This window comes from Somniosus microcephalus, chromosome 15 (assembly GCF_052327205.1).
Source record: "Somniosus microcephalus isolate GS21.2 chromosome 15, FLI_Smic_1.0, whole genome shotgun sequence".
In the NCBI taxonomy this organism is placed as follows: Eukaryota; Metazoa; Chordata; class Chondrichthyes; order Squaliformes; family Somniosidae; genus Somniosus; species Somniosus microcephalus.
Window position 1 is genome coordinate 61,739,420 of NC_141001.1, and position 72,089 is coordinate 61,811,508.

The 72,089-nt window shown below is 47.2% G+C and overlaps 1 long non-coding RNA gene across 1 annotated transcript; it reads right to left on the bottom strand.

Annotated features, from left to right (window-relative positions):
* Window positions 1–17,335: 17,335 nt before the first annotated feature.
* Window positions 17,336–19,761, bottom strand: LOC147106972 (uncharacterized). Its single transcript, XR_015081071.1, has 3 exons — window positions 19,679–19,761; window positions 19,377–19,463; window positions 17,336–17,636 (listed from the first exon to the last, which is right to left on the bottom strand). It is a non-coding gene; the product is annotated as an uncharacterized LOC147106972 (long non-coding RNA).
* Window positions 19,762–72,089: the final 52,328 nt, after the last annotated feature.

Consider the following 72,089-nt stretch of genomic DNA (forward strand, 5'->3'; position numbering starts at 1 on the left):
TTTAAATGACAGGCGACTGGATTCCGCTTGCGGACTGAACGGAGGTATTCCGCAAAGCGGTCAGCTAATCTGCGTTTGGTCTCCCCAATGTAAAGGAGACTGCATCGTGAGCAGCGAATACAGTATGTTGACTTGAAAGAAGTACAAGTAAACCATAAACTCCTTTAAGACGCCCCTTTAAACCTACCTCTTTGACCAAGCTTTTGGTCATCTGTCCTAATTTCTCATTATGTGGATCAGTGTCAAATATTTTGTCTTATAACACTCCTGTGAAGCACCTTGAGACGTTTTACTACATTAAAGGCGCCATATAAATACAAGTTGTTGTTGTTATTGTTTCACCTGGAAGGAGTGTTTGGGGTCCTGGATGGTGGGAAGGGAGGAGGTAAAGGGCAGATGCTGGCACGGGAAGGTGCTGTCAGAAGGGAAGGGGTTGTTAGTGGTGATTGAAGAGTGGACCAAGATGTCGTGGAGGGAACATTCCCTTTGGAATGCTGAAATGGGAGGGCTGGGGCATCACGCTGGAGGTGGCGGAAATGGCAGAGGATAATCTGTTGAATGTGAAGGCTGGTGGAGTGGAAGGTGAGGACAAGAGGAATCCTATAGTGGTTGTGGAAGGGAGGGGAAGGAGTGAGAGCAGAGGTGCGGGAAATGGGACGGACATGGTTGAGGGCCCTATCAATGGTGGAGGGGAATCCTTGGTTGAGGAAAAAGAAGACATATTGGACGCATTGGTATGGAAGGTGGCATTGTCAGAACAGATGCGACGGAGACGGAGAAACTGGGAGAATGGAATAGAGTCCTTACAGGAAGCGGGGTGGGAGGAAGTGTAATCCAGGTAGCTGTGGGAGTCAGTGGACTTATAGTAGATATTGGTCGACAGCCTATTCCCAGAAATGGAGATAGAGAAGTTGAGGAAGGGAAGGGAAGAGTCGGAGATGGACCATGTGAAGGCAAGAGAGGGGTGGAAATTGGAAATAAAGTGGAGAAATTTTCCAGTTCAGGATGAGAGCAGGAAGCGGCACTGATACAGTCATCAATGTACTGGAAAAAGAGTTGAGGGAGTGGACCTGAGTAGGACTGAAACAAAGAATGTTCCATATATCCCACGAAAAGGCAGGCATACCTAGGGCAGATATGGGTTCCTATAGTAACACCTTTTATTTGGAGGAAGTGAGTGGAGTCAAAGGAGAAGTTGTTCAATGTAAGAACAAATTCAGCCAGGCAGAGGAGGGTAGTTGTGGATTGGGACTGATTGGACCTCCATTCAAGGAAGAAGCGGAGAGCCCTTAGGCTGTCCTGGTGGGGGATGGAGGTGTAGAGGGACTGGATGTCCATGGTGAAAATATAAACGAAGCATTTGTAACTTATCCATTTTCCCCACCTCAAAATCATTATGTGTCACTGTTTCATTGACTTACATGGATAATATTGCAATATTTACTTTACAAAACAAATTCACTGGTATCATAATGTCATAAAATAGATGGAGTAACACTTAATATGGTCATGGTAAACTTAGATGCCTGTAAGCATAAGATTGCATGTTATACACCACAAGATGGACGGGTAAGGGAAACTAAGTGAACAGCTTACTATGAACATGACATCAATGATAATCTACCTAGAAGACAATTCACTCAGGAGTGAACTATGGGAAGTAAATAGTCCTGCAATGCAGCTATAGGTTGAAATTGTTACAGTTTCTGCTCTGTCCACAAAGTTCACCTGAAATCCTTCCTTACTACACAAGTGCACGCTGCAAAAGAACAAAAATAGGCCTAGCAAATGCCACTTATGAGGCACTCATTTTGGTTTCAAATTGTAATCTCCTAAAATAAATGTAGCTTATGAGTGAGAAATTGGACTTGGTAGCACCCATTTTGCTACGTGTGCCCTTAGGGTTCCAAAATGGCATCCACAGTGCGCACGTACGCTTCTGACCCAAAGCACGCTGGACACCATCTTGGTAAAGCAGTTAGCGTGTGCACAGTTAACACCCCACTCCAGCTGACGTCCTCTCTTAACCTTGCACAGCTGACCACGTGTTAAACAATATGAAGGAAGCCACACCAGCGCAATGTAAAGGGATCATCAACTGTTCTGGACCGATGGACATTATGTGACGTTCTGGACATTTTTACATGCAATAGCACCCTCTGGTGGTGGTTATTGTGTTAACAGTTTGTATGCTGGAAAGGTCATCTGATCTTTCTTCCTGTGTGAGGTCATTTGACCTTTGTTCCTTTCTTCCTGTGAGAGGTCATTTGACCTTCCTACCTTTCTTCCTGTTGACCCCAGGAAGCAGTTTTACCAGGAAGAACCTGAATTGAGTAATGGAGAATTTACTATGAGAGGTTCCATTTACAATCCAACGCAATCTGACTTCATATGTTAGGCCAAGCGCAATATCTTTTCACAAATTTGTTCAAGTAAAAGCTTCAAAACAGCAAACGGCTTCAGAAGAATTATTTTGAATGAGTGTTTAACTTGCTGGATAGCTAGATAGGAGCACGTCTAGCGCGGCCAGTACAGTGAAAAGATATCAGTGAAAAGATATCAGTGAAAAGATAGCAATACGGCTAGCTGTGAAGAACGGAGCAGGAGGAGCCCAGAGTAAGCCTTAACCTCGTAGAGCACATCTACCTCACATCAACATGTCAGAAGATAATAACGAAAATGCTTTGCAGCAAGTAGAAGACCTTAAACAGGCAGACGAAACTGTAGAACATGACAATCGGTCTATAAGCACCGGTTACTACAGGTCGCAAGTTGGCTCACGGTCATCGGGTGGTTCTAGAGTAAGCATAGCCCTCGCCAAAGCACGGGCTAAACTAGTAGCAGCTCAAGCCAGAGCTGCGCATACGGACAGTGAAATAGAAATAAAAGTAAGTCAGGCCCGTCTCCAAGCTGAACCCCAAGCAGAACAGGCCCGGCTCCAAGCAGAACAGGCCCGACTCCAAGCTGAATTCCAAGCGGAACAGGCCCGACACCAAGTGGAACGCCAGGCTGAACAGGCCCGCCTCCAAGCCACATTAGAGGCTCTGCAGCAACAAAAAGAGATAGATGCTGCATTAGCCGAGACACAAGTATTCGAGGCAATTTTGGAGGGAGCTGATCCCGAGACAGCTTACAAACCTTTAATTCCCGTTCCGTGGCAGAGTCCACGACAGCGCACCATAGATTACGTGAGCGACCATGCCGACATACAGTTTACAGGAGAAAGGGATGGAGGCCCGCACATCTCTACAGACGCAAACACTTCGTATAACATGCCACAAGTTGCCAACCAAGGTCAAAGCAGACGGCGTGCCTCAAGCCGCAGAGTCTCCGCCAGCAGAACGGAAGACACGGTGCAAAGGAATAGGACGCCGAATAGAGAAAGTCAGAGGCAAATCCCCTCTCGGTTCCTTGAGACCCCCAACAGAGCCCCCAGCCAAGGCAACCCTGGCCCAGGTCCCAGCACCTATGACCTCGCCAAATACCTTGCACGCACCCAGCTGGTGACTTCGGGGTTAATCAAGTTTGATGACAGGCCGGAGAATTATCGGGCTTGGAAGTCCTGCTTCCACGATGCCATATCGGGCTTAGACCTGTCGGCAGGAGAAGAGCTCGGCCTCCTTATCAAATGGCTCGGCCCAGAGTCCGCCGGACAGGCCTGCAGGATAAAAGCGGCCAATGTGGGGCAGCTGCCAGAGGGGTTGAAGAAGGCTTGGGTGAGGCTGGAAGAAAGCTACGGCTCACCCGAAGCCATTGAAAGGGCTCTCTTTGACAGGTTGGCAAACTTTCCGAGGTTGACGAGTAAGGAACCCCAGAAGCTCCGCGACCTTGGAGATCTGCTGTCGGAACTCGAAGCCGCAAAGCAGGACGGCTACCTACCCGGTCTATCGTACTTAGACACTTCCAGAGGGGTAAGTCCCATCATTGAGAAGCTTCCATTTAACCTGCAGGAGAAGTGGATAATGTTTGGATCAAAGTTCAAGCTAAAGCACAACGTGGCGTTCCCACCATTCTCTGCATTCGTTAAATTCATCCGTAAAGAAGCCAAAGCCAGGAACGACCCCAGCTTCAACTTCTTCTCCTCCCACCTAGCACTTGCCAGAAGAGACAAGTTCGACAGATATGGAAAGACACCAATATCTGTCCACAGAATGCAAGTGTCCTCAACTGAGCACACAAAGATTCAGAAGAAACCTGAGGATATGAGCAAACAATGCCCCATCCTTTAAAGAAGTGCAGAGGCTTCAGGGAGATGTCCCTGGAAGATCGGAAACAATGTCTTAAAGAGAACTCTATATGTTTCAAGTGCTGCTCTTCCACGAGCCATCTCGCCAAGAACTGCAAGGTAGATGCAAAATGCACTGAATGTGAAAGTGATCGGCACGTTTCAGCACTACACCCAGGCCCAGCTCCTTGGAAGTCAGAGACGCCTCCTCCCGTTTCAGAGCACGGCGGGGAGAGAGAGGGAGCTGCTGGTCCAGAGATTACATCCAGGTGCACCGAGGTGTGTGGAGAAGGAGTGAGTGCAAGAGCATGCTCCAAGATATGCCTCGTTAATGTGTACCCCATAGGATGTCGCACACTAGAGAACAAGCCATCTCAGGTGAGCACACTCAAGACTTCCATCTTGGAGAATGGTCGTCCAAGCTACCTTACCCCATGCAGTAGACAGATCCGCATGGTGTTTGACTCCAGTGCACCATATCAGGGCGTCTCTCTCAACGACGTACTCCTCACAGGGCCTGATCTTAACAACAGCCTCTTGGGAGTGCTCATGAGATTCAGGAAAGAGACGGTCGCCATCACTGCCGATATCCAGCACATGTTTCATTGCTTCGTGGTGAGAGAAGACCACAGAGACTTTCTCCGCTTCCTGTGGTATCGGGACAATGACCCTAATAGAGACATTGTGGACTACAGAATGCGTGTCCATGTCTTTGGGAATAGCCCATCCCCTGCTGTCGCCATATACGGACTAAGGAGGGCTGCCAAGGAAGAAGAAGATGACTTTGGCAGTGATGTGAGAGGGTTCATCGAACGAGAGTTCTATGTCGACGATGCACTGAAGTCATTCCCGACCGAAGCAGAGGCCATCAGTACCCTCGGACGAGCCCAGGAACTACTTGCACTATCCAACCTCAGGCTGCATAAGGTAGCCTCTAACAGACCAGCAGTGATGGAGGCATTCCCCCCGGAAGATCGTGCTAAGGACGTCAAGGACCTAGACCTCTTCACTAATGACCTCCCCCTACAGCGTAGCCTAGGGGTGTCGTGGAACATAGCAACAGACACGTTCACATTCCAAGTCCTAGACGCCAAGAAACCCTTCACACGTAGAGGAGTGCTCTCTACAGTCAACAGCCTATATGACCCTCTCGGCTTCTTAGCCCCTGTCACCATACAAGGCAGGCTGCTCCTCAGGGAACTCTCCACATGCGCTGAAGAGTGGGATTCACCTCTCCCTGAAGAGATGGAAGCAGAGTGGGACAGATGGAGAGACTCACTCCAAGACTTACAGGAGATCCGAATACCTCGCTGCTATTCGTCTTTCTCTCCCTTAAATGCCCAATTCAAAGAGATTTGTGTCTTTGCAGATGCATCCGCTAAGGCCATTGCAAGTGTGGCTTATCTGAAGGTCACCACTCAAGAAGGACAAAGCAAAATCGGCTTCGTCTTTGATAGAGGCAAGTTGGCGCCCCAGCCAGACCTCACCATACCCAGATTGGAACTGTACGTAGCAGAACGCAACCTACCCCCTCACAGCAGTCTAATGAAGCTGCATCCTATCATCGACACCGATGGACCATCTTCGAGGTGGTTCTTCTTTTGTCGCCAGAGGACTCCAGTGACAAGTAGATTTCGGACTATGTGGCGTCGTTAATGACCCCAGACGGGGAGTGTTCTGGACCGATGGACGTTATGTGACATTCTGGACATTTTTACATGCAATAGCACCCTCTGGTGGCGGTTATTGTGTTAACAGTTTGTATGCTGGAAAGGTCATCTGATCTTTCTTCCTGTGTGAGGTCATTTGACCTTTGTTCCTTTCTTCCTGTGAGAGGTCATTTGACCTTCCTACCTTTCTTCCTGTTGACCCCAGGAAGCAGTTTTACCAGGAAGAACCTGACTTGAGTAATGGAGAATTTACTATGAGAGGTTCCATTTACAATCCAATGTAATCTGACTTCATATGTTAGGCCAAGCACAATATCTGTGAGTATCTTTAGTTCTTAGCATAATAGCAATGTTGTCAGAGTAATATTTTGATAATACTATGTTTATAAAAGGTTAATATTTAATAGTTACAGAAGTTAGTTCAAATGTTAGTTAGTTATACAATTAGTCTATTCTACTGTTGTAAATATGTTTATATCTTGTGTAATATCGAATGTGTAGTACTCAGTTTATGTACAAAACATACTTTGTCTTTGTTTACAGTTTCACAAATTTGTTCAAGTAAAAGCTTCAAAACAGCAACCGCTTCAGGAAGAATTATTTTGAATGAGTGTTTAACTTGCTGGATAGCTAGATAGGAGCACGTCTAGTGCGGCCAGTACATCAACTACTTACAGGTTAGTTGCTGGTTGATTTCTTCTGGCTGTTGCTACTATTCTACGCTTTTTTGGTGCTTTCCATAGTTGTTTCAAGTTTCAAAAGTTTACAGGGAGTGGTGCGGCAGGTGCTGAAATACTTTTTGCTGGTTTCAAGGCTTCTGCACAAACCAGTCACTCCCAGACATGAGTGCACTTTTAGGCCTTCCTCTTGGAACCAAGCATGACTTGGAGAATGAGCAGAGTCCACGCAGAGCAGGACAAGCTGCTGGAAGAGGGAGGAGGAGGAGGGGGAGGAAGAGAGGGACCAGGAGAAGGAGGAAGCGGAAGCAGAGGAAGAGGAAGGAAGGCTGCAATCTAGATAGCTCCTTTCTGCCCGGGCTGTATGTGAAGAACTAATTCAAGTGCGGTACCAGTAACCTCAACCCTAATTCGCCATTCACCACAGTCCCACACTAATTACCTTCCTTCTGTCACTGACATCGTCTTCTTGGCCACAATGCAAACATATAATCCAACACAAAATAAACATACCCAATCAAATTTATCAATTAAATCATGCCATAATAGAAACTTAAACAAATCACCCTTGTGCATCACTTAGTGCCTGTCTTCCGTGTGCCTTTGCATGTCCTAGTGCTCCTTCGAAGTGCTACTCCACTGCAATATTCCCTTTAAGCTGTGTGGTTGCGCAGCACTCTGTAGATCCCATGCAGCTGGTGAGTTGGCTTTTAAATTGAAAATTTTGAATGAGCTGCGCAGCCCATCAAAGGGGCCACGCAGCCAAAAAAACTTAAAGGGAACATTGCCGCAGTGGCTGCAGCATGGCTGGTGGAATGCTGCTGTCTTTCAGTGGAGGACACTGCAGATCGCCTTGGAGAATGACCTCATGCAGATCTGGGCCTAGAAGGCCCGGCTTTAGACTGCACCATCTTGGCATGGGGGGCAGCAGCCTGGGCTGGCTGACTGACAGACAACAGCAAGGGCACTGGTGGAATGGCAGGGGTGGAATCACAGATGCTGTCATCCTGAGTGAGGACAGCTGGTTTGTGCTCCATGGAGCCACTGCCACTCCCCCAGAGCAGCGCCTCAGCAATTCTAGTAATCTGTTGGAGGGCAGATTGCTGGACTGCTGTGACACCCTGCAAAACCCTTTGAGCACTGGTATTGATAGCCATGATGGCAGCAAGCTGAGCTTGCCTGAGAGCAGTCTGGGCTTGCATGACTTTTGGTGCAAGCTGCTTGTGCTGCAATGGAAGCTGAGACATCGGCCGTCAGACGCTGCATCATGGTTGGGTCCATGAGTGTGTTGATGGAGTTGGCCACTACTTACATGCTGGAAAGAATGGGCTCCAAGATCTGCGTAAAGCCCTGTGCCAAGTTGGTGCCGGACTCCTCCATGCTCCTTAACATTGAATGCAGGCTTTCTGGCAGGCTTCCCAATGCACCAAGTATTTTGTTGTGTACACCCATCAGCCTTCTTTTGTAGCCTGGCCCATCAAAGTCCTCATCTGAGTCCTCTGCAGCAGAACTCCTGTGCGACCTCACCCTCAGGCAAGCTGGTACCTGCGCTATCCTTGCCCCCTGCCCTGGCTGCAGCGCAACCGGCCCAGTGTCTCACCACATGCAGATCCCGTCTCTATGCTATCCTCTAAGATATACGCAGTGTAAATATCTGAGCTGGAAGCTGTGAATGTAAAATTAATTGATGGTGTGTCTTCATGAGCACTGTCTTCTTGGTCTTTCTCCATTGCCTAGCCAGGTTGCACTTCTTGGGTATCTGAAAGGAAAAAGGCATAAGGGTAAGGTTGTGGTGAGGGGGAGGGGGAAATAAGAACTGCATGCTTACCCCATCTGCAACTTCTCAGTCAGAACAGATTGTGGGATGAGGGGGAAGTGGGATGTGAGAAAGAGGATTGGATATGAGGATACCGCCATCTTCAGTGGCTTCAGCCCCGCTGCTAGGCACGGCCTCAGCAATGGCCCTTCTCATAATGGCCAGCACCGTCTCCTCCATGGGTGTTAGAACATGCAGGCGCACCTCTCCCCCTCCAGTTAGTTTCTGCTGCCTATGGTGGTGTGCTACCTTCTTCTGCAAGAGAGAGTGTAGTGTGTCTGAGTGTCGTGCAATGCGTTTGAGTTTGAGTGATGTGGCTGTCACGGTCAAAAAGCTGGCAGTGTGTGCAAGCTGTGAGATGTGGCTGTGAGGCTTGCAACAGTGCTAAGTGCATGGGGGTGAGGTGAAGCTATGAATGTTAGGTATGAGTCCTGATTGATGGTGATTGTTGGTAGGTAAGTGATGGGGGGGGTGAATTCAGCAGTGGCTAAAGCTAGTGGTGCAGTTGGTGGGATATGGCATTTAAAGATGCATTCACTGACCTTGACCACTCGTGTGAGGTTATTAAACTTCTTGCAGCACTGCATCCAGCTCCTCTGGGCTAAACCCCTGGCATTGACCTTTACAGCTATCTGCTCCCACTGCCTTCTCACCGTGTGCCTGGAGGGCCTCCTGCCCCCGCCACCAGCCACCCAACCCCCTGCAGATACAGGATATCTCTCCTCCTTTCCACCTCTTCCGCCAAGACCTCCAGTGCAGCGCGGAAACCTTGTTACACCCTCTCTCTCATGTTCAGCCATTGTTCTTTGTTGCACAGCACACTATTCCCAATAATGTCAGACCTCCAGCAGCCACAATGCACCTTCCCTTTAAGAGATGCAGGCTAGCTTTAAGTAATGCTAGCAAGTAACGATATTGGACCCCCTGCTGATGCGTGCAGCCAATGAACAGCATAATAATGAGCAGGCAGCAGAAAGCTAGCTTGCTGCCTGCATTACAATGAATGAGCAGGGTAATCGTGCATCGCGATCCCCATGCCCATTTTCAGGGGCTATCCAATTTAGCCTCCGATTTGTTTAAAAGTGCTTGCAATCTGTGTCACTGTCGCTGACCATAAATGTCACTCTTAATGTTTCCCCCTGTTGACAGCAGCAAGATCCTTCACCTTAGCTGTGGTCTTAGTTGTGACTTTAAGGAGTATGAGCACCCTGCAAACACAGCAGGCCGTAAGTGCTTGTGTTGTGGGGGTTGATCTTGAATGTCTTGTACACAGGTGTTGTTGAAGGGACTATTCGCAGCTCTTATCCCAATAGCTCGTAATATGTTTATGACTAGACAGCAGCAGTCTGACTGAGTCTTTATACTTTCACGCGCATATAAAATCACCTCTTCCCAAAAAAACTCACTTCATGAAACTTCCTTTGTTTCTTCTATAATGGTTTAAACAGCGGCAAAAACAATCTCCAATCAGCACTAATAATTTTTACACTCTTCATTTTATAGCAATGCACTGCCCAACTAACCCCCAAACCAGGTCTTCTCACCCAACCCAAACGCCTACCAATGGATATGTAAAACTTTTATTATTTGTATTTGCAAATATCATATTATTAGTAGCATAGCATGCATTCTGTATTCTATCATGATCTGAGAAAGCTTGAATCAAAAACAAAAAGTTGTATACCCTTGTTTTTGAAACGTCAAGCCTGATTTTAACCCAGCTTACTTGGTACGATCGGGGCAGGTGTGTGGTTAAAATGGCAGTCGAGGGATTTGGCACATGTTCCCGTGCATTTGCGCTTGGGATTCCAGCAGTATGGAGGCTACCTGCTATAGACATACCTGCCCCACTCGCACCGCACCCGCCCCAGGTTAAAATCGGGTCTTTTGTAATTGTCTCACTCCAAAGTCACAGTTTTCAAACTGTACTAGACATCTTTGTCAATGTGACTTCATTGATAGAGTAAAAGCATTAAGGGGAAAAATTCGGTATCGACCATTTTGGGGCACTAACATCGGCCAGCCGCAAACTTGCGCCCGACGCTAATTAGTGCCTGCAACCATGAAATTCATCTCCAGCACCCCTAGAGGTGATTGGAGCGTTAAATCAAGCGCTACACACTTCTCTTAGGGCGCTAATGTCAGGGAGCGGGGCACTACCTCAGAGCACTACTCAAGCTCAGGCGCTGTCAATTACCTAGTATTCAGACAGACTGGCACCTTCCAGGGGAGGTTCAATCATGCTGCACAGCCTCACTCTGATCATTGCTGCTTGTGACCTGGGCCTGCAAGGAGCTGCAATTCTTCAACCAGGAATATCATGGCTGTTCAGAGGCCCTGGGAGAAAGCTCGCAGGTTCAGTGACCAGGCATTGGTGGCTGTGGAACGCCGATAGGCAGTGCTGTTCCCAGACACTGGCAGGAGGCCATTGCCCCAGGAGTTCACAACGATGTGGAGGGAGGTGGCCCATTACGTCTCATCCAGAAGCCTGGTCCAAAGGACTCACACCCAGTGCCGCAAGAAGTTCAATGACCTCACTCGGGTAGTCATAGAAACATAGAAGATAGGAGCAGGAGTAGGCCATTCGGCCCCTCGAGCCTGCTCCGCCATTCAATGAGATCATGGCTGATCATCCAAATTCAGTATCCTGTCCCTGCCTTCTCCCCATATCCCTTGATCCCTTTAGCCTTAAGAAATATATCTAACTCCTTCTTGAATAATTTTCATGAATTGTCAGGGTGAGTAGGTGCTTGAAATACCTCTACATCCCATCATCTCAACCTCACTGTGTGCACAGATGGTATAAACTGCCAAATCCCCAATATTCAACCAACAACTATGCCCATCTACTAAATGTCACATCCACATCTCACACCTTGCAGACATTAACGGTTATTCAACTATGGTAGGCACATCTGCCAAACACATGGCTGTAAATTAACTCACACGCTGTCCTTTTTCTTGCAGACCAAGCTTGCTCATAACAGAAGGGAGCAACAATGCACGGGAGGAGGTCAGGCGGAGCTGCACCCCTCACACAGCTGGAGGAGCGAGTGTACAGAATAATAGCGAGCCATGTCGTGGGCACTGTGGCAGTCGGAGAGGTCGACCCCCTTGGGGACAGCAATAATATGTTCATCACCTCTCCCTCCTCATACTATTTCCCCCTCACAATACAAACTCTTCCCACTTTCCATCTAAGTATACAGTCACCATTCCTTGCTCCCGTCCTGCCCCACTCCCCTCACATTAAATCCACACTTGTACCTTCCTGCTTTCAGATAGTGAGCCACCATCTGAACAGCCTGTCTCTCAGCCTCCCAGTGGCAGCGATGTGGGAGAGGATCAGGAACACCAAGCCCGAGCCTCACTGCCTGTGTCTTCCGAGGGCGACACATCGGATACTGGGGCCATGTGGTCACTGGAGGGGAGCAGAGGAATTAGCTCTGATGTGGGTGAAGCTCCAGGACCCAGAGGGCTGCAGCAATGCCATGGGGAAAGGGAAGCTCGGGGGCCATCTCCCCGGAGGGTGAGTGCGCGCATGAATTCTGCAGCACAGGATTCGGATGAGGACCTCGATATCACGGCGATGAACACACAGGCGATGAGCATGCATACTGAGCTCATGGGTGCAATGGTAAGGGTGCCCGACAGCATGGATGCACTGGCTAGGAGCGTGGAGGAGTCCGCCACCAGCACAGTTGTCATCTGTGTGCAAACCCTCGAGCCCATCCTTGCCTCTTTGCAGAGGATGGTTGACTTGCAGGGAGACTGTGGGAACCCAGACCCTATACCGCGTGTAATGGGTGAGGTGGCAGCATCTATTGCAGCACAGGCCAAGGCACCACAATGGCTTAGAAACATAGAAACATAGAAACATAGAAGATAGGAGCAGGAGTAGGCCATTCGGCCCCTCGAGCCTGCTCCGCTATTCAATGCGATCATAGCTGATCATCCAAATTCAGTACCCTGTCCCTGCCTTCTCCCCATACCCCTTGATCCCTTTAGCCTTAAGAAATATATCCTACTTCTTCTTGAATATATTTAATGAATTGGTCTCTACTGCCTTCTGTGGTAGAGAATTCCACAGGTTCACCACTCTCTGGGTGAAGAAATTCCTCCTCATTTCTGTCCTAAATGGCCTACCCCTTATCCTTAGACTGTGACCCCTGGTTCTGCACTCCCCGACCATCGGGAACATCCTTCCTGCATCTAGCCTGTCCAGTCCTGTCAGAATTTTATAAGTTTCAATGAGATCCCCTCTCATTCTTCTAAACTCCAGCGAGTATAAGCCCAATCGACCCAATCTCTTCTCATACGTCATTCCTGCCATCCCAGGTATCAGCCTGGTGAATCTTCACTGAACTCCTTCCATGGCAAGAACATCCTTCCTCAGATAAGGTGACCAAAACTGCACACAATACTCAAGATGTGGTCTCACCAAGGCCCTCTACAACTGCAGCAAGACATCCTTGTTCCTGTACTCAAATCCTCTCGCTACGAAGGCCAATATACCATTTGCCTTCTTAACCGCCTGCTGCACCTGCATGCTTAGTGCTGTAATCGAGTCATTGGTTGGTGCTATCCAATCTCAACTGCGCTGATGCAGTCTCAGATTGATGCCACGCAAGCGCTGACTGCTGCCATCGTCGCTGAGTCGACCACTGGCCACCGAGGATCTCACGGTGCCGCAGCAGGACAGCAATCTGTGCTCGAGCAGATTGCTCCGGATGCTGTGGTTCTGCCCCAGGGGAGTGGCAGTGTGTAGGTGGAGCAGGAAGGTGCTCTCCGCTCTCAGGATGACAGCATTCCTGCTCCCACCACTGCCACTCCATCATTGCACTTGCCACAGCCTGTAACCCAGCCATCCCAGACTGCTGCCATCCATGCAGAGTTGGTGCAGTCTGCAGCCAGGCCCTCCAGGCCCAGAGCTGGTCGAAGGCACCCTGCAAGGCCATCTGCAGTCTCTGGCTCCCAGATTCAGCAGCCTTACGCTAACCTTGCTGCAGTCACTGGGGTCACATTACAGAGGAGCTGTAGTGTTGTGTATGTAATATGTGTGCTACTTTGAACCTATGGACAGGACTGCACTACTTGTTGGGCGTAGTGATACGCAGTACCACTCCTGGCCATAGGGGTATAAATAGTACTGTGGGTACTGATCCCCCTCAGTTCCCGCCTGTGGGCATGAAGTAAAGACCTATGTATAGTCCCTACCTCCAACCAGTAAAGACCTGTTTGAGTTATACGTTTAAGTCTTTGTGTTAATTGTTCAATACAATACACATACTTAACACTGGCGACGAGTCGGTTCGAACCCTGCGGCAGTTATTCCACAGCGGCTTCGTCCAAAGACAGGACGTTGAAGAGAGGTTCCAATCCTCAACACCCCACTGAAAACTGAAGGGCAGCAGAAATCCTGACAGCTTCCAGCGACTGGAAGCGACAGGCATTAGGACCCTGAAGCCTCCATAACCTCGTGGGTAAGCCAGAGCCTGGGAGGGCGCGAGCGGGTAAGCCAGAGCCCGGGAGGGAGCGAGCAAGAGCCGCCGAGCGGGTGAGCCAGAGGCCGGGAGCCGCTTCAAGCAGGAGGCGCTTAGCGGGCCAGCGATCGCACCGGTGATAAGGGCTGAGAACCGTTTTGGGCGGGCGGCGCACCAGCGATCGCACAGGAGATAAGAGCCACAGTCGGGCTGAAAGTCAGCGACGAGAAGCGCGGGAAAACTGCCATTGAAGTGGGCGGGGAGAGCGAGAAGCGCGGGAAAGCCGCCATTTTTTGCGGGAAAACCGCTGGGGAAGAAGGCAGAAGCGGGAAAACCGCCATTTTGTGGGCGGAGGATGACGGCAAGAGCGGGAAGCCGCCATCTTGGATAACAGTAAAAAAAAAAAATCTGAGAAATTGCAAATCTGATAAAGTACTACAATGCCTAAACATGGGAATATTAGCAACTTTGATAGTGACATCGAAGATTGGGCCATATATGTTGAACGAGTTAAAAATTATTGTAAGGCCAATAAAATTCGTGAGGCTGATAAAGCACTAACATTATTAAATTTAATGGGTGCGAAGACATACGGGCAATTGAAACACCTGTTATCACCAGATGAACCGGCGGATAAGACGTTCGATGAGATTGTTACTGTCCTGAAAGATCATCTAAACCCCACGCCGCTGATGCTAGCGGAACGATTTACATTTTACGACAGAAGGCAGCTACAGCATGAAAGCAATGCTGATTATTTGCTGGAATTGCGTAAATTAGCGAAATATTGCCAGTTTGGAACGGGACTGACAGAGGCACTTCGAGACAAATTTGTGTGTGGTTTATTTAAACAGGATACACAAAAGCGACTGCTCGAGGAGAATGAGCTGACGCTTGAGAAGGCGGTCACTATGGCAGCAGCACACGAAGCCGCAGCGAGAGGCATGGCAGTAATGCAGCTACGGTCACCGGAGCTCAGTGCACACAAATTGGGTGTGAGTTCTGGCAAATGTTATCGTTGTGGAAAGACAACGCATGATCAGAACCAGTGTTGGTTTAAAAACCAAGAATGTAGAACTTGTGGTAGGCTTGGACATATAGCTAGAGTATGCAGGTCAGGGAAGAAGACCAGCAACAAGAAGTCACCGCAAGGAAAATACGCAAAGGTACACAAGGTGACCGAACAGGAGTCCGATTCAGATGCTAGCAGTAATGAACTGGCTAGCTTAAGCTGTAATGAACTGGCTAGCTTAAGAGTACTCAACGCTGGTAAGGGTGCAGACCTCCAGACAATTTGGGTCACTCTTCAGATAGAAGGAGTCCAAGTAAAACTGGAATTGGACACTGGATCGGCATTGACGGTCATAAATAAGAAAGATTACGGAAAGTTATTCCAACATATTCCCCTACAGGATACGGGGATTATATTGAAAACATACACGGGGCAAAGAGTGTACCCCATCGGGAAAATAGAGGTTGCAGTGGTCCACAAGGGCGAAGACAGTCAAATAATGGACTTATATGTGATATCTGAAGGAGGTCCTCCACTACTAGGACGGGAGTGGATTAGGAAAATGAATATGGACTGGCATTTCCTACAAACAATAACGAGTGAGAACTCGGTGAAGATAGTTGGCCCAGACTCTGGAACGGATGATGGTAAGCCCAACTCAGGTGCAAAAGACAAAGTTTCAGCACAGAATTCCACTGAGCAACAACAACATAGTTTAACTGTGGATTCTGAGTCTGGCAAGTCTACTGATGTGCCCATTTCTGAGGGACACCGGGCTCGAACTCAACTCCATTTCAAACTACAACAGCAATTAGAACAAATGCTTCGCCGTTTTGAGCAAGAGTCGAATGCAACGAAAGAGTTCTTTGATATAGAGTTGGAGAATCTGGAAAGACAACAGAAGCAGCTGATGGAGAAAATGGAGCAGGAGCACACAAAACGTCTGATGTCAGAGGAGTTAACGGTCAGCCAACTCCTGCATATGCTGAAGGACAGGACTCTGAAATGGGAAAAACTTGAACATGAACTTCAATATTCAAACGAAAGGGGTTCGGAGCTCTCAAAGGTTATTGGAAGAGCTGAGGTGGCAACACAGACTGAGATGACTGCAACAGAGCAGCCCTTGGATGCCAAAAGTACGCTGACTCACGTCAACGTAGAACAACAGACCGCTGAAACAGCTGCTCCGGTAGAGGGATTGCATAGTCCGATCAATCAATCTCCAAAGGAAGTTGAAGTATTAAAATCACAAATGAGGTCACTAGTAAACGACTTGCTGAAAGCCCAGAAAAAGCTGGATGCAGAGGTACACATGAAGAAGTCTCTTCAGGAAAGATGTCTGGATTTGGAACAAGAGCTAGCTAACGTCCAGCTGGGTATGGAGGAAATAGACGACCCTCTCACTGGTCTAGCTCAGGACGACACCGAATATTACGATGTCCTGTCCTGCCCAGCTTGTAACTTCGACTCCCAAAGTGCAGAAATCATGGAGGAGCACCAAAAGTCTACGGAACATCGGGAGAAGCTGGCTCTACGACGGAAACAGGAGGAAGAGAAGGAGGAACTGCGCATGCAGCTGGCAGCTGTGGCAGCTGACAATGGAGCCCAGAGAGTCTCCAAGAAGCAGAAAAGGAAAAGTAAAAACAGAAGATGACCCATCTGAACCATTATCACCTCTACCAGATCACACACGTGGTCCCTCCGAACGGAGCCAATTCAGTTCGGAAGTTCAAACTGTTAAATCCATGAAAGGACTATTGAATGAGTCACTCCAGCAACGTGAACCGACTACACCACAGAGATTGAATCTGTGAACTGTTTTCCGCAGAGACTGAATCTGTGATCTGTTTTGACATGAAGTTATCTATGTATCTATGTTATTCTGTTATGTAAACCTGAAGTTATATATGTATATATGTTATTACGTTATGTTAAATGGGGAGATGACTGTAAAGCTAGGAAGGGAGGAATGTTGTGTATGTAATATGTGTGCTACTTTGAACCTATGGACAGGACTGCACTACTTGTTGGGCGTAGTGATACGCAGTACCACTCCTGGCCATAGGGGTATAAATAGTACTGTGGGTACTGATCCCCCTCAGTTCCCGCCTGTGGGCATGAAGTAAAGACCTATGTATAGTCCCTACCTCCAACCAGTAAAGACCTGTTTGAGTTATACGTTTAAGTCTTTGTGTTAATTGTTCAATACAATACACATACTTAACATGTAGGGTTGGGAGGGGGAAGTGCAAAGTGGAGGGAAATCATTGAGGAAGGCCCAGTAAATAACATTTTTAGACCAAATGTTGGGAGTGTTTGTACCAAAGTTGGATGTGTTTGTAAATAGATTGTTCACTTTGTTAAGAATTATTTTGATGTGCTAAGAACCAGTTGTGTTTGTTAATAAATTGTTTGTTATTAGTTGTGCTTAATAAGACACAGTTGTTCAGAATAAAATTAAAATGTTTATTTCAACGTTACAAATTTCCTCGTGTTTCTCATTGGAACTTTGGCCAGTCATAGGGACTGCGGGCTGGCTGTAATGATGTGGTTGTTGATCCCAAATGCCATCTGCTCTCTCATTCATCGGAAGCGCTGTGTAATGAGGTGTTCACGAACGGCCCTTGCAGAAACAACATTGAGCGCCTTCCTCCCCCGTTGTTGCTGCTCCTCCTCCTCCTCTTCATCCTTCTCCTCCGCCTCCTCCTCCTTCTCTCCCTCTCCCTCCTCCTGAGGTGGATCTCCAATACCTACTAAATAAGTCAAGCAATTCATTAAGCGACAATACTTTTTCCCCTCTCCTGGCAAACTCCTACCTACCAAACTCCTACCTACCTAGGTCACTGCCCGACGTGCCATTTATTTGGGTCCTCAGAATGGCCAGGTTGTGCAGCATGCAGCACACAACTATGAAAAGGGAGACTCGATTAGGGAAGTATTGCAGGGCTCCTCCAGAGTGGTCAAGACAGCGGAACCGTTGCTTCAGCACACCGATTGTCTGTTTGATGAGGTTCCTAGTGGCACTATGGCTCTCATTGTAGGCGAACTCAACAGGAGTGTTGGGGTTACAGAGCGGTGTCATCAGCCAGGTGCAGTGTGGATAACTGTCAAATCTCTCCAAACACCTCACTCCCTCTCTCAACCTGCGTATGCAGAGTTGATTGCCGACAGGAAAAAACAGGAAGCACACACCTTTAAATAGCACTCCCCCAGCTCCCAGCCGACTGCAAACCATCCCCCTCTACCTGTCGTTCCTAGCGGCAGGCACTGAGGCAGGGGGCGAGAATCAATTTCCAGTCCGGGGTGCTACCGGGGTGATGTGCGCTTGGATGACGTCACAATCTCTGGGTGCAGGAGATCCTGGCGGTAGTGTTTAGCGCCACCGCAAACCGCCAGTTGAATTTCACGGGCGGAGCTTCAATCGTCGCACATGGGCGGTAAGTCATTAGTGCCCAGTTAGCGCCCCCCAGAGGTGCTAACAGGAGGCGCTAATCAAACAAATTTTTCCCCCTAAGTTTTAGAATGCAGCAAATTAATTGGGGGCATTCACAATTCTTTAATCCAGCAAAGAAATCAAATTGACAAGAAAGCCACATTAGGGAGATTGTCTTATATATTGATGCCACTTCTTTACTCGCAAAACAGTTCTCTCGATTTGATGAGGTATTATTGGCTTATCTCTGTTGAACTGTCAGCCAAGAACAAGGTGTACTGAGTTTTTTTTTCCCCCAGGAAGTGTTCAAAGTCTCTTAGTACTGGCGAAGTCAATATTTGTGAAGTGTGTCCATGAACCAACATAAGGCTCCAGCAGGGTATAAATGTATAAATAGAAACATCCTGATACCTGAGCTGGGAATGATCAGTACAGACACACGCGACTTAAAATAAAGAAAAGGAAATAGTTCCATTATCCAGAAGTGATAAACATGAAAAAATTTGCACATATATATATAGAAACACAAAAATCGTCTGTCCAGTGAACTTTTGTCTGTCACATTTCTGGCATCACACTTGTACACATGCAAATTTCTGTGTTACACTTGCACCCGATTGGCTCAAATTTTAGTTTCATAAACCAGCAACAAATTGCAACTAAATAGGTAGGAAATGTAGCAATCAAAAACAGGAACAGAAGATATTGATCAAACAATACTAAGGACTAAAACTGAAAATCAGGACGCTTGAAATTATGAATCAAAGTCATCAGTAAACAAACAGCTACTAATAAAACAATAGTAAGGAGGAGAATAGGAAGCAACAAAACTGCTCAAAATTGGCAGGCATTAACAGCAAATGCTGATTATATAGGGATTTCTGATCACCTCACCCTTCCAAATAATTAACACTATGTGCTATCAGGCAATGGGGAACAAGAAAATGGACATAACTAGAAATAATCAACATTTAAACAACAGTAAGAGAACATTAAAAAATACATTTATAGTAGTTCTGAGCTGTAACTGACACCAGCCCAAAATATCAACTGCCCTTACCAATACAACTGCATGTCACTGCCTGAAGTCACCTCAGCAGGCCACGGTCAGTCGGGAGCTCCAATCAGCATTCGCTCATTCTTCTCTCTGGATTAAATTGAAGGTATTTTTTCTATCCAATCATTTAAATTAGCAGGGAGCATGAAGTTTGTGTTTATATTATAGTCAATGGTGCTGCATTTTTGGACTTGGAGCATTTAGCATTAAAAAAAAATTTGATTGATTCATATATATATTTATGTCTAATTTGTGAGGCCTGAACCCAAAAAGCATATGGAGACACACGCCATGATTTCCCCTACCTGGGTGTGTCCGTGGCGGGTGAGGTCAGTGGAGGGCTGCGAGGCCGTTGCTGCCTTCATCCCACTGCAAGGAAAGATTTTTCCGTAATGGGGCATGTTAAGCCTGCCCAGCTCGATACCCAGCCTAATGAAAAGGTGTGGGTCTGGTGACGTCAGCGCTGATGCATATGGTGCCAGTTTATTTAAAGGGGCCATGGCCCCATTTGATTTTACTTCTCATTTAGGACAGTTGAGCCTACTGTTAGTGCTTCGCTGGCTGTAATATGAGTTCACAGAGACAGAGGGCTGCTCCTCGATTCTGCGATGACTCCCTCCATGTGCTTGTGGAGGGAGTCAGAGCACGCAGGGAGGTCCTCTTCCCCGCCAGTGGCCGCAACAGACCTCCCCAGGAGACCAAGGCAGCCTGGCTGCAGATAGCAGAGGAGGTGACGAGCAGGTCTGTGGTGATGAGGACATGGGTGCAGTGCCGCAAGCGCTTCAATGATCTTCTAAGATCAGGAAAAGTGAGTATTAAGCCACACTTACCTTCATGCTGCTGTGCCTCTCATCGCATCCCCATCACTCTGCCTTCCTGACCCTACTTCTGCACATCCTTGCTCACCCCAACATCCCTTGCAACTTTACTCATCCCTCTCTCTCTATCTACATTATCACATCCCCCATCTTACTAACCACCCCTCACACTCACCCTCATCCTACTGCAATCATACCAACTAACAACACACAAGGAGGCCACTTGGTAGTGCCACCCCACTCCCTCATAGTCTCCCTCTAAAGATCTAAGTCATCCATTCCTTACACTCATTCCATCACTCTCACTCAACCTTCTCTTCTTTCCCTCCTTGCAGGAAAAGAGAGCCCACAATAAGAGGGAGAGGGAAAGAGCTGGAGAAGGCCCTCAATCACTAGCAATCCTCAGCAGTGCAGAGGAGGCTGCCCTGGAGATTACTGGAGCAGTCGACCAGCCGGAAGGATGGAGAGAGGGGCTCATCAGAACAACCTGGTGACAGAATCAGTTTCCATACAGATACATGGCATTCATCATTCACTTATATGGGGGCTGATGTCAAGAGACATTGAATGCTCATCATGTGCATAATGGTATCTGTATGCAATCTACAAATGATATATCTAACTGATCTCTTTACTCTCCCACAGGTCCATCAAGAGCCCCTCACCCACTGTCCAGGAGAAAGAGCGTTGCACTCTTCAGAGGAGCCTCCAGCCTCTGAGGGCGCAGCGTCACCTGAGACAAGGTAAGCCAGCACCAGCACAGATACACACCTTGGTGGGTCCCTCATGAGCTAGAGTAGTGTTGTCACCTGGTGTCTCACACAGCACATGTGAGCAAGAGCAGATGGTGGAGACAAGGACAGCAGTGGAGACTCCTCTTTGGAAGGCGCAGGAGTCTCCTAGCTGTGTTCAGCTGCATGCAGACACTGAGCCTCGGGGGCCATCCAGAAAGAGGGCGATCTTAGAGCTGCAGGAACAAGTGCAGGAGGCTTTGACAGGTTTTTTGAGTGCGATGAGTGTGAGTGTTCAGAGAATCAAGGAATCTTTCTCCAACATGAGCACCACTGTGGCGCAGACAATTGTGGCTGTAGGTTCCTCCATGGATAGGATGGTCACCTACATGGAGCACCTAATGCAGCAGTTGCACGAGCACATGGTGTCTATGTAAAATAGATGGGCATCTATGGAGGATAGAAACCAGAGGCTCATAGGTGTCCTTTCTAGGAGGGATGTTAGTGTAGACGTGGGTCCTCATGGCCCCACTGATGTGCAGCAAGGTGCTCGCCAACTACTTGCTAGCAGAGAAGTGCAGGTGGCCCAGGAGAGGGATGATGGTGGGAGGGGACATGGAAGTGGGGGCTCCTCTCCAAATGCTCACACTTCTCTCTCCTTACCAACTGTTCGGTCAGAGCCCCAGAGGCCTCTCCGGACAGCGATGGCCAAGTCTGCCCCTGCACAGTCACAGGAGGAGCAGACTTTGGCAGGGCCCTTACAGTTTCCAAAACCCAGAAGACGACCACCAAAGGCATTTAAGCAGGCGCAGCAGGGAAGTGAGGAGGCTGCTTCTACCTCTGCTGAAGCCACAGGGGTACCACTATATAGAAGCATACAGAAAAGAAAGATGCCACACAAGTTAAATCACAAGGGTAGTCACTTGGGTGTTTTCTTCAATGTTATTGTAAAGTTTACATTCAATTCATCTTTTGTATTAAAGCATTTATTTTGAAAACTTTGCGGCTCTTGACAAGTTTGTGTGCACAATTGGAAGTGGCAGAGTGAATGGTCAGGGCTACCTTAAGCTCCAGCAATGGTGGAGACTGTGAAAATAATGGACTGGTCATTGTAGGGATACTTTATGGTGTTGCTGTGGGGTGATGCCAACCTGGCAGCACATGTGCCAGCCACATGGCTGTGCTGCATAAAGTTTAGTAAATCTGGCCATGATGAAACCATCCCTGGCCTCATGGGCAGCAATGTGGTTGAGTACTGGTGGAATATGGATCGGCAGCTCCTCCAGGTCTTCCTCATCCTCATCTTCCACCTCATGCTCCTCCTCCTCCTCCTCCTCTTTCTCTGAAGAGGCTGTGCGCTCTGTGCTTTGTTCCTCATGCAGCACTAATCCTCACTGCAGTGCGATGTTGTGCAGGACGCAGCAGACCACAGTGATTCTGGAGACCCTGGCTGGTGCGTACTAAAGGGCTCCACCAGATCTGTCCAGGCATTTTGAGCAACCCTATTGTCTGCTCTATGACACTTCTGGTGGAGATGTGGCTTTGATTATAATGTTCCTCAGACTCATTTCTTGACCTCCTCAAAGGTGTCATGAGCCACGTCTTCAGAGGATAACACTTGTCTCTGAGCAGCCAGCCGGTATGTCTGTTTGGAAGTGCCAAGAGCTGAGGGAGGGTGGACTGGTGCAGGTTGAAAGAGTCATGGCAGCTGCCAGGGAACTTGCACACATGCATGATGATCTTCCTATGTTTGGAGATGAGCTGCACATTGAGGGAGTGGAAGCCCTTGCGGTTGACAAAAACTCCTGGGTTATGATGGGGTGCTCTAATAGCCACATTTGTGCAGTTGATGATGCCTTGCACCCATGGGAAGCCAGCCAGAGTGGCAAAGCTGAGTGCATGCTCAGTAACACTGGCTTCATCAGTGGAAAAGATAATGGCCCAGAAATTTGGGTCTCCACGGGTGAGTGCGCACGGGGTACTCACCCGTAAGCCCAATGGAAGTGCCGGTTTCCTGCATGCACTGCGCATGTGCGGGAAACCGGCACTTCCGTTCCCCTGAAAGCAGGGGTTCAGAGGTTGAATGCGTGCGCGGGAAAGGCTGCGCGTGCACATCGAACTTAGTTTTTCTTTTACAGGTTTTCCCGGGAGGGTAAGTCTCCAGAAGTTAGACATATAAAAAGCATGCATCAGGCCTGCTTTTTACAAGGTAAGTGGTGAATTAATTTTTCCACAGGTTTATTATTTTTAAATACTTTAAAGAAAGGTAAGTTTATTTTTAGCCCTGTTAGAAAATAAAATTATTTTTTTCAAAAATTTAAATTATTGTTTAAAATAGTTATTTCATGTAATTTATAGTTTATTTAAAAAATGTGATTCAAAAAAAAATTTATTTGAAGATTAAGTGATGTTTTGAGGCCATAGTATTTATAAGTTTTGACAGCTCTTCCTGTCAATCTTATGAATGGAGCATTCCCTGCTCCGATTGGCTCCCCATGGCCCACGTGATCCCAGGGGCCGCATCGAACTAACTGCGACCCTGGGATATGCAAGCACTGCGCGCCGGCAGCTGGAGCAGGCCCAGGATCGGAATTCCACGCGGGCCCGCAGCTCAACGGCCGGCGCGCAAGGTAAGTGCAGGTCGGGGGCTTGCACCCGCGGGAAGCCCCCGACCCGAATCTCTGGGCCAATATAATTGGCGAACTTGTCACAGAGGGCATCGGTGACCTATGTGATGCATCTATGGGTGGCTGACTGCGAGATGCCACAAATGTCTGCTGCAGGTGCCTGGAAGGAGCAACAGGCGAAGAAGTTGACGGCGCTGGTGACTTTGACAGCTACTGGTAAGGGGTGTCCATCCATTCCTCTGGGCTGCAGGTCTAGCTCCAGCAATCTGCAAATGTCTGCGACGACCTGGTGCGATAGCCTGAGCCTCCTTTGGCACTGGTGTTCAGTCGTGTTGAGGACGCTCATCCTCTACCTGTATACCCTGTGTTGGGGGTATCGCCTCCGACACAGTCCAGCCCTGCGTTGATGCCCTCTGCCCTGTGCAGCATCACGTGGTTGAGGAGAAGGTTGGCAGTCTTGTTGTTGGTTCTGCTGGTGTGCCTGGTGATGCTGGTGTTGCAGCTGATTGTGATCAGATTCTGAGGACCAAGGTGAGAGAATATAAACCGTACCCATTCTGATGGAATAGATGGCAGGTGAGCTTGAGATGACAGAAGCAATCTGTCAGTGGTGAGAGAGGTTGTTCCAATGAGGTGACACTGGACAGGGAGTTTGCTCCAAACACTTGCAACCTGCATAAAGCTCAATCTGTCTTCCAAATGCAGCAAGCAACAGCTTTTGAGCTTGGAAAGTGAACAGCTGTGAGATGGGAGCTTTTATAGCACATTTCCAGCTGTCAAATAATGAGGTGATTCCATGGCCATTCAACGCCTGCCCAGCTTAACAGACGTGATCCCTGAGCAGCATGGACCTCGTGGGCGACCTGGTAAATTCTGAAGGTGAGCTCAAAATAGTTATGAATCCTCTGTTAACGACCTGAATTGCCTCCCCCACCGCTGCATGTCGGGTCTGCTCAGTGCTGGCAGACCCGACATTTGGTAAAGGCGTGTGGTGGCGGGTTGACAGCGGGGTCCTGACCTGCTCTCAAAAAACAACACTTTCCCACCCAACCCGCCACTGATCGTGCCCGCTGAGCAACCGGAAAATTCCCCCCACAGTTATTAATTCCCTAACAGCAGTGTTCACTGCAATAAAATTAAACTCAGTGGTAGCATTCCCGCCTCTGATTCGGAAAGTTGTGGATTCAAGTCCCACGCCAGAGACTTGAGCAAAATGTCCAGACTGACACTCTAGTGCAGTACTAACGGAGTGCTGCACTATCAGAGTGGCTTTCGGATGAGACATTGGGCTAAAAATTCAGTTTGGGGCGCCAAGCTCGCCTGGGCGCCGGAATTACCGCTGCGTGCGGAGCCACTTGCGCCATCCGGATATTCAGTTTCTGCGCCCCAAATGGAAGCAGGCCGCTAAACGAGGCTTCCCGCGCCCTGCTTGGGGCGCTAAAACTGAATATCGGCGCGCTAAGGGCCGCAGCGCCACCCGCTGCGGCACGGCAGGCTGCGGTACTGCAGGCCTTCCTCCCACTGTTAAGGGGGAGGTGCCTGCAACAGCGCGATCCCCGCTCGCGAGTGCCGGCAAATGAGCCCGGCACCAAGGAGAAGTGCCGGGCTCTCAGGAAACAGCCGGCAATGCCGCGGGGGGGGGGAGGGGTGTAGGAGGCCGGGGACGGAGGTGTGGGCAGGCGGGCGCCAAAAAAGCGGCCAGCCGCACCTCCACCTTAACTAGCACCACTACCGCCACAGGTAGGCCCCTGTGTACCGGTCGCTATTTGCGGCCGGCGCTGAAGAGGCGGGTGCGACCAAATATTGCCATCGGGGCGATAGCGGGGCGCTGCGCACACCGATGACGTCATCGGTGGCGGCACAGCGCTACAGGCTAACGCCGCCATTAGCGCCCCGCTAAATATCACGGTAGGTGTGGCCAGTGGTGCAAAAGCCACTGAGTGCCCTCTTTGGGCGCAAACTGGTGGCACAGGCCACTGAATTTCTAGGCCATTAAACCAAGGCCCCACCTGCCCTCTCAGGTAGACATAAAAGTTCTCTATTTCAAAGAACAGCAGGGGAATTCTCCCTGGTGTCCTGGCCAATGTTTATCCATTAACCAAAACAGATTATCTGGTCATTATCACGTTGTTGTTTGTGGGAGCTTGCTGTGTGCAAATTGACTGCCGCGTTTCCTACATTACGACAGTGACTACATTTCAAAAGTACTTCATTGGCTGTAAAGCGCTTCTGTAAAGGGTCTTAAGGTTCTTTTCTTTCTTTCCCATTGGAAATGATGGTGGAAAATGGGGCAGGTACTAAAATGGGCAGAGTTACAGCGGAATGGGACTCTGGTCCCCTATCCACCCTGGGCCATCTGAATCATGCCAGTAAAAGGGATGGTCCCAATTGGTAAATGTAGGTTAGTGTGTCTTTTTCTTCCATTTTACTATGTCCTCATCTCTTTTCACCACTCCCTTTTTGATCTGTGTCCTATCTGATTCTCTCTCTTGTTTTTTTTTCATGCTGTGTTACCATGGGAAATAAGTTCAAATTTAGAAGGTTAGAAATACAAAGGAAATTCAGGTAGAATCTTTTCACTCAATGAGAAAAAGACATGTTGTATAAGGCACTGGGGAAAATACTGAAAAAAATAGCATAAGTGAGTTAAGAAGGCAAATAGATGTCCTTATACAGAGAGAAGGGATTGAGGGATATGGTGAGTCGCTGGGTAAAACAGATTTAGATCAGGCAATAAGAGGCAGGTTTGTTGCTAGCTTTTTCTTGTTTCTACAAATTCGTATACTCTTGCTTTCTTTATCGTTATCTTTTCTTTTATTTTGTTTGTCTCTATCTCACGTTTTGTTTCTCGTGTCCTTGCCTCTTTCATCTATACCTCTTTCTTTTCTTTTACCTAATTTTAGTGGCCATTTTTATTTCCCTCTTGTCAGTCTCTCTCACTTGGAGAGTGAAAAATGTCATTTAATTACAGGTTTCAAACATAATGATGTTTGTTTGTTTGTTTAAATTCACTTTCATACAATGATTTAGAACCATCATATCATGGTTAATTTCATTTCAACAGACAGTTTTAAAAATTAAAATGTTGAAAGAATACATCAGCTTGTCTAGCCCTGTGACTTCATTCAGCTAATTTTTCTAAACATTTACATGTTCTTGTTTTATTTGTGGTTGTGCTCCTTCTTTACTCATAAATAAAAACACTGCTTGATATATTTAATCACACTGCACAATATTGCTTCTTAACTATTGCCTCAAGCATTATAATTTCCAAGATATTTACTGTAATACAATCAGCTCCACTTATATTAAGCTGGATGGAGGCAGGGTGAGGGGCGGGGGGGTAGGGTGGTGGATTACAACAGAAAAAAATCACATATCCAAATCCATAGAGTTCATTTAAATCTATTGCTTGCAACTAAAACCAGTGCTCTTTTAATCTAACGGTTACCACCCATTGTAAGCAATGGTTTGGGTTTTATCTAAGATTCTTCAATTTAGACAAAAGGATAATGTGCTAGTAAGATCAGTTGTACTGGGGGGACCAGCTCCTGCTAGAGTTACAGCTGATTTTCTTGGTGCATTGCTCAAAGGAAGAATGTTACATATTTAAACTTGAGTTTGTGCCACTTTAACAGAACAAGCATGACCTCGCTCTGACCTCAGGAAGTTGAAGTATTTGTGTGAAGGGGAAGGGGCAGAGATGTAAATAACTTCATGTGTGCTGCACAGCATTTGTTCTTGTAGTTGCCAATAAACCCATTTAACTAAAGTATGGTCTGATTGAATTGTGATACACGTGCATTTAACTAAGGGGGTGATTATAGCACTGCCCACCCAGTGGAAACAGAGCAATTCAAATCGCTCAGGTTACTAACTGCTCTGTGAGCTGATGGTTCCCGATTTTAACCTGTTCGACTCAGCATTCTGCAAGCCCTCTCCCCCCACCATCCCCACAAAAGCGCACAGGGTCCTCTTTTACATATACATGTCAGGTCCCGATGCCATTGATTTTAACTTGGCGGCCTGCGCAAGACAGTGGGGAAGAGGATCGAGGCCAGAGGAGGCCCAAAAAGGTAGTTTTTTCTTCACTTTCCTTGTGGGGCCAGGAGGTGCAAGCGTGCTCTTCCAGGCTCCACAAGGAGAGCTTAGGCCTCCCCTGCTGCGGACACACTCACCTCTTCCCGATCATCAGGCCCCACAGGGTGGCGCTAGCAGCTGATCCCGCCACCTAGCCGGTGGCCTTCAGGCTGCACAATTTTCTGTTGCGGTATTTAAATGAGGCCCGGGTGTTAAAATACCTCAAGCCTCATTTCTGGAGCAGCGGATGAGTTTCTAACTCACAGCACTACTCACCCGTTGTAAACTGGCCCGCAGTTAAACCGAGCAGTCCACTGGTGATATCACAGGCTTAAGCTGATCCTGGTCTTCAGCAATATAAAGGAGAAATACAGATAGGATGATCAGAACATCTAATGAAATGTAGTGGGGAGTAGTAATGCTATTGTTTCCACTTGCTAATGAAAATTGTATGAACAAGCGTTTGGTGAAATTTAAATACGAAAGGCATTATATTGTTGTGTGTGATAATAATAAGAAACAGATTAACACTTTCCTATTCCACTGTCCACTATTTTAACAAAGGCATTAACTCATTTAAAATGAGCCAGTTAACACTTCAAAATTGCAGAGGAATTTCATATGAATGTGCTAACACATTTGTTACTAATATAACCCATATTTTCTTACCTAAAATGGATCAGTCTATTCAAATCACATTTCATTTATGCTTGCTGAATTAGCATGTGACTGCAGAGCTTTTGAAAGCTTATATCTAAGTTAAGAAATAGTCATCCAACAAATATTTTTTGGAATAATGCTTTAAATTTTAGAATTAATGGCCTAGAAATTCGATTAGGCTGGGAAACAGCCGGTGCCACCACGGGCCGATATTAACGGCCGCCCGCAAAAAGAGTGCAGGCAGCACCGGTATTTTGGTGCTGCCTACTGATTTAAATGATCCAAGTGCAAAACCTATTGTGTAACATGCTGCTTCAGGCGGTAGTCTCAGCGGGAGGCCCAATGTAGCATGGCCGTACAATCCCATGAGCGAGGCAGCATTGTCTTAAAGCTAGCCTATCATTTTAGAATGCAGTCTCAAGCCCTTAAAGGGGAACTGCCTTCTAAAATGAAAAAATAAAAATCATGTAAAAATAGGCAATCTTTAGCCCTTAGCGCTCAACTGCCTTCTGAAAATTTTTTTAAAAATAATTCCGAAATGGCAGTCTTCAGCTCTTAAAGCTGAACTTTTGCACGTAAATAAAGGGTAAAAGTTCTTCAGCACTAACACAAATGACTCAACATGCGAGGGAAGGGGCACCCAGGGTCTTGCACGCAGCACTCCAGCGTTGTGCAGGGGGTCAACAATGCAAAAGAGGTCCTCTACCCACAGGGACCAGGAGGCCCTCCAGAAAGAACGACTTGGGACCAGATCACCAAGGCCATCACTGCCGGCAGTGTCGCCCCCACAACCTGGCTCCAGTGCCCAAAGAAGCTTCATGATCTCAGAACAGTGGTCAAGGTCAGTGAATGCATCTTCAAAAGCCGTATCCTACCAACTGCATCACTAGCTTCAGACATTGCTTGTTGCATGACTCCTCCCCCGCCCCCCCGCCCCGATCACTGACCTACCAACAATCTGTACCAATCATGAGGCACACCTCCCATTCCTAGCTTCACCTCACCCCTTTGGAGGAGATGGTGCTGGCCATTCTCGGCAGGGGCATGGCTGAGCCCTTGGTCAGCGGCAGGGCTGAAAGGATACAAGATGCTGGCATCCTCATACGTTATCCTCCTTCTCATATCCCACTTCACCCTCATCCCACAATATCTTCTGATTTACAAGGTGTGCATGGTGTAAACATGCAGCTCTTGCTTTCCCGTCCTCCCCTCACCACAACTCTTCTCTTGTGCCTTCCTCATTTTAGTCACCCAAGAAATGCAGCCTGCCTAGACAATGGTTAGAACATAAGAATTAGGAGCAGGAGTAGGCCATAAGGCCCCTCGAGCCTGCTCCACCATTCAATAAGACAATGGCTGATCTTCTACCTCATCTCCACTTTCCAGCCCGACCTCCATAACCCTTGATTCCCTTAGAGTCCAAAAATCTATCGATCTCAGCCTTGAATATATTCAACGACTGAGCATCCACAGCCTTTTGGGGTAGAGAATTCCAAAGACTCACAACCCTCTGAGTGAAGAAATTCCTCCTCATCGCAGTCTTATCCTGAGACTATGCCCCCCTAGTTCTAGACTCTCCAGCCAGGGGAAACAACCTCTCAGCATCTACCCTGTAGCATAATTCCGGAGTACGGACTTAACCACGCCGATGCTACAGTTGAAGTCTAAATGCACCCAACCATAAGCCAGTTACAGTTGCTGTGCGAATGCATCCTAAGATAGGCAAGTTACGGTTGTGTATAAAGGTAAGCAAGCTACATTGCAGCATAAATGCAATCTACGGTAAACTAGTTACAGTGCAGTGCAAATTCATCCCAAGTTGCCCTTTAAGATCTGTAGGTGGTTTGTTTTGGTGGTTCGAATCACCCCTCCTACTTAGTTCTATACGACAGGAATTACGGTGAACAGGATTGGGACACAAACAAGCTTTTTGGACTCAACCGTGCGGTGTTTAATAAGGTTAACACACACACTGCCTCCAGTACGTAAAATGCCTGGTGGCGTAAAACAAACAGTATAACAATACAACTTGGCCCGTCGAACAGGCCCCTGTCTCATATTAAGACGCCTAAAATCACACTGCGCTGCATACAGAGTATAAAATACACGCAGGACCTCCCCACTAAACCCCTCTGGCTTGGTTGGGACACACAACACTCCCTCACAGAGTACCGGTAGTCTTAAGGATGTGTGGGCTTGGGCAATTGCTCACCCCGATTGTCCATTTTCTTGCTCACTGCTTCCCTGTGCAGAACGTATCTCCTGGTTCCGTATCGCCGATGCAATATCCAAGTCCCAGTTTCGAGGTTCATTCCTACAGTCGAAGAGCAAGGCGAGGCTCTTGTCGTTCGTGGTGGTTTCGAGCAAGCGAGAGAGAGAGAAAAAAAAAATGGCAAAGCTGCCTTCTCTATATCCTAAAAGTTCACTCTGGTCTGTGTAGTTACAATTATGTCTTTTTAATCATCTTTCTTTGTCTTCTTTGTCTGGTTTCCTGCCTTTTTTTTGGGCTATCCCATCTAGGTGCTTGTCTTAATGGCAGATGATGGGCTGCACTTTTCACCTGATCCTGGGTTAAGTGGCTTCCCATTAATTTACAATGGCCCTCTTTTGTCCGATTCCCGCCTTCGGGGCTTTCTCATCTAGGTGCTCGTCACTGTGTGAGTCACCTAGCCCGGGCCCATTGTCTTCCCAGAGAATTCTGTCTGCCCAGAAATTCTCCCATAATTAGTTTGTAGGCCTGGCTGGAATCTCCTGTTCACGAACACCTGGACCCCTCCCATCTTCTCCAAACAGGCTGTTGGTAACAATCATTCAAAAAGTCTGAAATGAACTTGGGGCCTGCGTTCGATGCTTACAGATCCAAAAGCCCTGTAATTATGAGGAAGGATCATTTACCTCAACAGGCTTTAATCAACAACTTGTGTCCCACCAGTCATTAACAGACCAGATCTTTCCATTTCAGAAAATCGAAACAGAATCCGGGAGTTGAGAAAAGTTGGCGATTAATTAGTCCTGAAAAACTTTACTTGGAGTCACTGGCCTCATGCAAAAACATAATTGCAAACATCTTGAAGAAGGAGAAAGGTTAGAAAGGTCACGATCGAGTAATGTGATAGCCATAGTATTTAGAAACAAATTGAAAAAAAAAGCTATATCACAAAAACTTTACACCTCTTTAACTATTTTCTTTGACTCAGTATATCAGAGAGTGAGATCAGGACCACAATTTGCTTCCTGTTGTTACTGAACTTATTGTGCACATCAATACCCCACTTAACACTAATAAGCTTTAAAGTCAGGCAGTCCACTTATTGTGCAATATTCTTAACATAAATCACTCAAATTGCTCTCACCGATCACTGTAATAAAATGCTCTCTTCGGACACAACTCAAGTTTGCAAAGATAAAATCTATCATGCTGCTGGGTGCATTTTCACAGAATCTCAGACACATATTACACTTCACTGAAATCCAAGTGACAACAATTAGGTAAAAAGTACAAAAAACTGTCATGCAGTCATAGTTATACAGTACAGAAAAAGGCCTTTTGGCCCATCGTGTCCGCACCGGCCATCAAGCCCTGTCTATTCTACTCCCATTTTCCAGCACTTGGTCCGTAGCCTTGTATGCTATGGCGTTTCAAGTGCTCATCTAAATGCTTCTTGAATGTTGTGAGGGTTCCTGCCTCGACCACCCTTTCAGGCAGTGAGTTCCAGATTCCAACCACCTTCTGGGTGAAAAAGCTTTTCCTCAAATCCCCTCTAAACTTTCTGCCCCTTATCTTGAAACTATGCCCCCTGGTAATTGACCCCTCTACTAAGGGGAAAAGTTACTTTCTATCTACCCTATCTATGCCCCTCATAATTTTGTACACCTCAATCAGGTCCCCCCTCAGCCTTCTCTGCTCTAAGGAAAACAACCCCAGCCTGTCCAATCTCTCTTCATAGCTGAAGCGCTCCAGCCCAGGTAACATCCTGGTGAATCTCCTCTGCACCCTCTCTAATGCAATCACATCCTTCCTATAGTGTGGCGACCAGAACTGCACACAGTATTCCAGCTGTGGCCTAACTAGCGTTTTGTACAGCTCCATCATAACCTCCCTGCTCTTATATTCTATGCCTCGGCTAATGAAGGCAAGTATCCCATATGCCTTCTTAACCACCTTATCTACCTGTCCTGCTGCCTTCAGGGATCTATGTACATGCACACCAAGGTCCCTCTGATCCTCTGTCCTTCCTAGGGTCCTACCATTCATTGTGTATTCCCTTGCCTTGTTAGTCCTCCCAAAATGCATCACCTCACACCTTTCAGGGTTAAATTCCATTTGCCACTGTTTTGCCCATCTGACCAACCCGTCTATATCGTCCTGTAGCCTGAGGCTTCCCTCCACGCTATTTACCACTCCACCAATTTTCGTGTCACCTGCGAACTTACTGATCATACCTCCTACATTCATATCTAAATCATTAATATACACGACAAACAGCAAGGGACCCAGCACCGATCCCTGCAGTATACCACTGGACACAGGCTTCCAGTCACAAAAACAACCTTCGACCATCACTTTCTGCCTCCTGCCACTAAGCCAATTTTGGATCCAATGTACCAAATTGCCCTGGATCCCATGGGCTCTTACCTTCTTGACCAGTCTGCCATGCAGGACTTTGTCAAAAGCCTTACTGAAGTCCATGTAGACTACATCAACTGCACTACCCTCATCCACACACCTAGTCACCCCCTCGAAAAATTTATTTCAAATTGGTTAGACATGATCTCCCCCTGACAATGCCATGCTGACTATCCTTGATTAATCTTTGCCTCTCCAAGTGGAGACTAATTCTGTCCCCCAGAATTTTTTCCAATAATTTCCCTACCACTGATGTTAGGCTCACTGGCATGTAATTCCCTGGTTTATCCCTACTACCCTTTGTTATGAATCTTATGATCCATGAAGAAAGACTCATGAAATAACACTGGACGGCCAGCTGGTGGCGCCGTCCAAGGAGTATAAATACTCGGGCATGGGTCCAGCTTGCCCAGGACATTGTGTAAACAGGAACTCGTGAAAGAAAACTAGACCTCCGTCAATTTAATCAACTTGATATTGACTCCACGTTCTGGGTGATTTCGGGAACAGCCAGCTATGACTCGAACCGTAGATGGGAACTCAGACAAGTAATCGATCCATCATGGAGACATAGAAGATAGGAGCAGGATTCGGCCATTCGGCCCTTCGAGCCTGCTCCGCCATTCAATGAGATCATGGCTGATCATCCAAATTCAGTACCCTGTCCCTGCCTTCTCCCCATATCCCTTGATCCCTTTAGCCTCAAGAAATATATCCAACTCTTTCTTGAATATATTTAATGAACTGGCCTCCACCGCCCTCTGTGGCAGAGAATTCCACAGGTTCACCACTCTCTGGGTGAAGAAATTCCTCCTCATTTCAGTCCTAAATGGCTTACCCCTTATCCTTAGACTATGACCCTTGGTTCTGGACTCCCCGGCCATCAGAAACATCCTTTCTGCATCTAGTCTGTCCAGACCTGACAGAATTTTATAGGTTTCGATGAGATCCCCTCTTAATCTTCTAAACTCCAGTGAGTATAAACCCAATTGACACAATCTCTCCTCGTACGTCATTCCTGCCATCCAAGGTATCAGCCTGGTGAATCTTCGCTGCACTCCCTCCATGGCAAGAACGTCCTTCCTCAGGTAAGATGACCAAAACTGCACACAATACTCAAGGTGTGGTCTCACCAAGGCCCTGTACAACTGCAGCAAGACATCCTTGTTCTTGTACTCGAACCCTCTTGCTACGAAGGCCAACATACCATTTGCCTTCTTAACCGCCTGCTGCACCTGCATGCTTACCTTCAGCGACTGGTGCACACGAACACCCAGGTCTCTTTGAACTTCCCCTTCTCCCAATCTATTGCCATTCAAATAATAATCTGCCTTCCTGTTTTTGCCACCAAAGTGGATAACCTCACATTTATCCACATTATAGTGCATTTGCCATGTTTCTGCCCAATCACCCAACCTGTCCAAATCGTACTGGAGTTTCATGACATCCTCCTCACAGCATACCCCCCCCCACCCAGCTTTGTGTCATCTGCAAATTTGGAGATATTACATCCAATTCCCTCGTCCAGATCATTAATATATATTGTGAACAGCTGGGGTCCTAGGACCGATCCTTGCGGTACCCCACTAGTCACTGCCTGCCACTCGGAAAATGACCCGTTTATTCCAACTCTTTGCTTTCTGTCCGCCAACCAGTTCTCTGTCCAAGCCAATACCTTGCCCCCAATCCCATGTGCCTTAATTTTGCACGCTAACCTCTTATGCGGGACCTTATCGAAAGCCTTCTGAAAGTCCAAATACACCACATCCACTGGTTCTCCCTTATCTATTTTACCAGTTACATCCTCAAAAAATTCCAGTAGATTAGTCAAGCATGATTTACCTTTTGTAAATCCATGTTGACTTTGTCCAATCCTGTCACTGCTTTCCAAGTGCTCTGCTATTACTTCTTTTATAATGGACTCTAGCATTTTCCCCACTACCGATGTCAGGCTTACCGGTCTATAATTCCCCGCTTTTTCTCTGCCACCCTTTTTAGAATAGTGGGGTAACATTAGCTACCCTCCAATCCATGGGCATTGTTCCAGAGTCTATCGAGTTCTGGAAGATGCCCAGCAATGCATCTACTATTTCTAGGGCCACTTCCTTAAGTACCCTGGGATATAGATTATCAGGCCCTGGGGATTTATCGGCCTTCAGTCCCATCAATTTTCCTAACACCATTTCCCTACAAATACTGATTTCTTTCAGTTCCACCCTTTCATCAGACCCTATGTTCCGCGGTATTTCTGGGAAGTTATTTGTATCCTCCTTTGTGAAGACAGAACCAAAATATGTATTTAGTTGGTCTGCCATTTCTTTGCTCCCCATTATAAATTCCCCCGAATCTGACTGCAAGGGACCTACGCTTGACTTCACCAATCTTTTTCTCTTTACATATCTATAAAAGCTTTTACAGTCAGTTTTTATGTTCCCTGCTAGCTTACTCTCATATTCTATTTTCCCTTTCTTAATTAATCCCTTTGTCCTCCTTTGTTGAATCCTAAACTGCTCCCAATCCTCAGGATTATTGCTTTTTCTGGCCAATTTGTATGTCCTCTCCTTGGATCTTATGCTATCCCTAATTTCCCTTGTTAGCCACGGTTGAGTCACCTTTTTTGTTTTATTTTTATGCCAAACTGGGATGAACAACTTCTGTATTTCATCCATTCGGTCTTTGAATGTTTGCCATTGCCTATCCACCGTCAACCCTTTGAGTGCCATTCCTCAATCAATCCTACCCAACTCGCTCCTCAGACCATCGTAGTTTCCTTTATTTAAATTGAGGACCCTAGTTTCTGAGTCAACTACTTCATTCTCCATCTTAATGAAGAATTCGATCATATTATGATCGCTCCGACCCAAGGGGCCTCGTACAACAACATTGCTAATTAATCCTTTCTCGTTACATAATACCCAGTCTAAGATGGCCCGATCTCTGGTTGGTTCCTCGACATATTGGTCCAGGAAACCATCCCGTAAACACTCCAGGAATTCCTCCTCCACAGTATTGTTACTAATTTGGTTAGCCCAATCTGTATGTAGATTAAAGTCACCCATGATGACTGCTGTGCCCTTATTGCACGCTTCTTTAATTTCCCTTTTAATGCCATCCCCAACCTCCGCCTTACTGTTTGGAGGTCTATACTCAGACCCGCCCGTCTCGACCTGGATCGGTATTCACTTACAGCTGCTAAGGTATGGAAACACTGGTACCGTACCTTTAGCAACTTCCTTGAGGAATGTGGTAAGAATGTTCCTAATAAGTTACGAATGCTTGCTAATTATGTATCCCCTCATTTGTTTGACTATATCAAAGACTGTGTAGATTATGACGCCGCTATCCAAATACTACAGCAGCTATATGTCAAGTCCCCAAATGAAATTTTTGCTCGACATCTACTGGCCACAACTCGACAACAACCCAGGAATCACTTGACGAATTCCTTCAGAAGCTTTGCAGGCTCAGCAAGGATTGTAATCTTAAAGCTGTTATAGCTGAGCAGTACCAGGAGGAGTTCATTCGTGATTCCTTTATTAATAGGATTGCGTCTCCCTTCATACGTCAGCGTCTGTTAGAGAATAAAACCCTCAAGTTACAGGCTGCCTATGACCAGGCATGTTCTCTGGGCTTAGCAAAGAGAATTGCAGATACCTATCTTTCACCACATGCACGGGCTGCCGCTATCACTTTTAGTGACTCCTTCGATAGGCCTCAGGCGGAAGCCCTCATGGATGATGACTCCAACCTGGCTGATGACAACCCTACCCTAGAAGCCTTCACTGATGATGACCCTGCCCTAGCAGCATCTTTGCAATCTGGATGGAAGTGTTTCTTCTGTGGAGGTGTGTTCCATTATAGGAAATTTTGTCCTGCTCGTAACGCAACCTGCAATCATTGCAGCAAGAAAGGTCACTTTTCTAAGGTATGCCAGTCAAGAGCCTCTGTTAGTAAGAAAGGCCACTTTTCTAAGGTATACCGGTCAAGAGCTCCTGTTAGTTTTACAGCTGCTAACTATGAAACTGCTCCTCCCCCAAGAACCACTACTAAGGTTACAGCTGTCAAGGGTAAAATTGCCCCTCCTCCCATCACAGCTGTTTTTCCCCAAAGTCAGTCCCATGCAGCCACGAAGGTTTCGGTAAATGGACACATTCTGAGCGCACTAATCGACTCATGCAGCTCTGACAGCTTCATTGGTGAGTGGGCTGTAAGTAAGATAAAATTGCATATTTACCCCTCGGACAGGGAAATTGCAATGGCTCTGACAATACTGACCACCAATTCTTCCGGCTTTTGTTGTGTTGACCTTATTCTCAATGGCCGCACTTATTTCTCCACCCGGCTCGGGGTGCTCAAAAACCTATGCAGTGATGTGCTCCTGGGACAGGATTTCCAGAAACTACACAAAAGACTCACTTTTGAGTTAGGAGGGTCAAACCGGTGCTTACTATTTCCAAAGTACCATTTTGTGCGCTTTCGGCGGCTTCGCTCAACGAGCCTTCCTTGTTTGCCAATCTTTCCCCCCAATGTAAGCCCATAGCCATTAAATCACGACGTTTCAGCCAAGATGATCGATCCTTTATCGAGGTAGAAATCTCTCGCCTTCTAGCTGACGGTATCATTGAGCCATGTTCATCTCCCTGGCGGGCTCAAGTCGTCATTGTTAAAAATCCTTTGAAGCAACACAAGAAATGTCTTTGCATCGATCACTCGCAAACTATTAACCAGTATACTGACCTGGATGCCTACCCACTACCACGCATTGATGACATGGTCAATAACCTTGTCAACTACAAGGTATTTTCAACTTTTGATTTAAAGAGCGCATACCATCAAGTACCGTTAAAGGACTCTGACAAAAAGTATACGGCCTTTGAGGCCAATGGTCGGCTTTACCAGTTTTGTCACCTTCCATTTGGGGTCACCAATGGGGTGGCCGTCTTTCAACGGGCAATGGATAGCCTAGTCAAACAGGAGAACTTAACGGACACTTTTCCATATTTGGATAATATCACCATTGCTGGTCATGACCAAAAGGAGCATGATGCCAACCTCCAGAATTTTTTTTACGTTCTCCGTCGTCGCAACTTAACCTTAAATGAGTCCAAATCTGTGAAATCAATACCATCAGTCAACATCCTTGGCTACTGGGTGGGCAATGGTGTCATCAAGCCGGACCCGGAGTGACTTCATCCGTTTCAGGAGCTCCCTCCCCCTACGAATCTTGGCTCTCTTCGTCGGGCACTCGGCATGTTCACCTATTATGCGAAGTGGATACCTCACTTCTCCGACCAGCCCCTGCTTCACATGAAGTCATTTCCGTTGGAGGCAACGGCTATTTCAGCTTTCAACCTCCTCAAGTGACAACTGGAAAAAGCCACGCTTCGCTCCATTGATGAAAATCTCCCTTTCATGGTCGAGTGCGATGCATCGGAGGTGGCAATCTCGGCTACCTTGAATCAAGGTGGTCGACCCGTTGCATTTCTGTCCAGAACTTTGCAGGGTAGCAAGCTCCATTATCCTCCTGTTGAGAAGGAGGCTACGGCCATCATCGAAGCTGTACGTCAATGGAGTCATTTTCTCGCTCGTCGCCATTTCACACTTATGACTGATCAACGCTCCGTGGCCTTTATGCTGGATAACCGGAAACACACTAAGATCAAGAATAACAAAATACAACTCTGGAGGATGGAATTGGCCGCCTTTGGATACACCATACATTATCGACTTGGCAAAGAGAATGTGGCCCCGGATACCCTCACGCAGGCATTCTGCTCTTCTATGTCAACTTCGACTCTTGCGGATCTTCATACTGACTTATGCCATCCTGGCGTTACCCGTATGCTGCACTTTGTGCGATCTAAAAATCTCCCATTTTCTATGGAAGATGCGAAAAAAAAATGCTCCTCCTGTAGAATTTGTGCGGAATTAAAACCGCAATTCTTCCGTCCATCGGATGGCTCGCTCATACACGCTATGCAGCCTATGCAGCAACTCAGCACTGACTTTCAAGGGCCATTGCCTTCCGCAACGTGAAACACCTACTTACTTACTATGGTGGACGAATATTCACGCTTTCCCTTTGCTTTCCCCTGTCCCAATATGCTTACGTCCACAGTGATCAAATGCCTCGATCAAGCCTTTTCCCTTTGCGGTATGGCCAATTTCATCCACTCTGATCGGGGTCCCTCCTTCATGTCAAGCGAACTCAAACGTTATCTTTCCCAACAGGGAATCGCCACAAGTAAAACGACACCATATCATCCCATCAGTAATGGACAGGTTGAGAGATACAACGCTATCATTTGGAACGCTGTTCGTCTTGCACTGAGGTCACGCAACCTACCAGACCAGCAGTGGGAAACTGTGCTCCCTGACGTGTTGCATTCCATCAGGTCTCTTTTTTCCACGTCCACCAACGTCACGCCTCACGAGCGATTCTTCAGGTTCCAGCGTCGCTCCACACATGGGACGTCCCCACCATCATGGTTGGCAGCTCCGGGCCCCGTGCTGCTCCGAAGATTCGTCCAATCTGCCAAAAACGATCCCCTCATCGACGAGGTGGAGTTAACGGACGTTAATCCCACTTACGTGCATGTGTGGTACCCTGATGGCCGGGAGTCCACCGTTTCGCTCAGAGATCTGGCTCCCTGTCCAACCGATCCCACGGACCCAAATGATAGGGGGTCCCATGGTAATGATGCTGACACCCTGCGCACCTTTGAAGATGACGCCCTACCTGGGACATCAAGAGACCTACCGGCTATTCCACCGGATCAACTCAGGGAGCCGAGCGCTCCCCATGGGATTGGCTCCCGAAGCCAGGATGCCAGTCAATCACCAGCTATCAAACAAAATGAAGCCAGTTCTGCACCTGTGGGGACCTGCACCTGGAGTCACGATCTCCCCAGTCTCCCTCAGGTCGATCAAGGTGACACGGGCCCTGTCGACCTACCAGTACTGATCAAGCGACCCAGGGACCCAGACACGGTCCGGGGAGACGTGCCCTCCAGCCACAAGCGAAGAGCTAAAAGACTGCGGCTATTCGTGGTCCGGCTAATCCGTTAAAAGGAAGTCATCGGACTTCCAAATCTTTAGGGAGGAAGAATTTTATGAATCTTATGATCCATGAAGAAAGACTCATGAAATAACACTGGACGGCCAGCTGGTGGCGCGCCGTCCAAGGAGTATAAATACTCGGGCATGGGCCCAGCTTGTCCAGGACATTGTGTAAACAGGAACTAGTGAAAGATAACTAGACCGCCATGTTTTGAAACAAGTTGATTAAAGCCTTGCTTTATACTCAAACCAAGCGCGTAGTGAGTTTTATTACGTCACCCTTCTTGAATAATGGTACTGCGTTAGCTGTCCTCCAGTCCTCTGGCACCTCCCCTGTGGCCAGAGAGGTTCTGAAAATTTGTGCCAGAGCCCCTGCAATCTCCTCCCTTGCCTCACACAGCAGCCTGGGATATATCTTATCTGGGCCTGGGGATTTATCCACTTTTAAGCCCGCTAAAACCGCTAGTACCTCCTCCCTCTCAATACTAATTTGTTCAAGTATATCACAATCCCCCTGCCTGATTTCTATGCCTACATCGTCCTTCTCCATAGCAAACACAGATGCAAAATATTCATTTAATACCTCAGCTACATCTTCCAGCTCTACACACAAATTGCCACTTTGGTCCCTAATGGGCCCTACTCTTTCCCTGGTTATCCTCTTGCCCTTAATATACTTATAAAACACCTTGGGATTTTCCTTTATTTTGCCCGCCAGTGTTTTTTCATGCCCCCTCTTTGCTCTCCTAATTTCTTTTTTAAGTACACCCCTGCACTTTCTATACTCCTCTAGGGCTTCCACTGTTTTTAGTCCTTTGTATCTGCCAAAAACCTCCCTTTTTTTCCTTATCCATTCTTGTATATCCCTTGACATCCAGGGTTCCCTGGACTTGTTGGTCCCACCCTTGACCTTTACGGGAACATGTTGGTGCTGTACTCTCTCTATTTCCTTTCTGAAAGACTCCCACTGCTCTGATGTGGATCCCAGTCCACATTGGCCAGATCCTGCCTTATCATATTAAAATCGGCCTTCCCCCAAAATAGAACCTTTATTTCCGGTCCATCTTTGTCCTTTTCTATGACTACCTTAAATCTCACTGAATTATGGTCACTGTCACCAAAATGCTCTCCTACTGACACTTCTACCACTTGCCTGGCTACATTCCCTAGAATTAGGTCCAGTACCACCCCCTCTCTTGTAGGACTTTCTACATGCTGGTATCAAAAAGCTCTCCTGGATGCACTTTAAGAATTCTGCACCCTCTAAGCTTTTCACACTCTGACTATCCCAGTTAATATTGGGAAAGTTGAAATCCCCTGCTATTATTACCCTATTATTTCTATACTTCTCTGAGATTTGCCTACATATCTGTTCTTCTATCTCTCCCTGACTGTTTGGGGGCTTATAGAGCATAGTGTTTAGCACTGTTGCCTCACAGCGCCAAGGACCCGGGTTCGAATCTGGCCTCAGGTGACTGTCTGTGTGGAGTTTGCACATTCTCCCCGTGTTTGCGTGGGTTTCCTCCGGTTTCCTCCCACAGTCCAAAGATGTGCAGGTTAGGTTGATTGGCCATGATAAATTGACCCTTAGTGTTAGGGGGATTAAATACGTGGGGTTACGGGGATAGGGTGGGATATGTGTTGGTATAGGGGTTACAGGGATCGGGTGGGATATGTGTCGGTGCAGGCTCGATGGGCCGAAATGGCCTCTATCTGCACTGTGGGGTTTCTGTGATTTCTGAGTACACTCCCAGCAAAGTGCTTGCCCCCTTTTTGTTTTTAAGTTCTACCCATATGGCTTCATTAGAGGAACCTGCGAAGATATCATCCCTCCTTACTGCAGTAATTGACTCCTTGATTAATAGTGCAACACCCCCTCCTCTTTTACACCCCCCTCTGTCTTGCCTGAAGATTCTATACCCCGGAATATTGAGCTGCAGTCCTGCCCCTCCCTCAACCTTATCTCTGTGATAACAACAATATCATACTCCCATGTGTTCATCAACACCTTCAATTCATCTGTCTTACTCGTAAGACCCCTTGCATTAAAATAAATGCCATCCAGCCTTGCCATATTCCCTCGTGCCGTTACATATTTGCTCTGCCTTCCAGGCTGACTTGTTTTTTCCTCTATATTTGGCTGTGCTCCACTCCGTATCCCATCCCCCTACCAAGTTAGTTTAAACACCCCCCCAACAGCACTAGCAAACCTCCCCGCAAGGATGTTGGTCCCGTTCCGGTTCAGGTGCAACCCGTCCGACTTGTACAGGTCCCACCTTCCCCAGAAACAGACCCAGTGATCCAGGAAACTAAAGCCCTCCCTCCTGCACTAACTCTTTAGCCACACATTCATCTGCTCTATCCTCCTATTCCTATACTCACTAGCACGTGTTTAACTCCATGTGCCCCCCAGGACTGTGAGCAAAGGCCAAACACTGTGGATGCTGGAAATCTGAAATAAAAGCAGAAAATGCTGGAACTACTCAGCAGGTCAGGCAGCATCACCTGAAATGTTAACTCTGCTTCTCTCTCCATCGATGCTGCCTGACCTGCTGAATATTTCCAGCATTTTCTGTCTTCTCAGGGGCCTTCCTTTACCAACCAAAGCCTTGCAAGCATCCAGCAGCACTCCCTGCACACTTTACAAACTTTTAAAATCTATTGCACCAAGCTAGTACTTCAATAAAATATAAAAAATAGCCCAAAAGCTGAAATCCAAACTTACCTGAAAGATGTGTGTGTCCCCTTAAGAAGCGCTGGCAGTGTCTCTGCAGGGCTGCTTCATGCACGCTGTTCTGTGCGTGGTTAGGACACAGCGTAACGGAGAGCAAGAACATTCAAATTAGTAGCCGTGGCGACAAATCAGGCGTTGCACGCCGATTGACGTCACAATCTGCTTATTTAAATTTGAGAGGCCAGAGCTGTCAACGGCAATGCTGTGGCCCTTAACAAAATGGGGGCCATCGTGTCCCATGCCGGAAAGTGGAGCGGCCGCCACTTTTTCTGCAAAACCAGCCTTAACGAACGCCATTAAAGCATTGAATTTTTAGACCAACTTTTTCAAAATAAATTAACTGTATTTATTAAACATAGTGAATATTAGAAACAAACCCAGTATTGTAGACATCATTAGAGGATTAAAAAAAATTAAACTCTTGATTGCAGAATTGTATTCATTTATTTGGATTTCAGCGTACAATGCTCGTAAACATCCTCCGTTAGAAAATTTCCTGCACACTTGTAACTATTGTGGAATATATTCCAAAAGGCAAATTGTTGTTACTTTTAATTAGCTGTAATTGGGTGGGCTATAGAGATAATAGAGGTTATGCAACACACTCTGTAGAAAATAACTGTGTAATTCCGAACAAGAGTCTTAAAATTAATAATTTGTTCAAAGAGAAACAGTTTCTCTGAAGGGACTGAAAGCCTGGGGTTTACAATTTGTTCACCCAGGAGCCTATCCAGAGCTGTCTAATCCTCGGAAACATGTTGCCAGAGTCCCATGAAAAAATGTTCCAGGACACATACGCCTTCTTCCCTCCAGTTGTCATGAGAGCGACATGTAAAGAAAGAAAGTCAAAATGACGCATCAGCCACCAACAACACCAGCAGGGTTAAACCTGCTGTGGAGTGGGAGTGGAGCGGCAAACAGAGCTACTCAATTTTAACTCCCAATCCACCCTGCAGGGAGTTAAAAATTCCCCTAAAGCCTTTCATGTCACTGGTATTCAATTTTGAGACAACAACTGCTTTCCTTCTGGGGCATTTCTGGTGGGTCAACTATTACAGATAATGACCTAATGGATTTGGCCAAACAATCTTGACCATACGCAGTTAATAAGTTAGTAGCTACACTCTGGTGGGTAGACTGGGCTATAGCCTTTATCCCGATAATACGAGCTGCTGGCAGCCAGTATTGTACATTTACTCCACCTTCAGGCTGCAAGACAAAGGAGATCCTTTTGGAGAGCAGCTAATAGAGTTGTACATTTAGCTTCACGATACACTGGCTTAGCTATAAAATTCAGATACAAAAAATATAATACAAAGCTTTTACAATATGAAACAGGACAGAGTTTTGTGTCTGTCATAGACATAGCCAGGAAAATGATGGACATCTCATTTCCTCCCCAGAGAGAGCACCTTTAACATAAATACTGATCAGATATTCACTTCAGCGGGATTAGTTGTAATAGGTGCATGTGTCCTACATGATAAGCAGCAAGGGGTCATGACAGATGCAGAAACAATGACCCTTTTTATTATAAACAGGACAGTGAACAACCCTGCGACTTACTGGAAAAATTGCTGTTGTTACACCCTGTTATTTGACTTATGATCAATAAAGTGACATTGCTGATGTGGAAAGAATCACATGACCATGGTCATAATGACAGCAGAAGAGCTCTGTTTATTCCAATAGCTAAGCAGCATTTTTTATTTAACTCATAATATTGTTAATTCACTAAAGCAGTGGAGATGCTGGAAGTAATGGTTACATTTTTTTAGTTTTCAACTGAGAAATCTAAAACCATTATTGCAGGACAGCAACAAGTGTGAAAAAAGCAGAAAAGAAGACAAAGTAAATCAAGAAACTTGATCTTTTGTATCGGGTAATCCTGTATTAAGAAAATCCTGACCTTGCCACAATTTTAACCGGTGGGGGAATTGCATAACACATTCTAATGTCAACAAATCTGCTGAAGTTGCCGTAGTAATGTATGCACAAATACGTCAGTACCTCTCGAGTCATTTTTGACATTTCTGAATTGATTTTCTTTCAAGTTTTTCTGTTTCTGCAAGAAATCTTGTACGAGGCTAAACAATTCACATGGGTTATCCAACTGGACTTGACCACACAAAAAGGCTTTGATTTTTTGCTATTGTCCCCAGCAGATTGTTGAGAGTATAAATTATTTCACTCACATCCCACGTCACAATTGTGCATTTTTCTTGATGGTTTCAGCAAAATGCTTACTGCATTATTGAGGCCTCTATTAAATAACAAAATGATTGAAGGCAGGTTACTTTTATCTCAGATTTCTTATAACATTGTGGACTTTTAGTTGTTTAACTGAACTTAATTCCTTTATTATACAATTGAATTTGGGAGTAAGTCATTGTGAAAGCTAATGCAGTTCATAAATTGCTGCTCTGTTCGTCAGGCATCACTATGTCAGTCTTAAAGGGAGCACTATCCTTTAAATTGTGGGCTGGGACTAAGATAATTTGTCCATCTTGGCAACCCTTGCTCTGAAATTATAGGCAGGGACTAGCAGCAGCGCAGTTTTTCACATGGAATTTTATAGAATATTGTATTTTGTTATGGGTACACAATACTTGAATGAAGAAGGACAATGGGCAGAAAGGTTGAATGGTGACATGGAGACAGCACAAGAATGACGTCTTGTGACAGCTTTAGCATACTTAGTTATGAATGTGACTGATAGTCATCATTTCAAGATAATCCAGTTTCTTTCCTTGTATTTCAACACTATTCCTGTTTGTCCCATTTTCTGTACTTTTGCCTTTCCTTTACCTCCATTTATTTTTCAACATTGCTATTGGAACATATAAGTGTTCGACTGAAAATGAAACCATACACACACACACATGTCCATATAGGGACAAGTGGGGTCCAGAGCAATAAGTAACCTGCCATCAGTCCAGTTATGTTTATCCCACTAGCATAACTGTATAGTGTCATCTGGAAAATATGCCCCTGTCTGAATCTACTTTAAAAAGGAAAGTTGGACAATTAGTGTCCCTTGGGCAGTAAGAGGAAAATCAGCCTGCTTTCCTGTTCATGATTACCATTCGGCGAGCACTGCTGAAAAATATACGGTTGAGAACCGGATTGGGCTATGCTGTGGTGCACCCCCATCCCCTGCAAAATTGTAAAAGCTGCCAATTCTGCCTAAACTCACACATGCAGAATGGCCACTTGGGTGAGGTACTGAAGGCAGCCAGCCCACATGGAACCACACCCCAGATTGAGTCAGTGGCTTCAGGAGAAAGTGGGATGGAAATTGGAGAGGAAAACAAAATAGTAAACATGAAAACGTCTTAATTTTCATTTTGTGAGTGAGCTGCGAGAGGGACTCCTTGTTCTCTTCAGTGAACGAGAGCAGTCAGGCTGCATTAACACTCCTAGGGATGATAGATGACTGCTTTGTGTGGTGGTTTCTCTGCCAATAGATAAGGCTCGGCAGTCTCTCATGCTGCAGTACTTGGCTGCCCTTTAGGGAAGGGCTGGGTGAACTGTACACACCTGTCAAAGAAAGCGGTGCTTTCGGGAATCCTCTTTGGCTTTTTACTTAAGTTGAACATGATGATCATAATCAGCAGTGTCGTGCTGTGCACTGGAGTATTCTACAGCATCTGTGTGCATCAAAATGTGGCATGATATAGAGGATGGGAAGGGGACAGCTATTAAATATCCATCAAGCCATTCTGCATCAGTCTTAATGCAATCAGAAACACATGACTAAGTCGACTAATCCCTTTCAATCTAAAATGATTAAGTAAGTCTTTAATTCTGAAGACAAATGAAAGTGCAGAAGGATTTATAAATGGTGATGTCCAGTCTTTTTAAATGAATTTCTAGAAAATTCCTAATGTCAATCTTTTTTTCCCAATCTTCTGCCTTCCTCTCTGAAGGCGTTGATTCTTGCTGCAGTACAGGTGTCAGAAACCCTCCAATAACTCACCAAAGTGACCAATCTTCATTTGTGAGCTTAATGAACAGGTGTCTGCAATCTATTTGACAGTGGAGGAGGGGATCCTAGCAGAATCTCATCCAACATCCACACACTGCACTGCCAAATTGTATGGGGGTCACTGGATAATAATTTGGGGAGGGAACCCGAACTGATTTCCCCCCTCTTGAAAGCCAACTCAGACTATAGAGATAGAGCCTGGGACCTTCAGAGCTTTGTGGCTCAAGACCACACTAGATTGCGCATTTAGCCACTCAGCCATGTGGGAAGTTCAGATCCTCCCAGATGGTGTGTGCTGGCAACGTATTCCTTCCGCCAGCTGCACTACCTCAATTATGGCATGCAGCTCCTGTTTATAACATTGGGATGTAGTCATGCCTCCTTGCAGGAACTGCTTCCCCATCAGGAGTGGCGGCTATCCTCTGCGAGCCGCTGCTCAGGAATTCGCACCTCCACGATTGCGGTCTCACGTGACTGATGAAGGGGAGGGCCCTAGCTGGCAAGGTGACCAGAGTCAAGGGCGTAGTGGATGATGGAGGAGCGGGCTGGATGGCACCAGAGGAGCTGCCACAGCGCATGTCCTGGCATGGCATCCAGTCTGCGGCCAATGCCATCAAGACGCTAAAAGAGGCACTCAGCCCTGACTCCAATAGGTGTGTCATTGAGGCTCAAGCGTGTGGAGTGATCCCGTCCAAGCTGACCCCCATTCGGATGGAATTGCTCATCAGCGGCAGGCCCCGATATCTCCCTCGGAAGTCGGCGCCTCACAACTTGAGCCATCTCTTGGGAGATCCCTTCCGTGCCTTTCCACGGAGGGGTTTCCTGCTCTTGCAAACTCTCCACTTTGCCTTCCCCGTCTGCCATCCAGACATGTCTTGTCATCCAGAGGCGGGGGTCCCCAGTGGAGGGCTCGCTATGCGGGAGTCGTTCCCTTTTCTATTGGGGACTTGGCGTGGGGGGTGTGGCATGGAGTAGTTCCGTGCAACAAATTTTTAAGTAAGTTCATGGACTCGCAGGCTGCCTGCAATTTCTGCGGCCTGGAGGAGTCCGTGTTCCACGTATACACAGAGTGTGAGAGGTTGCAGCTCCTCTTCCAATTTTTGAAGGGGTTGCTCCTCAAATTTTGTTTGCACTTCAGTCCCACTCTCCTGATAATGGGCACCCAGTGCGGAGAGGAGCGGGCAGATCGGGGGACCTCCTCGTGGGGCTGCTCCTGGGCCTGGCCAAGGTGGCCATTAACAGGTCCAGGCAACGGGCGGTCGAGGGGGTCGTTCGGCCCGACTGCCTGCCTCTCTTCTGCGGTTATGCTCGCTCCCGGGTGCCCCTGGAGATGGAGCATGCGGTGCGCTTAAGGCCTTCCGCGACCGGTGGGCGCCGGAGGGATTGGAGTGCTTCATCACCCCCAGAAACAAAATTTTGATTTGATTTGTTAAGTTTAATTTAAATTTGGTTTAATTTGTGGTTTATTGGTTGTGCCCCATTAAAAGGGGGCACTTGCTTACTGTCTTATTGGGGATGGCACCAGCCATCAATCACCGAATTTCAACATAAAAGGTGTGGGAAGTTCAATCTTTTCTCCCCTGAAAACATTGGGAGCAGGGATTGTTCTCTTAAGATCGCTGTGATATGCTTTCCGGTTTTAGCTCATCAGTTCCCTTCACTTTGCTAGAGTTATTTAGTAAAACCCTTATGTCAGCTTGATCAAGGTAATTTCATTAAGCCATTGTTACCATTATGACTCGGGCAATTTGTGATTTATAAAAATAAATTTACAGCAATCAGTAATTGAGGCACATTCACAGTAGTCAAGATATAATAAGCTCCAATCAATTTTTTTCATTTAATATGTAGGCTATGACCCTATTTTTCATAAGAATGTTCAGCTATTTCATCTCTAAATGAAGAGACTGTCTGAAAGCAATTACATGGGTGTGTTAATTGGGTATGTTATCTTCGAACCCTATAATCCATTAACCCCTGAGGTACAGAATTATCTTACTGTGTGCAGTAGTAACTACAGTAAACACATTATTTCAGAAAGACACTGCCTGTGCTCTTGAATATTTATGAGTTAATTTAAACGAACATCAAGCCATCGTTCCCAGATGGTTACTGACCTCATCTCCTCTGGAGATCTTCCCTCCAACCTCATAGTCCCCCAACCCCGCACATCCCGCTTCTACCTCCTTCCCAAGAACCACAAACAGGATTGCCCTGGTAGACCCATCGTTTCAGCCTGTTCTTGCCCCACAGAACTGATTTCTTCCTATCTCGACGCTATCCTTTTCTCCCCTTGCCCAGTCTCTTCCCACCTACATCTGCGACTCTTCCAAAGCCCTCCGCCACTTTAACAGCTTCCCGTTTCCTGCCCCTTTTCACTATGAACGTCCAGTCCCTATACACCTCCATCCCCACCAGGACGGCCTGAGGGCCCTCCACTTCTTCCTTGAACAGAGGCCCAACCATTCCCCATCCACCACCGCCCTCCTCCGCCTGGCTGACCTTGTGTGAAGGAATAAAGCCTATTCGGAAAAAGACACCATTCTATGAAAGAATTCTGGCCTTATTAAAACATGGTCTGGAAATCCAGAAACCGAACTGGAGAAGCTGCTACAGTAATTCAGGCAATAAAGATAAGAGAGTTGTTGACACTGAATCAATAACCTTATTGAAACAGAAGGTTGGAGGCTCCTGACAGTCTGGATCTTTGGAAAGAAGACAATGGTGTATCCTGGTTAAGGTGTTCTAAGTTACACTTTGTAAAGAGGCACATAAAATTAAGAAACATATGCCTTCATAAAAATGAAATCAAGTAAAAGAAACACCTGCTGTCACATCGTTTTTGTGTTAAACTTAGAACTCCTACGGAGGAGAGACACGAATCTGTGTTACAACCAGCTGAGGTGACTAAGAATTGCATAGATCACCCCAGTTAAGGTGTTCTAATTGCAAGGGCACAAACAGAAGGCCTTAGTAACAATGACATCAAATAGAAACACCTGCTGTCACATCGTTTTTATGGTAAGCTTGGGATACCTGGGTAGAGACATAAGTCTGTAATGCTACCAGCTGAGGTGACTGTAAGAATAGCAGGGGTCAGCAGAAAAATGACTAGAGATAATTAGCTTACATCAGCAGAAAACTTCGAAGAAAATACCACTGAAAAAGAGTATAAATATTGAGCTTCGATGCTGGGGATGTTGGCCTGAGCAAGAACACTGATGTTGGTGCGCCTATCCTGCCAATGGATTTGCAGGATCTTGCGGAGGCAGCGTTGGTGGTACCTCTCCAGTGCTTTGAGGTGCCTGCTGTACATGGTCCATGTCCCTGAGGCATACAGCAGGGCAGGTATCACTGCTGCCCTGTAGACCATGAGCTTAGTGCCGGGTTTGAGGTCCTGGTCTTCAAACACTGTCTTCCTCAGGTGACCGAAGGCTGCACTGGCACACTGAAGGCGGTGTTGGACTTCGTCGTCGAAGTCTGTCCTTGTTGACAGTAGGCTCCCGAGGAATGGAAAGTGGTCCACGTTGTCCAAGGCCTTTGTTAGATCCGTGGTTCAGTGGATAAATAATCACACAGATGCTGTACATTAACAAACAACAGGTCTTTACTGGAGGAGGGTAATCTCTAGACTGGGGTACAGAGGCATGCGCACAGCTTATATACCGGTGTGGTCACTGCCGGTACTACAGTATACAGGAGCTGTAAAAAGTAGTTCTGACTTAAAGGCACATACACTACAATTCCCCCCTTAATATTCAAATAACAATTACATTTTTACATGTACATTCAATAACAAAGTCCATTTATAGATTCAGTCTTTGGGGCGGCTTCCTGACCCTTTCGGGATAGCGCCTTTCCAGAGGTTCTTGTTCTTGGTGCAGAGGCGATTCTGACCCCTTTTCATCAGGTAGTTCATCGGGTTCCACTGCTACTGGGTCTGAAGTAGATGCTACTGGTATGTCGGGTTCATCCCCAGGTACTCGAGACATGGGGTTGACGCATTCCTGTGATGCTAAGATCTGATCGACGTGGCGTCTCACAATGTTCTCCCCGACATCCACTGTGTACATTAATGGCCCCTGCCTTGTACATATCGTTCCGGGTTGCCACTTCTCTGTTCGATAGTCCCGGGCCAAGACTGGTTGCCCTACATTGAAGCTCCTTGTCGGCTTCTCGTTGATGTGCTGGAATTGTTTGTCCTCAACATTTCTTCGCACATTTGGTCTGAGCAAGTCCAGACGAGATCTCAACCTTCGGTTAAAGAACATCATGGCCGGGGTCTGGTTGGTAACTGCATGTGTCGCGTTTCGGTAGGCTAATAAGAAATTGTCCATCTTATGCTGTAGTGGAATTTTCTCGTCGCACATGGCCTTTATCGCCTTCTTAAAGGTTTGTACGAACCTCTCAGCCAATCCATTGGTGGCTGGATGATACGGGACGGATGTGTAATGCCTTACCCCATTCCTTTTCATGAATTTTTGGAACTCGTCGGACACAAACTGTGGTCCATTATCAGAGCAGATCTGCTCTGGCAAACCGTTTCTGGCAAATATGGTCCGTAGGACTGCAATCGTTTTCTCTGTAGTGGTTGAAGACATCTTTATCACCTCAGGCCACTTTGAATGAGCATCCACTGCTATTAAGAACATTGAGTCCATGAATGGACCAGCGAAATCAATGTGCACCCGTTGCCATGGAGAGGAGGGCCACTCCCATGGGTGTAGAGGGGCATGTGGTGGTGCATTTTGGACCTTCTGGCATCCTAAGCAGCTCTTAGTTAGGTCTTCGATTTGTTGATCGATTCCCGGCCACCACACATAAGCCCTAGCAAGGCTTTTCATTTTCACTCCCCCCAGATGACCTTCATGTAGCTCATTTAGCACTCTCTCCCTTAACTTGGGTGGAATCACCACTCTGGATCCACACATCACTGTCCCCTGGCATACTGACAGCTGTTCTCTTCTGGATGAGAATGCTGGCAACAGTGAGTCGCCATGTGTTGGCCATCCCCTCACCGTCAATTCATATACCCGTGACAGCATCGGATCATTGCGGGTCTCCTTCTCTATATCCGCGTTTGTTACTGACAATCGTTCAATTATCGACGAATAAAATATCTCAATAGGGTCCTGTTGTATCCGTGTGTTAATGGAGACACGGAATGCAGGAGTTGGTTTAACAGGTGTTTACTGAACAAAGTCTGGAGGTGAACTAAAAGATACAAGACGCTATACAGGCTTATATACCCGAGTTGTCACTACCGGTATTACAGTACACAGGGGCTCTTAAAGGTACATACACTACAATTCCTCCCCTTTTAGATAATTTGTACATAACATTTTAAGTAATCATTAATTAACATGTTTACAAGAACAATAATCTACACATTTGCTGCAGTTAATCAATTATAAGTCAGTCTCTCTGGAGGCTTCCTGACTCGGTCCGGATAACGCCTCGGTGGTGTAGTAGTTTTCGGTGGTGTAGTAGGTTCTTTTGGCAAGGTCGATTCGGCTTGAATGCCAGTGTTGGGTTCATCTGGTTCCAGTATCACCGGATCGGAGGTAGACACTATGGGTATCTCTGCTTCATCATTAGGCGTATAGAGTTGTGGTGTAGGTTGTCCCTTTTCGGATGACTCTATGATCTGGTCAGCATGGCGCCGTATTATGCTTTCACCAATGTCCACGGTATACATCAGCGGTCCTAGTCGTGTGCAAATAGTTCCAGGCTGACATTTCTCGGTATGGTAGTCCCAGGCCAAAACTTGTTGACCTATCTGGAAGGTTCTAGTTGGCCTTTCATTCATGCCTTGAAATTGTCGGTTCTCTACGTCCCTTCTGATGTTTGGCTTGATCAAATCCAGCCGGCATCTTAGTCTTCTATTGAAAAACATCATGGCGGGAGTTTGGTTTGTAACCACATGTGTTGCATTCCTGTATGCAAACAAGAAGTTATCTACCTTATGCTGTAGATTTATGTCTTCATTACCCATGGCCTTTATGGCCTTCTTGAAGGTCTGGACAAACCTTTCAGCCAATCCATTGGTGGCGGGATGGTATGGGGTGGACGTGTAGTGCTTAACCCCATTGTTTTTTAAGAACTTCCTGAATTCTTCGGACACAAATTGCGGTCCATTATCAGAACAGATCTGTTCAGGCAGCCCATTCCTGGCAAATATGGTCCTTAATACTGTGATGGTTTTTTCCGTGGTGGTGGAGGACATCTTTATTACCTCCGGCCACTTGGAGTGTGCATCAACCGCGATTAAGAACATTGAGTCCATAAATGGACCAGCAAAGTCGATGTGTACCCTTTGCCATGGAGATGAGGGCCACTCCCATGGATGTAGAGGGGCTTGTGGTGGGGCGTTTTGGTCCTTCTGGCATCCTAGGCAGCCCTTGGTCATTTCTTCGATGTCTCCATCGATACCTGGCCACCACACAAACGCTCTGGCTAGGTTCTTCATTTTCACTCCACCCAGATGCCCCTCGTGAATCTCCTTTAGCACTTTATCCTGGAGTTTGGGAGGAATCACCACTCTGGATCCACACATCAAGGTTCCTCGGCACACTGACAGCTGTTCTCTTCTTTGCGAGAATGCTGGCAACAGTGGTTCGCCATGTGCTGGCCATCCCTTCACCGTTAAATCGTAGACTCGTGAGAGAGTCGGGTCATTTCTCGTTTCCTTTACAATGGTAGAATTTGTTACTGGTAGACATTCCACTATGGTTGAGTGGAACATCTCCACTGGGTCCACTGTAGGTGCCTCTTCTACCGTTGGCAATGGTAGGCGCGATAAACCGTCAGCATTCCCATGCTGTTTTGATCCTTTGTATTCTATGTCATATTGGTGTGCCCCTAGGAAAAGGGACCACCTCTGTAGCCTTTGTGCTGTCATAATGGGAACGCCCTTTTTAGGGTTGAATATGGAGACGAGGGGTTGCTGGTCAGTCAACAAGGTAAATTTTTGTCCGTGTAGGTAATGGTTGAATTTCTTCACTCCCCACACCAGGCTGAGTGCTTCCCTGTCGATCTGGGCATAGTTACGCTCAGCTGAGTTCAATGAGCGTGACACAAAAGCTATCGGCCGCTCCGAGCCATCAGGGAATCTATGCGATAATACCGCTCCTACGCCGTAAGGGGATGCATCGCACGCCAGTCTGATTGGCAATGATGGGTTGTAATGAGCCAACACTTCCTTGGATGTGATCAAGCCTTTGCATTTATGGAAGGCACGTTTACAGTCTTCGCTCCATTTCCAAATTACTCCCGTTTGTAGCAGTGCGTTAAGAGGGTGCAGAACAGCTGACAAGTTCGGTAAAAATTTATGATAGTAATTTATCAATCCCAGGAACGACCTTAATTGTGAGACATTTTCAGGTGCTGGGGCTTTTATGACCGCTTCAATTTTTTCAGGTGACTTATGCAACCCTTCTTCGTTAATGACATGGCCACAATATGATATTTGTTTCTGGAAAAATTCGCACTTGAGGCGATTTGCTCGTAGGCCCCGTTCTCTCAGCCTAGTGAGCACCTGCTCCAAATTGGCAAGGTGCTCGTTGTCGTTTTCTCCTGTTACAAGGATGTCGTCTAGGTAGCATTGAGTCCCCGGAATCCCTTGCAGGACTTGCTCCACAGCTCTTTGCCAGATAGCTGGAGCTGATGTTACTCCAAAAAACAGTCGATTTTACTGGTACAGGCCTTTGTGTGTGTTTATCGTGAGATACTTTTTAGAGGCCTCCTCAACCTCCATCTGTAGATATGCCTGTGTCAAGTCAATTTTGGTGAAACGTTTCCCTCCGGATAGTGAGGCGAAAATATCTTCTATCCTTGGAAGAGGATACTGTACCGTGTGAAGGACCGGGTTTACAGTCACCTTGAAGTCCCCACAGATGCGAATTTTTCTTTGTTCTCCAGATTTATCATTATTCAACGTTTTCTTCATGACCGGGACGATGGGTGTTGCCCACTCGCTCCAATCTACCTTGGATAACACGCCTGCTTTTTCCAAATTCTCCAGCTCTGCCTCGACTGCTGGACGAATTGCGTATGGCACCGGCCTTGCCTTAAAAAACTTGGGAATTGCCGCATCTTCCACTTTTATTGAGGCGGTGACGCCTTTCAAGGTTCCTAGTTCCTGTTGAAACACTTCTTTGGCGTCAGCCAAGATGTCTTTTAATCGTTCAGGTATGACGTCATCATCATTTTTTTTCTTACTGGTTACCGTCAGTGCCTGAATGAAGTGCCAGTCTAAACGTATCTTCCTGATCCATTCATGTCGCAACAACGGTGGACCACCATCTTGCAGAACGTATAAATACAACTTCTGTATTTCCTTGCCGTTGTATACAACAGGCACCCTTATTTTCCCTCTGGGGTATACTTTCTGCCCCGTATATGACTTCAAGATAATGGATGTGTCTTTCAAAGGTATATGCGGAAATAGCCGCTCGTAATCCCGTCGACTTATGACGGTCAGAGCTGATCCTGTATCTAGCTCCATTTTAACTGGGGACCCCACTATCATGAGGGTAACCCAAATGGTCTGGTAATCTTCGTTGGCAATTACATTATGTAATTTGAGACAGCTTAGTCTCTTGTTTCCAGGGTCGCTATCGCTCTTCTGATCTTCGGAGCTACTGGCCATCATCATTTGTACCTTTCTGTACTTTTCCTTATTGATTTTTTTTTCTGTCAGTGGATTTTTTGTTTCCAGATCGGCATACACGTGCAATGTGTCCCATCTTTCCGCATTGCCTGCATGCTTTGTCCTTGAACCAGCAGTCCCTCTGGTCATGGGTGGATCTGCTGCAACGATAACATCTCTCGAAACCCCATGTCATTTCATGGGTGCCGAAGTCCTGTGGCTTTTGCTGTATCTCTGCAGCTCCTCTTGCTGCTGCTTCGAATGATACAGCCACACTGAAAGCCTTGTCCAGTGTCAAATCTTTCTCAGAAAGTAGCCTTTTCTGTGTTCCTTCACTTAGGAGACCGCAGACGAATTTGTCTCGTAAAGAATCTGCCAGTCCTGCCCCGAATTGGCAGTGCTTTGACAGCTTTCTTAATTTGGTGAGGTAATCAGCGTTACTTTCATTCTTGTGCTGATTCCTCCTGAAGAATTTGAATTGTTCCGCTATCAGCAGCGGTGTTGGGTTTAAGTGCTCCTGTAGGGTATCAACAATCTCCTTAAAATTCTTGTCCGTCGGTTTGGCTGGAGTGATTAAGTTTCGTAACTGCCCGTATGTCCTTGCGCCCATCAGATTTAGAAGTACCGATGCCTTTTTATCATCCTCTACTTCATTCACTGTGCAATATACCTCCACTCTTTCCACATATGTGGTCCAATCCTCTATATCACTATCAAAGCAGTAATATTGCCAGTCTTAGGCATCCTGAAAATCAAAAATGGCGCCTCCCGTGCTTTCCTTTCTTCCCTGCCGAGAAAAAAATGGCGCCTCCCGCGCTTTCCCGCCGCTGCCGCTGCTGACAACACTGTTCTCCACGGTTTTATTTACACAGATATTTTTAATAGTTGGAGACTTGTTCCCGCCGGACTCTCTGGGACTTTTCCCTCCCTCTGCTTGGTCCGAACGCCAACCTGCTTTGCAGCTCCGGCCGTCTCCCGAGTGCTCCACCCTCCATCTCTGTTTGCCTCCGCCTTCCGACTCGCTGCTCGGCCCTGCTGCAGAGCCACCCGATCGAGCCCCAGCCCGCCGCCCAGGAAGGATTAGTGCAGTACCTGCCACCAGCCCGGCTAGCTGGTGAAACCACAGTTTTTTTTTTTTTTTTTTTCGACCTTCGTCTGAGGAATCGATCTCCTTGAGGTGCTGCCGAATTGCAGGTAAGTCCATTTCCAATTCGTCGCCACTGTTGTATCCGTGTGTTAATGGAGACACGGAATGCAGGAGTTGGTTTAACAGGTGTTTACTGAACAAAGTCTGGAGGTGAAATAAAAGATACAAGACGCTATACAGGCTTATATACCCGAGTGGTCACTACCGGTATTACAGTACACAGGGGCTCTTAAAGCTACATACACTACAGGTCCACTGCTGATGCTTCCTCCACAGTAGGCAGTGGCAGGCGCGATAGCCCATCAGCATTCCCATGCTGTTTCGTGCCTTTATATTCTATTTCATATTGATTCGCCCCTAGAAACAGGGACCATCTTTGTAACCGCTGTGCAGTCATTACTGGCACGCCCTTCTTAGGATTAAAGATGGAGACAAGTGGTTGGTGGTCAGTCAGCAAGGTGAACTTCTGCCCATGCAGATAGTGGTTGAATTTTTTTACTCCCCATACTAGGCTGAGGGCCTCCCCGTCAATCTGGGCGTAGTTGCGCTTGGCTGAGGTTAGTGACCGAGGCGCAAAGGCTACTGGCCTCTCCAACCCGTCTGGGAATTTGTGCGACAGCACCGCTCCAATGCCGTAGGGTGATGCATCACATGCCAAACGAATTGGTAGTGCTGGGTTGAAATGGGCCAACACCTCTTTTGATGTGATCAATTCTTTACACTTCTGGAAAGCTCATCTACGTTCGTCATCCCACTTCCATGGTACCCCTCTTTGCAGTAGGGTGTTCAGCGGGTGTAATACCGTAGACAAATTTGGTAAGAACTTGTGGTAATAGTTTACCAGCCCGAGGAACGACCTCAGTTGTGACACATTTTCCGGTGCTGGAGCCTTGACTACTGCCTCAATCTTGTCAGGGGACTTATGTAACCCCTCTTCATCGATGACGTGGCCGCAATACGAGATCTGATTCTGGAAAAACTCGCACTTGTGGTGATTAGCTCGTAGCCCATATTCCTTTAATCTGGCGAGCACCTTCTGCAAGTTAGCGAGGTGATCACCGTCATTTTCGCCCGTGATCAAGATGTCGTCCAAATAACACTGGGTCCCTGGAATCCCTTGCAGGACCTGATCCATCGCCCTTTGCCAGATAGCCAGAGCCAAGGCTACTCCAAACACCAGCCGGTTGTATTGATAGAGACCTTTATGGGTGTTGATCGTAAGGTAATGTTTCGAAGCTTCTTCTACCTCCATTTGCAAGTACGCCTGGGCTAGATCAATTTTGGTGAAGCGTTTACCACCAGATAGCGAGGCAAAAATATCCTCAATTCGTGGAAGCGGATATTGCACCGTGTGAAGGACTGGGTTCACTGTCACCTTAAAATCCCCACAGATGCGGACCTTCTTTGGCTCCCCAGGCGTATTACTCAATGACCTCTTCATTACAGGAACGATGGATGTAGCCCACTCGCTCCAGTCCACTTTGGACAGTACTCCTGAACGTTCCAACCCTTCCAGCTCTGCTTCAACCGCTGGTCTGATCGCATAAGGCACTGGTCTGGCCTTCAGAAACTTTGGGCTTACATTTTCCTCTATTTTAATTGTTGCTGTTATTCCTTTTAGTGTTCCTAGTCCCTCCTGGAACACTTCTTTTGCGTCAGTTAGCATTTTTGACAGTCGGCCAGGTGTGACGTCGTCATCCTTTTTGGCCTCCACCTTCAGTGCCTGTATGGAATGCCAATCTAAATGTATCTTCCGGATCCATTCACGTCCTAGCAGTGGTGGTCCTCCATTTGGCAATACATATATATCCATTTTAGGTATTTCCTGACCTTTATATGTCACTTTCACCCTTATTTTTCCTTTGGGGTAGACTTTTTGCCCCGTATACGTCTTCAAGACAATCTCTGTAGCTTTCAAGGGTATGTGTGAAAATAGCCGCTTGTAGTCTCTTTGATTTATGACTGTTAGAGCTGACCCTGTGTCCAATTCCATTTCCACTTGGACTCGGTCTACCTTGAGTGTAACCCAGATAGTCTGGTGATCCTCCATTTCGGTTACATTATGTAGTTTCAGACAACCCAGCGCCTTGCTTCCGGAGTCTGTGTCACTTTTCTGTTCGTCTGAACCACTGTCCATCACCTGGTGTACCTTTTTGTACTTCTCCTGTGGAGATTTCTTACTGTTGGTTTTCTTCCCAGACCTGCAGACTCTTGCTATGTGTCCTGCTTTCCCACACTGTCTGCACACTTGGTCCTTGAACCAACAATCTTTCTGGTCATGTGTTGTTCTGCCGCAGCGATAGCACTTCCCTGTTCCATAGGTCATTTCGTTGGTGCCATATTCTTGCAGTCTCCGTTGTATCTCTGCAGCGCCCCTTGCGGCTGCTTCATGTGATACTGCCATACTGAAAGCTTTGTCCAGCGTAAGGTCCTTTTCTGATAGAAGCCGTTTCTGGGTTCCTTCACTTTGTAGCCCACACACAAACTTGTCCCTTAACGTGTCTGCTAGTCCCGCTCCAAACTGGCAGTATTTCGATAGCTTGCGCAGTTCCGTTAGGTACTCAGCATTGCTTTCGTCTTTGTGTTGGTTCCTTTTATGGAGCTTAAATCGTTCTGCTATCAGCAGCAGTGTGGGGTTTAAGTGGTCCTGTAGGATTTCTACTATGCTTTCAAAATTCTTGTTTACCGGCTTCTCTGGGGTTATTAGATTTCGCAGTAACCCATAAGTTTTTGCACCCATGGAATTTAACAGAACCAGTGCTTTATTAGCATCTGGCACTTCATTCGCCCTGCAGTACACCTCAATACGTTCCACATATGTCGCCCAATCTTCGACTTCATTGTCAAACGTAGAGATACTGCCACTCTTCGGCATCCTTGGTTGTGTGTTAACTATGACCAATGGCGCCTCCTGCGCTTCCCCTTCTTCTCCGCTGGCACAAAATGGCGTCTCCCGTGCTTTCCTTCCTTCCCGCGCTCGCCCGTCTTCTCCGCTGCGGCTTTGCAAAATGGCATCTCCCGCGCTCTTCCTTCTTCTCTGCGGCTCAATGGCGCCTCCCACGCTCTCCCTGCTTCTCCGCGGCTCAATGGTGTCTCCCACGCTCTCCCTGCTTCTCCGCGGCTCAATGGCGTCTCCCCTTGCTTCGCCCCACGGACCCTGATCAGCCCGTGATCCCTGGCTGTGCTCTGCGCGTTCTTCTCTTGATATTTGTCGATGCCGCTCAGTCTAGAACCCGGCTGTTTCTTACCCTCTCTCTCTCCGGTTTGCATTATTTTTCCTCGACACCGCTTGGTGATCAACCCCCGGCTGCGCCCTGCTCTCTTCACCCTCTTTCTTACCCCATCGACGCTGCTTGGCTCTCTCTCTGCCGTCGGTCGGCTCCAGCTGCCGCTGCTCGGGAAGGGTCTGTTCCGGACCTGTCGTCGGTCTCTTACTGCTCGTTGTGGCTGGGGAACCAAGCCCGGCTCTCCACAGCCTCCCCAGTGAAATTGGATCTCTGCCTGACTGCTGGGCAGTTGCTCACGGTCGACGCCCGTGTTCCTGGACTCGACTATTTTTTTTTTTTATGTTGCAGGTAGATTCAAATCGACACGCGTCGCCACTGTTAGATCCGTGGTTCAGTGGATAAATAATCACACGGATGCTGTACATTAACAAACAACAGGTCTTTACTGGAGGAGGGTAATCTCTAGACTGGGGTACAGAGGCATGCGCACAGCTTATATACTGGTGTGGTCACTGCCGGTACTACAGTAAACAGGAGCTGTAAAAAGTAGTTCTGACTTAAAGGCACATACACTACAGCCTTGTCCTGGATTTTGATCATCAGTGGGCAGCACCATGTGGCGGGGGCAGGATGGTAGAGGACCTTTGTCTTACGGATGTTTAGTGTAAGGCCCATGCTCTCATATGCTTCGGTGAAGGTGTTTACGATGGTTTGGAGTTCAACTTCCGAGTGAGCGCAGATGCAAGCATCGTCTGCATACTGTAATTCGACGACAGGGGATGGGATGACCTTGGATCTGGACTGGAGGCGACGGAGGTTGAACAGTTTCCTGTTTGTTTTGTAAATTAGCTCCACTCCAGTGGGGAGCTTACTGAGGGTGAGATGGAGCATTGCAGCAAGGAAGATTGAGAAGAGCGTTGGTGCGATGACACAGCCTTGCTTGACCCCGGTTCGTACGTGAATTGGGTCTGTGTTGGAACCATTGGTCAGGATCACGGCTTGCATGTCGTCGTGAAGCAGGTGGAGGGAGTGACAAACTTTTGAGGGCAGCTGAATTTGAGGAGGACACTCCATAATCCCTCATGGCTGACAGTGTCGAAGGCCTTTGTGAGATCAAAGAAGGTCATGTACAGTGGTTGGTGCTGTTCCCTGCATTTCTCTTGTAATTGACGTGCGGTGAAGATCATGTCCATTGTGCCCCTTAGTGGGCGGAATCCGCATTGCGACTCTGGGAGGAGCTCTTCGGCCACTGGAAGAAGGCGATTGAGGAGGATTCTTGCGATGACTTTCCCTGTGGCAGACAGCAGGGAAACGCCTCTGTAATTACCGCAATCGGACTTGTCACCTTTCTTGAAGATGGTCACAATTACAGCGTCTCTGAGATCCCCTGGCATGCTCTCCTCCTTCCAGATAAGAGAAATTAGTTCATGAATTCCTGCAAATCCATTGGCAGGATAGGCGCACCAACGTCAGTGTTCTTGCTCAGGCCAACATCGAAGCTCTGACCATGCTCAATCAGCTCCGATGGACGGGTCACATTGTCCGCATGCCCGATATGAGACTCCCAAAACAAGCGCTCTACTCGGAGCTCCGGCACGGCAAGGGAGCCCCAGGTGGGCAGAGGAAACGCTTCAAGGACACCCTCAAAGCCTCCTTGAAAAAGTGTAACATCCCCACCGACACCTGGGAATCCCTGGCCCAAGACCGCACAAAGTGGAGGAGAAGCATCCGGGAAGGCGCTGAACATCTCGAGACTCTTCGCCGGGAGCAAGCGGAAGCCAAGTGCAGGCAGCACAAGGAGTGTACGTCAACCCAAGCACCCCACCCACCCGCCCCTTCAACCACCGTCTGCCCCACCTGTGACAGAGTCTGTAGGTCCCGCATTGGACTCATCAGTCACCTGAGAACTCGGCCTAGAAATTCAGTGCCCTTAGCACCGATTTTGCGGCGCTAGAGGGCCTAGCGCTGCAATTGGCGCCGGTTCCTAAATTGCCTGGGGCCCTTCCGCGGCGGTAGACCGGTAGCGCTGCGCCGGCACCGATGACGTCATCGGTGTGCGCAGCGTCCCGGTTGCCGTGGTAACCCGGCCCCAAGCCGAAATTCAGTTGCGGCCGCCTCGCCAGTGGCAGCCGCAACTAAGACTCCGGCAAACGAGTGTTGCCGGAGTCTGCGCCGGCGCTTTAAGGAGGCGCGGCGGCCGGCCGCTTTCCCGCCGGCCGCCTGCCCGCAGCTCCCTCCCCGGACTTCTCCACCCCCCCCCCGGAACAGATGCAAGCCCGGCACTTGTCCGAGGTGCCGGGCTCATTTTTGAAGAGATTTGCGCGGGCCGCGGCCGGGTGCAGGCAGCTCCTCCTTAACGGAAGGAGGAGGCCTGCACTTCCCGAGCCTGCCGCACCGCAGCAGGCGCCGCAGCGCCGGAATAGCGCCGCACGGCGCGTTGCGCCAGTTTTCAGGCGCTAAAACCCTTCAGTAGCGCCGGCAGCCGTTTGGGCGCGGCGCTACTGAATTTTTGGTGCGCGCAAAGGGACTTAGCGCCGGCGCTAACTTCCGGTGCTAAAGCCCTGGCGCAGCGCAAACTCAATTTCTAGGCCCTCATTTTTAATGTGGAAGCAAGTCATCCTCGGTTCCGAGGGACTGCCTAAGAAGAAGAAGAAGAAATATTGAACTTTTAAATGGGATGATAGACTCGCAAAGCGATTCTCAGGCTTCAGAGGCGGCTCTGTAAGTCTACAACTCTTTGTATCTCAGGGATCAAGGTACTGCATTTGATTTTGGTGGATATCCTGAATAAAACTAAGAACCGTAAAACTGTAGCAAAGTTAAGATTTGAGAATAAGGATCTCTGATAATAAGATTGAACAGCTTTCTCTTTTTGGAACTGTTAATGTTGCGATTGACTCACCAACTGTAAAATACATGTCGGTTCTTTAATAAATCTATATATTTTTAGAATTGTCTCACATAATACTTCTGTATCAAACTCGCAAACTCAATCTGTGTACACTCTTTGGTGAGGAGTTGCAGAATTCTGGAGGAGTTTTCCGGACCCTCATAATATCCGGAATGTTACAGTCTAGCTAAACTTATTATAAGTGCTATCTGGAGGATGGTAACATTTTCAGGTTGTTCCTTTCCTTTAGGGAGAGATGGTCCAGACCTTTAGACCCAATTAAGCATCTTTAGGATTTGGCTACCTCAAACTTTAGTTGAAAGTGAACATCTGAGGAATATGCCTGATCCGGGGTAGCCCCAAAGGGGCTAGGACTAATAATAATCCTTTCACTTGTTCTTACATTGAACAACTTCTCCTTTGACTCCACTCACTTCCTCCAAATAAAAGGAAAAGGTGTTACTATGGGAACCCAATGGGTCCTAGCTATGCCTGTCTTTTCATGGGATACATGGAACATTCTTTGTTCCATCCCTTCTCAGGTCCCTGCCCTTAACTTTTTTACAGTACATTGGTGCTGTTTCCTACTCTTATCCCAAACTGGAAAATGTCATCAACTTTACTTCCAATTTCTACCCCTCCTTCGCCTTCAGATTTTCCATCTCCAACTCTTCCCTTCCCTTCCTTGACTGTGCCATCTCCATGTCTGGGGATCGGCTGTCGACCAATATCTACTATAAGCCCACTGACTCCCACAGCTACCTTGATTACACTTCCCCCCACGTCGCTTGTTATATTCCACTCTATTCCATTCTCCCAGTTTCTCCATCTCCGTCGCATCTGTTCTGATGATGCCACCTTCTGTACCAGTGCTTCTGATATATCTTCCTTCTTCCTCAACCAAGGATTCCCCTTCACCGTGGTTGACAGGGCCCTCGATCATGTCCTTCCCATTTCTGGCACTTCTGCTCTCACCCCTTCCCCTTCCTCCCAGAACACAATAGCGTTCCCCTTGCCCTCACCTTCCACCCCACCAGCCTTGACATTCAATGGATCATCCTATGTCATTTCTGCAACCTCCAGCTTGATGCCACCACCAAACACATCTTCCCTTCCCCTCGCCTTTCAGCATTCCAAAGGGACCGATCCCTACATGATGCCTTGGTCCACTCCTCTGTCACCCCTAACACCCACTCCCCTCTCCATGGCACCTTCCCGTGCAAGCGCAGGAGATGCAACATCTGCCCTTTTACCTCCTCACTTCCCAACTTCCAGGGCCCCAAACACTCCTTCCAGGTGAAACAGCAGTTTACTTGTATGTCTTTCAATTTAGTACACTGTAACATTGAGTTCAACAATTTCAGATCATAACCACCCCATTTCTTCAGACAGCAGGTGCTGGTAATGATTCTATTGTTGTCATTTACAGCTCCTCTAGTCCAATCTTTTGTTCCTTTACTTGTCCCATTACCACCACCTTTTGCCTTGCACCATCATCCCTTTTGTCATTTAATCTCTCTTGCCTTCCACCCTATCACAGACCATCCCTTTTGTTCTTTCCTCCTCTTTCTCCTTTCTCTGTCTCTGTATTTGCTTAAAACCTATTACATCTCTAACTTTTTCCAGTTCTGCTGAAAGGTCATTGACCTGAAATGTTAACTCTGTTTCTCTCTCCACAGATGCTGCCTGACCTGCTGAGTATTTCCAGCATTTTCTGCTTTTATAACTTAAATACTTGCTTTCCAAAACAGGTTTTTGATTTCCATCTCCTCCCCATCCCCAACTATCTACCCTCATGCTCTGCAGTTTCCATATAAATGGCAGTATAGAGATTCTTCATGTGAGTGTCAGTAGGTTATCTGACCATGGAGGGCATGAATGTCAATCCCAATCCTATTCTAAGCAGGCATCCTCATATTGCAGTTTCCAGCAACATTCATTGGACTGTGATCAGAAGTGGCGACCTTCGGAGACCAGGAAATAAAGAGCGGAGGAGAGAGAGCAAAATTAAAATCAAGAGTGACATCACACGACAGCAGGTAGGTGATTGGTTGGTGAGTATTGCAGCATTTTTTTCTCTCTAGCTAGGCAATGATTTAAAACTAAGACCTGGGGAACGAGAACTATTACTTTATTAATTTAATAACTTAACCAGATATACTAATTAATTAATCTATATATATAAAGCGGTCGATCTGTCTGTCTGTCATGCCGTCTGTCTGTCTGTCTGTCTGTCTGTCTGTATTGAATAAACTCGAAAGTTATAGAGCGTACCTACACGTGTGTTACATCGAAAGAAAGCTTACGATTCCAGAACCGTCATAAGCGTATTTACGTTTCGGCCAGACAAAAATTGCGCCCGCGGTATCCAAAAAATGTTTAACATTCTGCTCATTATCCGCTCATTAGCATCGAGTGACGTCGAGGTCGACCAATCGTATGGTCGAGCGACCCGACGGTCGACCAATCGCTGCATGGCGGGGGCGGGTTCCTGGCGCTTGCGGGCGAGCCCTCCTAGAGTCGAGTGACGGGACGATTGACCAATACTACGCTTCGGTGACCTGACGGTGGACCAATCAGTGCGTGTGTGGGCGGGCCTTATCGTTCTGAATCGAGGTGAGTCGCCGCCATCTTGATTCCAAACTTTTCATTTCTTTTTCCCGCTTTCTGCGTGTTTCATTTCAAATCTACATTTCCAGCAAAAAAAAAGTTGCTTTTAAAACACAAATTGTTTTAAAAAAAAGTTAATTAATTTGTAAATCTTTTCTGTAACATCTAGAATTTTCCTACCTTTAACCGTTTTTCCAGGCCTGTAAGCCTGGGCCTCTGTTGCCCAGCCACGCCTGAGCTAGGCACCTCCCATCGCGCTGAACAAGCGGCTCGCGATCGCCGCCATCTTTGTGAAGGCTAGAGGGGGCAGGCCTCAGCCGAGCGTCGCCACCGCCGCCATGTTAGTAAAGGTGGGTGGGGCAGGAGTCAGCGCGCGCGACTTGAGTCCGGCCGGGCCTCACGCGGTAGGTTGCACAGCGGCGTCTCTCTCTCTGCTCTTGAAGCCGGCTCGGGCGGGGGGCGGGGCTTGGGAGATCGGGCCTCCGGAGATCGGGGGGGGGGGCGAGCCTTGGGAGATCGGGGGGGGGAGCGGGGCTCGGGAGATCAGGCCTCGGGAGATCGGCGCTCAGGAGATCGGGGGGGGCGGGGCGCGGCGCTCGGGAGATCGGGCCTCGTGAGATCGGGCCTCAGGAGGGCGGGGCTCGGGACATCGGGGGGCGGGGCTCGGGGACTCCCCCCCTCCCCTCCTCCCCCCTCCCCTCCCCTCCCCCCTCTCCCTCCCCTCCCCCCTCCCCCTCCCCTCTCCCCCTTCCCCCCTCCCCTCCACCTTCCCCCTTCCCCTCCCCCCCACTCCCCCTCCCCTCCTCTCCCCCTCCCCCTCCCCCCTCCCCTCCCCCCTCCTCCCCCAGCCCCCTCCCCCCTCCCCCCTCCCCCTCCCCCCCGCCCCCTCCCCTCCCCCCCTCCCCCTCCCCTCCCCTCCCCTCCCCCCTCTCCCCCTTCCCCCCCTCTTCCCCCCAGTCGCTCTCTCTCTTCCCCGCAGTCGCTCTCTCTCTTCCCCCCAGTCGCTCTCTCTCTTCCCCCCAGTCGCTCTCTCTCTTCCCCCCAGTCACTCTCTCTCTCTCTTCCAACAACAACATGCCCTCAAAAGACCCTCGGCACTGCCGGGCACTTCAGCTAGTAAAACTATAAATAATAGTTTGAATAAAAGCTTTAACTAATTACATTAATTCAGGTTATCAATAAGCAAATAAATAAAGAATTCTAGAGATGGCAGGGCAGGCTATGTGTTGGGACTGTAGTATGTGGGAGTTTGTGGACAGTGAGACTGTCCTGGATTCCCACATCTGCAGGAAATGTCTCTACCTTCAGTCACTCTGGCTCAGAGTCATTGAGCTGGAGTGTGAGTTAAAAACACTCCGAAACATAAGGGAGGGGGAGGAATTTCTGGATAGTTTTATCCAGAATAGTCACACCCCAGAGGAAAGCACAGGTTCAGGAAGGGGAGGGTGTGACTGTTAGAGAAGCGGGGACTTAGGAGAGGTTGAGAAGGAAGTCCCACAGACACTGGTCCTGCCCAACAGGTATGATGTACTCGCTACCTGTGAGGACAAGGAGAAAGACTGCGGGGAGGACAGCCACAATGCAGACCAAGGCACCATGGCTCAGAAGGCTGTCCAAGGGGGGGGGGGGAAAGAGCAGAATAGAAATGTGGTAGTGATGGGGGATTCTATAATTAGAGGGATAGATAGCATCCTCTGCAGCCAAGAACGAGAATCCCGAAGGGTGTGTTGCCTACCCGGTGCCAGGGTAAGGGATATCGTGAGGCGGCTGGAGAGGAATTTGGAAAGGGAGGGGGTAAATCCAGTTGTCGTGGTCCAGGTCGGAACAAACAACATAGGTAGGAACAGGGAGGAAGTTCTGCTGAATGAGTATCAGGAGTTAGGAGCTAAATTAAAAAGCAAGACCTCAAGGGTAATAAGCTCTGGATTATTGCCTGAGCCACGTACAAATTGGCATAGAAGCAGTCAGATCAGGGGAATTAACACGTGGCTAAAGGGCTGGTGTGGAAAAGAGAGTTTCCTTTTCATGGGACACTGGCACCCGTTCTGGGACAGGAAGGAGCTGTACTGATGGAACAGGCTCCACCTGAACTGGGATGGTACCCATGTCCTAGCGGAAAGGATAAATAGGGAGGTCGTAAAGGCTTTAAACCAGTAAGTTGCGGGGAGAGATCTACAAGAAATGAAACCAGCCTAAATGTAAACAAAACAGGAAAGGAGAGCATAGGAAAGAGTAAATTAAGGGAGGACATTGATGGCCAGGGAATAAATAGAGTAATAGAACAGGAGAGCTGGAGGCAATCATGTGTTGCGAGGAACCAGACATAGTAGGGATTACTGAGACATGGCTACAGAAAAATCAGGACTGGGAACTAAACATTGCAGAGTACAATATATTTAGAAAAGATAGAGAAGGAAAAAGGGGAGGTGGAGTAGCTGTACTCATTAGGGATAACATAATGGCAGTAGAATAAAGTGATGCAGCTATCAGCAAGACAAAAATAGAATCCATGTGGATAGAGATAAAAGACAATAAAGGATCAATCATACTAATAGGGGTAGTCTACAGACCACCTAATAGTGGAAGGGAGGTGGAGGAAGAAATATGCAAATAAGTTAGGGAAATGAGTAAAGAAACATATAAGGGGAATTTCAAATACCCTGATATTAATTGGACAGAAGAAGTAGGTAAAGGGGATAAGGGAATGGAGTTCCTACAATGTGTACAGGACTCCGTTCTAACCGAATATGTAAAAAGCCCAACTAGGGAGGATTTGCTATTGAATCTAGTAATTGGGAATGAACCAGAGCAGATAAAAGAAGTAAAAGTAGGGGAACATCTAGGCACTAGTGACCATAACATAATATGCTTTAGGATAATAATTGAGAAGGAAATAAATATGATGAAGACTAGGGTAATAGATTGGAGAAAAGCTGATTTTGAGGGGCTGAGAATAGAACTTGGGGAAATAAAATGGACATCAATATTGGCAAACAATGATGAAGAACAGCAATGGGAAACATTTAAAATGGTGTTCAACTGAGTCCAGGAAAAATAAGCACTAATGGGACACCATGGATGAATAAAGCCATAAGGGAGAAATTGAGGGTAAGGAAAGAGGCATATATTAAGTACATGGACAGCAGGGAAGAGCATGATAAGGGAGAATATGAAGAAATTAGGAGAGAAGTCAAAAAAACAATTAGGAAGGTGAAGAGGAACTATGAAATTAAATTATCAAGGAACATAAAACAAAATAGTAAAATATTTTATAGGCAGATAAACAAAAAAAGGAATGTCGGGATAGGAATAGGGCAATTAAGGGATAGATAGGATAATATCACAGGCAAGGATGGAGAGATGGCAGTAATAGTAAATAATTTCTTTGCTTCAGTATTTACCAGGGAGATAGAACCAGTGGACAAGGCATTGGATCATGAGATTAGTAATGAAATAAATACATATAAAATAAAAAGGGGGGATATATTAAACACTCTAATAAAACTCAAAGAGGAAAAAAATCCTGATCCGGATGGATTACATTTTGGTAGGAAGACTAGGGAGGGCACTTATTACTTGGAGGGTGTGAGTCTGGGTGGGGTAGAGGAGCAAAGGGATCTCGGAGTACAAATACACAAATTGCTAAAAATAGCAACACAGGTTAACAAGGCCATAAAAAAAGCAAACCAAGCACAAGGGTTTATTTCTAGAGGGATAGAATTGAAAAGTAATGGAGTTATGCTAAACTTGTATTGAACCTTGGTTAGACGATACTTGGAGTACTCTGCATAATTCTGGTCACCGTATTATAGAAAGGATATAGAGGCACTGGAGAGGGTGCAGAGAAAATTTACAAGGATGATACCAGAAATGCGAGGGTACACCTAACAGGAAAGGATGAACAGGCTGGGTCTCTTTTCGCTTGAAAAAAGAAGGCTGAGGGTTGACCTAATAGAGGCCTTTAAAATTATGAAAGGTTTTGATAGAGTGGATACAGAGAGAGTGTTTCCACTTGTGGGGAAGAGGATAACTAGAGGACATCAATATAACATATATTCACCAACAAATCAAATAGGGAATTCAGAAGAAACATCTTTACTCAGAGAGTTGTGAGAATGTGGAACTCGCTACCACAGGGAGTAGTTGCAAATAGTACAGATGTATTTAAGGGGAGGCTAGACAAGCATATGAGGGTGAAGGGAATAGAGGATTATGCTGATAGAGTTTGATGAGGAAAGATGGGAGGAGGTGGGGCTGAATGGTCTGTTTCTGTGCCGTATATCCTATGTAATCCTATGTAATTTATCCCTTCCCTCCCCTAGGGGTGATAAGGTTAATTGTAGCATCTGCCTTTGCTGAAATCAGCTAATACAGTAAAGATCAGGAATTTAAACTGGAACTGTCCAGTTTTGAATGTCTCAGTACCACAATGGATGGCACATTTAAGCTCAAAGCCATTCGGGAACTGACTTTAGTTTCTATAAGACCTGAATTGCTCTTGGCATTGAAAGTAAGGTGAGAGTATTTCATTCCTCACCTCTGCATTTATGTTCCCAGCACATGAACTAAGATGAAGATTTAATCACAGTACAAGGATTATCAAGTACTTAAATTAAATCTTAGCTGAATCTTAATTCCCAGAAACGGATGGGTTGGGGTTATGTCAGAGATTAAAATGCAAAAAATCTGGAACAGGAACCGAATCTGCCTTGAACCGTCCCACTTCTGGCTTTAATGGAGGCGGGACGAGGGGCGAGCGACCAATCTGCTCGCGGAAAACGGGTTGGTTATTAAAATATTCTAATGAAGCTGTGGGCCTTCATTTTAACAGTGAATCTATTTTTAACCACAGATGGCCGGGTTTCTCGGGCCTCGGGAAACTTGACAGCTAAAAGCAGGCGAGAAGGGCTGAATCCACTTGACAGCTAAAAGCAGGCGAGAAGGGCTGAATCCATGAGCTAAGTGCCTTTAGAGCACTGTTTAGGAGCCAGGAGATGTAGGAGTTCATCCTGTAGGCCCAACAAGTTACCCAGTATCCCTCCCCCCCCGCAATCTGTCTGTTCCCTGATCCACCCCCCCAACCACCATTGAACCCCCCGACCACCATCGGATCACCCCAGCAATTGGGATCCCCCAGACCACCATCGACCCTCCCCCACAATCAGGACCCCCAGACCACCTTTGGATCCCTCCCCTGCAATCGGGAACACTCCCCCGGGATCCAGACTCCCCCACTATCTATCTCACTTCCTCAGTACACCTACCTGCTCTCACAGGCTTCAGCCTTCTGAAGCAGGCTACTTGCCTGAAAGGCCTCCAGCCTGTCAATCATGCTGCCTGTGGGCGGGAACCCCACTAAAACATGGATTGGAGGATAGCTAATGTAACCCCACTATTTAAGAAGGGTGGTAGAGAGAAAACGGGGAATTATAGACCGGTAAGCCTGACATCGGTCGTGGGGAAAATGCTCGAGTCCATTATAAAAGATGTAATAGCAGCACACTTGGAAAACAGTGACAGGATCGGACAAAGTCAACATGGATTTACAAAAGGTAAATCATGCTTGACTAATCTACTGGAATTTTTTGAGGATGTAACTGGTAAAATAGATAAGGGAGAACCAGTGGATGTGGTGTATTTGGGCTTTCAGAAGGCTTTCGATAAGGTCCCGCATAAGAGATTAGCGTGCAAAGTTAAAGCACATGGGATTGGGGTAAGGTACTGTCTTGAGTAGAGAACTGGTTGGCAGACAGGAAGCAAAGAGTTGGAATAAACAGGGCTTTTTCCGAGTGGCAGGCAGTGACTAGTGGGGTACCGCAGGGATCGGTGCTAGGACCCCAGCTATTCACAATGTATATAAATGATCTAGACGAGGGAACTAGATGTAATATCTCCAAGTTTGCAGATGACACAAAGCTGGGTGGGTGTGTGTGCTGTGAGGAGGATGCAGAGAAACTCCAGTACGATTTGGACAGGTTGGCTGATTGGGCAGATGCATGGCAAATGCAGCATAATGTGGATAAATGTGAGGTTATCCACTTCCGTGGCAAAAACAGGAAGACAGATTATTATCTGAATGGCAACAGATTGGGAAAAGGGGAAGTGCAACGAGACCTGGGTGTCCTTGTGCACCAGTTGCTGAAGGTAAGCATTCAGGTGCAGCAGGTGGTTAAGAAGGCAAATGGTATGTTGGCCTTCATAGCGAGAGGATTTGAGTACAGGAGCAAGGAAGTCTTTCTGCAGTTGTACAGGGCCTTGGTGAGAACACACCTTGAGTATTGTGTGCAGTTTTGGTCGCCTTATCTGAGGAAGGATGTTCTTGCCATGGAGGGAGTGCAGCGAAGATTCACCAGACTGATACCTGGGACGGCAGGAATGACGTATGAGGAGAGATTGGGTCGATTAGGCTTACATTCGCTAGAGTTTAGAAGAATGAGAGGGGATCTCATTGAAACTTATAACATTCTATCAGGACTAGACAGACTAGATGCAGGAAGGATGTTCCCGATGGTCGGGGAGTCCAGAACCAGGGGTCACAGTCTAAGGTAAAGGGGTAAGCCATTTAGGACTGAGATGAGGAGGAATTTCTTCACCCAGAGAGTGGTGAACCTGTGGAATTCTCTACCACACAGGGCAGTTGAGGACAATTCATTAAATATATTCAAGAAGGAGTTGGATATATTTCTTGAGGCTAAAGTGATCAAGGGATATGGGGAGAAAGCAGGGATAGGGTACTGAATTTGGATGATCAGCCATGATCTCATTAAATGGCGGAGCAGGCTCGAGGGGCCGAATGGCCTACTCCTGCTCCTATCTTCTATGCTTCTATGTTTCTATGCTAAAGGAGCCCTGCAGTTAAATGCTGCAG